Source organism: Gorilla gorilla, chromosome 10 (assembly GCF_029281585.2).
Source record: "Gorilla gorilla gorilla isolate KB3781 chromosome 10, NHGRI_mGorGor1-v2.1_pri, whole genome shotgun sequence".
In the NCBI taxonomy this organism is placed as follows: Eukaryota; Metazoa; Chordata; class Mammalia; order Primates; family Hominidae; genus Gorilla; species Gorilla gorilla.
The window spans coordinates 143399211-143471299 of NC_073234.2; the positions used below are offsets into that span (position 1 = coordinate 143399211).

The 72089-nt window shown below is 40.9% G+C and overlaps 1 long non-coding RNA gene across 1 annotated transcript; it reads right to left on the reverse strand.

Annotated features, from left to right (window-relative positions):
* Positions 1 to 22781: 22781 nt before the first annotated feature.
* LOC129525662 (uncharacterized) lies at positions 22782 to 56614 on the reverse strand. Its single transcript, XR_008670089.1, has 3 exons — positions 56405 to 56614; positions 55670 to 55728; positions 22782 to 22840 (listed from the first exon to the last, which is right to left on the reverse strand). It is a non-coding gene; the product is annotated as an uncharacterized lncRNA (long non-coding RNA).
* Between the last annotated feature and the right edge of the window lie 15475 nt (positions 56615 to 72089).

Genomic DNA, 72089 nt, shown 5'->3' on the forward strand with positions numbered 1-72089 from the left:
ACTTCTTTTATAACCTGCTTTTATTCTAAAATATGAGAAGGCCTGGGTATAAATATGGTGAGAAGTCTTTTATTGTTCCTATTAACGTGAAAATGAGCTTGTGTAATGCACTCTGATTGTGTCTAAATCATCCCCGCTCATGGTCAGTTTCACATCGTCTCAGACAAAGAACACTGGGCCTTCTACAGTAATCACACATTAATAGGCATGCATTAGTTGTGGCACAAAGAGTTTTTTTAGTGGATTAATTGAAAGTCTCCCTGTGCAAGCTTGAGAACCTCAGCTAGTGACATTGAACATGCACTCTTACAATTAATGATGAATAATAAAAGCTAAATAGTGTCATGGATCCCACTGCGAACATTTTGCTTAGGAAAGTCACCACCCTGAGCCATTCTCATGTCATAACTTGGAACCCCACAGATGGGCTGAAGCATGGATTCTATATGCAAGCCAAGGAGGTTTAAATGCTGGTTCTGCTAGCTACTAGCTGTGCGACCTGGTGGGAGTCAGGGGTGCTCTCTGAGGATCAGTTTCTTCATCTGCAAAATGGGAATTACAGAAAGAGCGCCTATCTCATTCAGTCACTGTGAGGACAAAGTGAACCAGCTTGTGTGTGAATGCACCCCGTAGAACCTGGCATGTAAAGAGTGCAAAGTAAGTGTTAGTTATTATGATTATTATTATTAGTTTATTAGTTGGGTCCTCACAGGAAACACATGGTACACTCAAAATGGGATTGAATTTAATAAATTTAATAAAGATAGTACTTAAATAGATTGGACAACATTAAATAAATGGGAGATGGCACTGCACCCAGGACCTAGCAACAGTGGGAAGCCATTACACTAACTCCATACCACTACTCCAACCAAAGGAGCAAGAGAAGGGGACAGTTGCCACACCATACAGGAGCTTTGGCATTAAGAAGACCTTGGCATTTGAAGCCATGGAAGCTGTGGCCTCCATAAAAGGAACACAGACGATGCCAAGTCTTGGAGAGCAGGGAGAGAGGGAGGGTAATAAATCTCTTGACTTCTCTCGTCTTTTGACCCTGAAAACCCAGCGTCTCCAATCAGAAAATCTAACCAGAAGCCAGAGAGCAGAGGAAGCCAGGTGCTGCGATATGAAAAGGTCAGCCTACAGGTTAGAGTAGTGCAGGGTGCACTAGGGTTAGGAATAGATTTGCAGGGGAGATTGGCAAATATCAGTCCCCAAGGAGAGTGGTCTTAGGGCAATCTATATTATGCATGCGATCAGTATGAATAAACTGAGCAAATATTACCAATATAGCTGCATACCCCACTGCCAAGAAACACTAAGGGAACAAATATAACTGTGGAAGTGACTCAGTGCCTTTGAGTCTGGTTCTGGACTGTGAACAGGAAGAGTGATAATCCTAACAAAAACAACTCGAATAAAAATAGTAACAGCAACTGGCATTTCTATAATACTTGGTAATTTTCAAGTCGCTTTCATGTATATAACCACATTTCAGCCTTGTAATAACTCTATCGGAAGGTAGGTATTTATTTCCATTTTAAAATGAGAAGTGTTTAGTTTTCAAAATCCCTTGTGCAATTCTTGCTTAAATTTCCAAGAGAATGCATGAAAAATGTTGATATTACATGTTAGTGTTCAGGAATACAAGATGTGGAATTTACTTGTTTTACTCAAGTCATGTGTTGTGAGGCTTGTAATGTGTCAAGCTCTGTTCTAGACACTGGGAATCCAGCAGTGACAAAAACAAAGCCCTGCATGTTTTTGAGCTGCAGTTACTTTGGAAGAGCCTGGAAGTCCTTCAAGAAGTTAAAAGAGTTGTTTATGTCCCAATAGAAATGAAAACATGTATCCAAACAAAACCTTGGACATAAATATTCACAGCAGAATTGCTCATGATCGCCAAAGTGTGGAAATAGCCCAAATGCCTATCAGCTGAAAGATACATAAAATCGTATATCCATACAGTGAAATATTACCTAGCAATAAAAAGGAATGAAACACTGATTTATGCTACAGGAAAGAATCTTTAAATTATTACACTAAGTGAGAGAAGCCAGTCACAAAAAATTACTTATTATATGATTCCACGTGTATGAAAGACCCAGATTAGGCAAATCTAGAGAAAAATGTAGATTAATGGTTATTTAAGGCAGGAGTGATGAGTGAATGAGAAGATTGGGAGTGACAGTGATAGCAGCAGGAGGCAGCCAAATGCCCAGACACAGGGGTGGGAGCCCATGACCCCATCTCCAAGCGAAGACAGCTGAAAGCCTGAAAGCCAGGCTACAAGTTAAATCCTTGGACTGGATTGAGAACTTGTCTTCCGGTTTGGCACACTTTCCTCTGATTCATGCCCACCCTTCACCTATTTTACATATAGCTACCCTTGCCTAATTGGTTTTCTACACTATCATGCCAACCTTTGGATGGTGTCTTCACTTTAACCTTTTTTGCATACTCACAAACCAATCAGCACACACTCCCCATCCTGTGCCTATAAAGTTCCCAGACTCAGTCAGTAGAGGAGAATATGGCCTGACTTCAGGGAAGGAGATGGCCTGACTTTAGGGAAGAGACAACCTGACTTTGGGGAAGGGACAACCTGACTTCAGGGAAGATGACCTGCCCTTCCTGTCCCCTCTCCAGCTTCCCTCTCCACTGAGAGCTGTTTTTTTCACTCAATAAAATTCTCCACCTCCACCATCCTTCAATTCTCTGCCTGACTTCATTCTTCTTGGATGTCAGACAAGAGCTCAGGACTCACTGAGTGTGGGTACCCAGAAAGGCTGTCACACAAGCCCTTTGCCTTTGCTGGCAGAGGGCAACCACCCCATGGATGAGGCAAGGGGCCAAGTGAGCTGCTAACACCCTGTGGACGGCTGAACTAAAGGAGCTCTGCAACACCTCCTCTCGGGCTTCAGGGTCATGGGCACCCTCACCTGGGCGCTGCCACATTCCCCTGAAGGTGACATGCCTGGACTGGCCCCAGGTCTCACTCAGAGCTTGCTCCTGTGTTGATGCCCAAAGCAGTCAGCCAGATCTCGTTGTTGCTCACTCACTTGTTCCCTTCTGCAGAGGGTTGAGCATGGCAGACTGAGTAGATGGGCATCCCTTCCACGAGTCTGGCAAAGTGGGCAGAGAAAAATCCTGCATCAACAGCTAAATGATGTGGGGTTTAATTTTAGGGTAATGAAAATGTTCTAAAATTGGTCATGTGATGAATGCATAACTCTGTGGATATACTAAAAGCCAATTGCATTGCAATGAATTGCATGTTATGTGAATTATATCTTTTTTTTTTCTTTAGACAGAGTCTGGCTCTGTCCCCAGGCTGGAGTGCAGTGGCAGGATCTCAGCTCACTAAAATCTCTGCCTCCTGGGTTCAAACCATTCTCCTGCCTCTCAGCCTCCCAAGTGGCTGGGATTATAGGCGGGCACCACCACGCCCAGCTAGTTTTTGTATTTTCAGTAGAGACTGAATTATATCTTAATAAGGCTTTTCTTTTCAACGCACTGCCCCTTGAAGCCTGAGATTTTTATCTAGTGAGATATTGAGACTTTTAGCCAAACTTCTCTTGGTAAACCTCATATACTGTACTTGACCCAGTATATAATAATTGTGAGATATTTTGGATGTTCATCCCCACGCAGATCTCATGTTGAATTGTAATCCTCAGTGCTAGAGGTGGGGCCTGGTGGGAGGTTTTTGGGTCATGGGTGTGGATCCCTCATGGCTTGGTGCTGTTTTCATGATAGTGAGTTCTCAGGAGATCTGCTCATTTAAAAGTGTATGGCACCTCCCCCTGCCAACTCTCTCTTGCTCCTGCTTTCACCATGTAAAACCCTGCTCCCACTTCACCTTCTGCCATGATTGCAAGCGTCCTGAGGCCTCTGCAGATGCTAATGCCAGAGCTATGCTTCCTGTACAGCCGGCAGAAGTGTGAGACAATTAAACCTCTTTTCTTTATAAATTACCCAATCTTGGGTATTTATTTATAGCAATGCAAGAATGGCCTAATACAAGTTGGATTAGAATTTTTACATAAGCAATCACCTTGGATGTCCTGCTGAGCTGTATCTTTCTGGAGGCATTTATAAGAAAAAGTGAACACACACACACGTATTCCTAGACCTGATTCTTCCTCCAACTTTACATCAATTTCAAATTCATAGAACTATGATTTGTTGAGATGATTAGGAACCTTTGCAGGAAAACAACTTACTGAGCAATGCATGTTCCTTCTGATATTCTCATCAGCTTCATTTCCAAAGAAAAGGTGACTATTCTTTTCATGTGCCCTTCGCTTTGTTTTATTTTATTCTTTGATGCTAAAAATTAAAATGCCTTCAACTTTTGTGCCAATGTCTTTGTAGATTGTATCACTTGCCTTGCTTAGAGATAAAACATACCTGTGTCTCTGGTCTTGGGAAAATCTGAAAGCCCAGGGCTGCTCCCCAGAGCTAAGCTTTTATAGGCACATCTCCCTTTCACTGCCCTGGAAAATCATACTCAGGCCACCATCTCCCCCAGTCATAGGGGTTGCATCTTAATGCCTACAAATAGCCCTCCCTGTTGGATCCTCTTCCTTTGGGGGGTTTGGGATAAGAAGATGGGCACTTTCTCTCCCTTTGGAGGGAATAGAGGTAACAGCACAATTGATTTTTCAAAGATAATCTACCTCCAAGAATCTTTCTTCCTCACCTCTCAAAGCTTCTAAAGTCTTAAAGCAAATAAAAGATTTCAATAATTGTGAAAAAAAAGTATTATTTCTTTTGAAAAACCCACACATAGCAGATTCAGGATACTATTTCAGAATTTCTCATCTTTCTTGATATGTGGTTGGAACCTGAGTTTGGCATCATTGTGTGCATCTGTTTCTGCATGTTGATCTGTCTGTGCAGCTGGGAACGGGGGAGTGCAGACTGTGGGTGGGTTTCTATGGGGGTCTGTGTGAGCATAGGGCCCATAGACTGTGGAGGGACTTAGGAAAGGCAAGAAATGCTCCTTTTCGATTCCCCACCAAGAGGGGACCTGTCAAATCCAGGGCAGTAATAAAATCCATCAAGTTGGAAGTTCTCCTTCAAGAGCCATGGAAATGTGAGTGAAGTATCTGTCTGATCCTCAGGGCAGTCCATCATATATGATCTCATTATGCAGGACTCACAAGCCCTGTGTCCACTGCCAGACAGAGAGGTCCTACGGAGCAACAAAGGTGTTCTACTTCTTCATATTCTATTTTCTTTAGCCTCTACTTGGGCCCTAGCCCAGGAATAAATGCACAATGGATGCAGAGAGTGGAATAATAGCTTTGAATGATAATATTCATCCAGAAAAAAAAGAAAGATACCATAATCAATGAACTAAATATTCATGCCATGATGTTATTTTCAAAAACCAGCAAGTCGCAGAAAGTAACTTCTCTTGAAAGTAGAAAATACTGAAGGAAGAAAACAAGGACAGAAATATGTGAAACAGAAACGAAATATACAATACAAAAAAATCATCAAATGCAAAAGGTATTTCATTGAGAAGACTAATGAAATTGATTTGAATCTAGGAAGACTGATGAAGGAAAGTAAGAGAATGAATAAATTGCAAATATTGACAATGAAGATAGGGCATCATTAAAGATCCTGTGCACATTTAAAATAAGAAATTTATAATATAAACAATATTATTTTTAAAGAAAAAAATTCAGGTAATAGCCAAATTCCTAGAAAACTACTGAGAATATATAATGAATCTCATACAAGAAGGAGAAAATTGGACTATATCTGTGTTTAATAAATGAAGTACATGAATTTTCCTTAGAGCCTTATCTAAGCTAGCCCTAATTCCCTAATTATCTTCTATTATATCATCCAGTTTTATTTTTATAGCAGTTATCACTACCTAAAATTATATCATCGTCTATATATCTACTGCCTGTCTCCTTTCACAAAAATATAACTCTTTTTAGAGTCTTGGGACATTTTGGATATGCTTTATTGTTGATTTTAGGCAGTAGAGAAATCAGCTATATTTTTTATGGGCAGATAGTCTATTATAGTTTTTAAATCTCCAGACTATGTGTTTATGTCATTATATTTATTATAAACATCTATTTAAAAGTATTTTATTTTGATCCTATTGAAAAATTAAGTAATAGGGGATGAGAGTCCTCTCTGTCTTGATCAACTCCACAATACTGGTCTAGAGTAAGACTGACTCACATTAAGTACTCAAAAATAATGTTTAAACAAACAAAGGCACACAGGAAGAAATAAATGTATCCATATTGTAAATAATTTCACCATCTGAGAAATTTTTATGGCAAGAAATCTTGTTACCAGTATACAATGGTGACCACAAATATAGAAATGAGAAAATTCCACCCAAAGAGGTGACTTTCAGAGATTCTTTCTTCTCCCTCTCTTCTACATTTCTTGAAGTTTCCTTCCAAAATATTCTCTCGTAAATTTTTGAATATATTAGATTTTTTAATACTTCATGACATTAAGCCCCTTTCTCACCAGACTACTGGTGTCTCCAAGTCTGTCTCTGTCAGGAACTCCTGGGGGTCCCAGTGAAAAGGGTCCTCACCAGCATCCCCCTGGCCTGTGAACTCACAGGATCAACAGTCAGAAGGTGACGGATGGAAGATGTGGCTTCCTGAGTTCTCCTGTAGGGCTGCACTTCATAAAGTCATAGGGGAAGGCTGCTAACATTGAAACGTTTTAGCGTCTATTCTGAACTGTGGTTCTCAGAATTCAGGACCAAAGTTGGGCTCTGTGTGTCAAGTTATCTGCATAGAAAAGCCATCCTGGTGTTCAATGAGGAAAGAAGAGAAATTAGCAAAAATATACAGTCAGGTCTTAGTATTAAGAATTGTATTTTCTCCCTACAAAGGCTACCTGAGAATATCCAGAGACTACAGAGGTCATCAAGTTGACGCATCAATGTTTACATGTAAGTCATCCAAGGTTTATCTCACTAGTTTGTGAATACTATACCCCTACCCTTTTGTCTCTATTTTGCTTTAGAAATATTTCCAATAAACCAATTTATGAAGGAGGGTCCAGAGGAGGAAAAGGCCAACCTTCAGCACTGCATTCCATTTCTGGCCATATTCCCAGGAATTATAATTATAACCCAAAACAACAATCCACTCATTAACATCTGCAAATAGTATGCAGTTCAGGATGAAGTTTCTAAATTGCCTTCAGCCAGAGGACTCTCCAAACCACTTCATTGTCATGATCAACATGGAAAATCAACTTTCAGAGCAGTCAGAAGAATGTACATATTCTTTTTCTAAATATTGCCAATATTTAAATATTTTATTGAATATCCTAATAGCATATTTTGAATTTTTTTTTCTGGAATACATTTAAGTATACAGAGTTTCATGATTCAGTCATAAACACTAAAAGAAAACAATTATGGCACTTGTCAAATAAATACATAGAACAATTACGCTAGTGGTTCACCAAATCCCACATTGAGAAGCCTTTTTTTTTTTTTTTTAGACGGAGTTTTGCTCTTGTTGCCCAGGCCGGAGTGCAATGGTGCAATCTCGGCTCACTGCAACCTCCGCCTCCTGGGTTCAAGCCATTCTCCTGCCTCAGCCTCCCGAGTAGCTGGGATTACAGGTATGTGCCACCATGCTCGGTTAATTTTATATTTTTAGTAGAGATGGGGTTTCTCCATGTTGGTCAGGCTGGTCTTGAACTCCCGACCTCAGGTGATCCGCCCACCTCAGCCTCCCGAGAAGCCTTTTAATTAGGAGAAGAAGAAGCCAAACATTGATCTCCTGCCCTCCTTTAACTCCCCATCTCATGAACTAGATTTTGTTTCATGAGGGCACCAAAGAACTCTCATCTCAGTCCTTTCTTTATCAAGGGCTAACCTTGTTTTAGGGACTTAGTAGAGGGGTGCTAAGATTACAGCCTCTGAGGTTGAAGTGCCCTAAGTTCAAACATCAGCTCTTGTACTACTTAATATCTTTCTAAATTCAGCAGGTCATGGTGGCTCACGCCTGTAATCCCAGGACTTTAGGAAGATGAGGCAGGCAAACCACTTGAGGCTGGGAGTTCAAGACCAGCCTGGCCAACACGGGGAAACCCCGTCTTTACTGAAAATACAAAAATTAGCTGGGCATGGTGGTGCACACGTGTAATCCCAGCTACTTGGGTGGCTGAGGCACTAGAATTGCTTGAACCTGGGAGGTGCAGGTTGCAGTAAGATGAGATTGCGCCACTGCACTCCAGCATGGGCAAGAGAGCGAGACTCTGTCTCAAAATAAATAAATAAATTCATACAATTCATGTTACCTCCTAACTATTCAATTTCCTCATCTGTAAAAGAGGCGTTGAACATATTGTACAGTGTAATTAGATTAGGATAAAATAATGTGGGCGAATCACTTGGCACTAAACAAAAGCTCAGTATATTCAAAAACTTACTATTTTTGTTTGTCTCTGCAATTCATGAAATTAGGAGCAAGCAAGTTTTGGGCTGCGATTTGGCTGTATGCTGTCCTATTGGGAAACGCCTGAAACATTTTTAAATACTTTATTGTTGGTTTTAGAAAGTGAGGAAATCAGATTTTTTTTAAATGGGCAGATATTCCACAATATTTTTTAAATCTTTAAACTATGTGCTTATGTTATTGTATTTATTACAAATATTTATTTTTAAATATTTTGTTTCTATTATTTTGAAAAATCAAGTAATAAATGAAGACATTTATGTCCCGCTAGATTTGCTGGGATGGGAACTGAGCATGGGGGGTTACTGAGAAGAGCTGCAATTTATTACACACGACTGACAACTTCCACTGGTCAACAGCCACACAAAGGCTCATCTAAGCATGCCACTATGCCCTCCTTACTGCTGGCTCAGAAAGCCTGCTTCTACGAATCTGCTACTATTTATTATATTATTGTTTTATCGCTTGAAGAACAGAAAATGTAACCAATATTTGGAAAGACCTAACTGAAATAGATAACTATGGAAGCATGCCTTTCCCTTGTGTGTCCAGAAGCACCAGGTATGGAGTCCACAGGACACAATCAGGGCTTAAATGAGAAAGATACATGTTAGATTTGGTGGTTTGACATGGAGTACTGAGCTGTCACGAAGATAATGGTGCATTAGATGCAGCATCATTGTGTTCTGAGAAAGTGATCAGATGGATCAGGCCTGTGAGAAGAGAAATCTCTGGGCAGATTCTGTTTAAGTCTGGAATTATTGATTGTCCAACCAGAAATTCCAGGTCCTGCTAACAATATGCTGCCTTCATGGATATCCAGAAGCCAAGTGGAAAGGGACTCATTTGCATTTAAATTAAATTTGAATAAATATTTTAGTAAAAATTTAAATAGAGACAACCACAGTCTTGCCTAGAGTTGTTCCTCTTTGGCAGGAGATGCAATAGAAATTGCCTATGCTATTGTGAGCTCTCTCCAGGCACCCAGAGAAGGGCAAGGGGACCCAACCTCTGAAATAATGCATTTTCCACTGAACTACATTGTGAGATAGAATGAGTTCAGACTTTCCTTTCCTCTACTTTTTCAAACCAGAATGAAAGAGAACCCTATGTATTTTCTAGAAATTTCTCAAAATTCTAGAAATGACCTCAGTTAGAACAGAGCGAAATGTGGATCTAATGAAATTCAAGAGATGAGGAGGTGGAGGCGGACTACGAAAAGAATTAGCAATTCAGTTTGTAGTTGAAGCCACCGACTAAGTGCCTGCTCCTGGAACACCAAGCTCATTTCCACTACCTGCTCACAAAAGGACAGGAGTGTTCTAATGTAGCAGAAAGAAAGCTTAACTTCAGGTTAGAGGGTGAGCATTTCAACAGGAGGGCAGAGGAACTCTAGGGTGGGGTCTTGGTCAGGGAGGCCCTCTCTGGAATGGCTGTAACAGGGTCTAACCAGGACAGACAGCCAATCTGGTGACTGACAGCTTCTAGATGAGTGGGACCTAAAGGATTTCCAGTCCAGAGGTGTGAGCTCAGGGCTGCCAAGTGTGCAGATGCAGGGCCAGGGCAGCCTCACTCACATCTGCAGCAGTCCATTCCCATGAATTCTATGTAAATGGAGTCCCCTGGAGTTGTGCTAGGTGTGGGTGAGGTCCCTGTTGGAAACCGAACACGGCATAGTCTGGCAATTTTGTCTGAGACAGTGGCAGTTAAGTATCTTTGTCAACCTTCCTTCCAGCTCTGTACGATCAATACTTCTCAATTTCCTAAATTCTAAATACTCAAGTTTTCCCCATAAACTGGGTCTTCAATCACTATATCTTTACTTAAAAAGATCCCCTCTCTCAGGGAAAATGTATGTTCACCATTATTGATGGAAAAAGTCAAACTCTGTAAAATATTTAAAGAGGTTCATTCTGAGCCAAATATGAGTGACCATGGCTGGCTCAAGGCATGGTATCAAGAGTTCCTGAGAATATGTGCCCGAGGTGATTGGGTTATAGCTTCATTTTATACATTTTAGGGAGACAAAAGACATTAGTCACTACATGTACGGTTTACATCGGTTTGGTCCAGAAAGGCAGGACAACTCAAAGTGGGGACCTGAGGATCATAGGTGGATTCGAAGATTTTCTGATTGGCAACTGGTTGAAACAGTTATTATCTAATGACCTGGAATTAATACAAAAGAGTGTCTGACTGAAGATAAGGGGTTGTGGAGACCAAGGTTCTTATTATGTAGATGAAGTCTCATAGGTAGCTATGCTTTGAGGCAATAGATGGCAAATGTTTCCTATCCAGACCTTTAAAATGTTCTGGACTCTCCGGAAAAGACCTAGTAAAGAAAGAGAATTTGCTACAGAATGCAAATATCCCTCACAAGAGACAACTGTGCAGGGCCATTCTAAAACATGTCAAATAAATACATTTTGGGGTAAAATACTTTGATTTCCCTCAGAGCCTGCTATCTGTCATGTGATATATGACAGATAGGGTCGGAATTTGGTAACTTAATGTTACAGAGTCTGCTCTGTCAGTCTTGAGATCTCTGTTTTAATGTTAATGCTGGGCAATTGTACCTGAACTTCAAAGGGAGGAAGGTGTAACCAGGTATGTCCAACCCACCACCTCCCAGCCACGGCCTGAACTGGTTTTGAAGATTTCTTCGGAATCCCCTTGGCCAATAGGGAGCCCCTCCAGTTGGTTGAGGGGCTTAGAATTTTATTTTCGGTTTTCACCCCTCATGTTTGTCCATACTGAGGTCTATTTCTCAAATATGTCGATGCTCCTGAAAGTTAAATGACAGGAATATGGCAAATAGCTGTGTATTTGATGAGGTGGTGTTTCAGATGGCATGGATTTTTCAAATTTTCCATGTAGACGAAATGGCTAGCAATGTGAGTCTTCATGTTTCCATTTTGAAATGAAGATATGTGCCTGGCACATACTGTAAAATCAATAAAATTCTGTTGAATAAATTTGGAAAGAGGTTTATAAACATTCCGAAGAAAGCTGAATTTTCCTGAAATAATCCCTATTTCAGTTCCAAGGGCTTTATGCATTAAAAATATCAAATATTCTTCTATTTTTTTCCATTACAGCTCACACAAATGCACATGTGTTCTGAGAATCAAAGGGTCAGCCTTGGACACGTCTGGCATATCGAATAAAGGGTTTCTCTGTAATTTTTGAAGAGATCCAATATAATTTGTGCTCAAATGTTCTGAAATGTTCATGAATGACTTAACTTGTGGCTGACTCTAGAATTGTTACGTCTTCCGTGAAAAGTGTTGGTCACACACGTAGAATCTACTGCCTGCTCAGGCCTGCCTAGCTAAGCCATAATATTTTCCAGGGATTCACTTCTCACCATCACAGCCTTGGACAGGACAGGTCTGCTTGACCTTGGAGTATTCTAGTTCCCTTGCACTCATTGGTTCAGGAATGTGTAAACCTATGAACTTACTCAGATGAACAAGATATAAGGAGAATTTCACTAGGGGAATTCTAGGAAAAAGCTTTGCTCTTCTAAAAAAAAGATGTAGGAAGCTACCTGCTGTCTTCTTTACGAGGAGCTTCCTACCTCATTTGATGGCACTTGGAATTCCAGGTGCTACCTTACCACTAGTCTAAGGAAGAAGCCATTCTGAGGAGGGTGGCCATGCAGAGAGATGAATGGAACCTGGGACAAGTTGACATTGCTGAGCTGTTTACTTTGCCAACTCAGCACCCCCACTCCCCACCACTGGATCTTTGGGCTTTCTAAGAGAGAGAATAAGACCCTTCATTGCAGAAGTCTGATGAGCCAGGATTTTCTGTAGCTACAGCTGAAAACATTGAAATGATACAACTTATTTGTAAATGGCCACGTTTTACAGAAAATTAATTGTATTAGAAAAATTCATTTTCTCCTCAGAAGACCATGAACTTCTTGAGGGCAGAGACTATATTTTGTGATTTAATGATGCTCAGAACCAGGCACAGTGAGTCCTTGTGAAGTTGTTTTGTTCAGTTTTGTTTTCATTGCCTTTTGGGATAACTCGTGGTATTCTTAAGGCCACCTCTGCAAGTATACTATAGCAATTTTCTCTGCTTTGCACTCTGAAGACCATAAAGGTGAATAAGATTTGAATCTATCCCTAGATAGCTTTAAATATAGTAGAAGAGGCAGATGTACACACAAGGTATAATCCATGGAAAAATAGGAAATAGGAAGACCATTATGATATTTATTTTCTATCAAGCAGAATTGAGTTTATCTACAAGTAACGGTGAAATTAATCATAATGGATTAAACATTAGAGATTGTTTTTCCTCATGTGACAGCATTTCTAGAGGTTACTGGAGTTAGTACAGCAGTTTAGAGGAATCAAGAGAATGTTTTGGAAGAGTTAGTACAGCAGTTTAGAGGAATCAAGAGAATGTTTTGGAATCCTTTGGCTTTTTCCTTATCATTGAAAAATGACCACTGTATCTCAAGCCATCACATCCTAATCAACACAAAAATATCTGAAAGAGATGATGCCAGCCATATCTCTCCTACTATCCATAAACAAAAGTTTGGCAAGAAATGCCTCACAGTGATTTATATGTAGACTTGTAATTTAACTTAGGTCAAACAATCACTCTCATCTTTAAAGACGACCTGACAAAAGGGGAGTAAGACTGCCAGTCACCTGGAGTTAGCCTCACCACTGCCCGAACAAAGAACGGGCAATTTTAAGCTTGAGAAGTAAAGGGGATTGAGTATCAAATAGACAGCTATTGCAGAATGCCACTTACCTGATGTATGACTTGAGCTGGAGCCTGGAAATAGTTGAGGCTAGAGAGGGAGGTAGAACAAGATTATGAGGCTGTGGCAGGGCTGGGTAGCTTTGTCTATTCTCCAAGAGCAAAGGGGAAGAACATGGCCCCATGATGGCACGTGCTGAGCATACTCAAAGAGTGTGAGAAGGAAAGAGGATTTAATTTCATTTAAACATGATCACTTGACAAGATGTCCATAGTATGATATCTAAAGTAGGTTTTATATATTTTGTCTTGGAACTTGTCTTAGACATTTAGGTATTGAAAACACTGAGATGAAGAAGACAGAGAATTGCTTCATGCTTTTATTTCACCCACAAAAAGGAAGTTGTTGACTAAAGTTGCTCTCCTCTGGAGGAATAAATTATAAATGGGATTTAAGTTTTCATTAGTAGCATATTATTGGGTAGCTATGTTGAGGTAAAGAACTTCAAGTTTAACCAGGACATTCTCTGAATTTCCAAAAATATCAATTTTAAACATAACTCACTGTTACTAATGTTTGAAAATGCAACTTCACAAATTAATTGGGATATAATTCATAGACCACACAAGCGTTCATTTAAAGGGTACAATTAAATGGTTTTATTAGGTTCACAGCTACCAGCAAAATCTGATTTTAGAACATTTTCACCCTGCAAGAAGAAACCCTGTGCCCACTGCCAGCCACTCCCATGACCCTCCATCTCCACCCTCCGGGTGCTAAGTAACGACTAATTTACATTTCATCTCTATAATTGTGCCTGTTCTTGACGTTTCATACAAATAGAATCACATAACGTATGATGATCTCTTGGGACAGGATCCTCTCATTTACCATAATGTTGTTAAGGTTCACCCTTGCTGTAGCATGAGTCAGTACTTCATTTTTTTTAATGGATGAGTGCTATGCTATTGTCTAGATAGACCATAGTTTGTTTATGCATTCAAGTGGAGAGACGTTTGGGTTGTTTTCATTCCACGATTATTATGACTATATTGCTCCGAAAATTCCTGTACAAGCTTTTGTGTGCACACATTTTCATCCTTCTTAAGTATATACCTACGTGTGGAATTGCTGCGTCATTTAGCAACTATGTTTAGCTTTTTGAAGAACATCCAACTGTTTTCCAAAGGGGTTGCACTATTTTATATTCTCACCAGGAGTTATGAAGCTTTCCATTTCTCCACATCCTCGTCAACATTAGTTATTACTTGTCTTTTAATTACAGCCACCCTAGTGGTTGTGAAGTATAACCTTACTGTGGTTTTGATTTGCATTTCCCTAATGGCTAACGACGTTGAGCATCTCTTCCTTTGCTAACCATCCATCTGTGTACTTTCTTCAAAGAAAAATACCTTTTCAAATTCTTTGTTGGAGAATGACATTCACTGGGGCAGGAGGCAGAGGTGAATGAGGCTAGAGATGGAAAGAGCTACACCCACATCTGAGCTTCATAGGATCTGTCATGTTTTGTCCATTTCAGGTATTCTCACTGGTGACTTACATTCTAGAAATTACTGAGGACCCCAAAGATGTTTTGTTTCTATGCCTCAGGTGCATCTATATTTAATACATTATTGCAATAATGTAATTTATTATTGTGATGTTAATATATAACATTAATACAATATTAAACATTGAGATATTTAAAATATTTATTTCACTTAAAAATAACAAAAACAAACCAATTAAAGGTGAATATACATAAAATATTTTTATGAAAAAATATATTTTTCAAAAGAAAATTACTCTGAGGATAGCAGCACTGTACTATATTTTTGCAATTATGCATAATGTTTTCTTTAATAGAAGACAGCAGGAATCTCATCTCTCCTTCTGCATTCCATTTGAGACAAGATGTTCGAATTGAAGCAAATAAGAAACATACAAAAAAATGACATAAATAAAGAAGCTATGGCCTCACCCCGATATGTTGCTGGCAGGAGAGACAGCAGCAAACACAGGAAACTCAAGGAAAATCAGTGTGGCTAGAGACAGATACTGAACTGGAGCCTGGAATGAGTTGAGGCTGGAGAGGGAGGTAGGACAAGACTCTGAGGCTGTGGCTGGGCTGAGTGGCTTTGTCTATTCTCCAAGAGCAAACGGAAGAACATGGCCCCATGACAGCACACTCTGAGAAAATGAGACTTCTGAATTGGGGACCTTGAAACACGAGGGCCCACATTACCAGCCGTGTAGGAAGCATCTGTTCAGCAGCAGAATGCGAAGAGGATGGTGGGGGGCACTGTCTCCCTGTGTAACCATAATGGGTCCCTTACCCAAAATATGCAGCAAATCAACACCTGGAGGCATGGGGTTGCAGCAGAGAAAGAGCTTTAATCGTAAGGCCACTGAAGGAGGACATGGGAGGAAACCTCAAATCCATCTCCGCCAGGAATTCGGGGCTAAGGTTTGAAGAGATTTGGAGTGGGCTGGAGGGTGGAAATTGTTGATTGGTTGGAGCACAGGGTGAAGTCATGGGCCAGAGAGAGGAAGAAGTTGTATTTTCATGCCGATCTCATTCCTCTGTGGGGGCCTACACACTAGTTGCTAGAATGTGTGGTCTGAAAAACATCCTAAGCAATCCTTAAACAAAAGCCCCATGAGCTGATTGTCAGAGGTCCTGTCGACAGGAGCAATGGGAATGCAAGTCAATCCTTCAACGGTCTCATGACCCTGTGTCCTAAATCCTGTCTGTAGGAACAACAGGGAAGCACCTGGTGAGGACCTGGTGCTACTGGGCTTCTAGCAACAAGGAAGGAGCCAGAGTGCAGCCAGATGCATCCTTAACCATAACTCTATTTCTGTCCAAAACCTTGTATACAATTCTTATCAATCCTGGGGGGATGGTTTCACCCAGGGCCTGACATGGGAAAGGCTGCTGAGGTCAACAGAGACAGCAGCGGAAGCCCTGGCAGTGGTGGAAGTCACCATGGGTGGCTGAGAGGCGTCCCACTCCAAGTTCTGTGCTGAGTGCACATTGCAGTTTGGTTTTTGCGGGGAAGGAGATTCTGAAATTTGAGTTTAGCATGCAAGACATTTATCTGGGAGTGTCCTTGATATAAACATCTATGGGAGAAGGGGGAGAAAGCTGGCAGAGACGGAGGTTGAGCTGGGAGGTGGTCCTGGCGGCCTCAGCCCATTCTGTTGGTGCTCAGGAGCCCACATGGCCCGTCAGAGCTGTGCTCCATCGGGTCAGGCATTTACTCCTCAGCAATGGTAACCACCCAAGGGGTTCACCTTGCCCTCTGCCTAAACAGAGTGGATTCATCAAGACAGGGGAATTGCAACAAAGAAAGAGGAATTCACGCAGAGCCAGCTGTGCGGGAGACCAGAGTTTTACCATTACTCAAATCAGTCTCCCCGAGCATTCAGGGAGTAGAGTTTTTAAGGACAACTTGCTGGGTTGGGAGAAGCCAGTAAGCCAGGAGTGCTGATTGGTCAGAGATAAAATCACAGGGAGTCCAGGCTGTCTTCTTGCAGTGAGTCAGTTCCTGGGTGGGGGCCACAAGATCAGATGGACCAGTTTATCCATCTGGGTGGTGCCAGCTGATGCATCAAGTGCAGGGTCTGCAAAATGTCTCAAGCCCTGATCTTAGGGGCAGCTTAGGGAGGGTCAGAATCTTGTAGCCTCCAGCTGCATGACTCCTAAACCATAATTTCTAATCCTGTGGCTAATGTTAGTCCTACAAAGGCAATCTAGTCCCCAGGCAAGAAGGAGGTCTGCTTTAGGAAAGGGCTGTTACCATCTTTGTTTACACTATAAACTTTGTTTAAACTATATAAAACTATAAACTTTGTTTAAACTATAAACTAAGTTTCTCCCAAGGTTAGTTCAGCCTAAGCCTAGGAATGAACAAGAACAGCTTGGAGGTTAGAAGCAAGATAGAGTCGATTAAGTTAGGTTTCAGTCATAATTTTGCAAAGGCTGTTTCACGATTATTGCTATTATTGGTTATGAGCCACCCCTAAAAGGGCATGACCTTGATGGGAAAGATTTTCTGCATTGGCAACAATGCGGGCGAGATTTGAGGGCTGTGTTCCGGTCATTTGTGACCCCCTGTCACCATGGTGTTTTAAATAGTTGGTCTCATTTGCTCTTCATATCAACCCTACGAAGCAGTGACTTTATTTTCCTCTTCGACAGGTGAACAAACAGACTCATAATAGTTCTTGAGCTTGCCATTGGGAAGTGAAAATCAACTGCTTGAATAAATGTAAGGACTCAGGTGAGATGCATGGGTACAGACCAAGACAACCCTAATGTTCCTCTCAGCTTAACTCTTCTTGCTGCCTCCAGGTCCCTGGTTTCCCTATTCTTAGAGCATTTACTTCAGAAGACTTGCCTTTGCGGCTCTTTCTCTGCCCCTTGGAAAGGCAAATCTGATCCAAATCCTCCTGCCAGTGCTAAAAACCTGACCTGTCTTTCTCAAGGACCCGGGAGACATTCATTTGAAATGTAGACATCCAGGAACATGGGCTGCCCTATCTCCCCATCTCTGTGGGAGGGAAGGAGCCTAACTTCAGCGGGAGTCTTGCTCCAAATGTTAAAACTCCCTCTTGTCGTAAAGATACGAGAAAGTTCACTTTTCCTTTGGGGAAAGCTGATTCACCAAGACGGATGGCCTACAATTCCCTGACCCCAGGTCTTCACAAGCAGGCGTGCACACACACACATACACACACACACACTTTCTTCAGAGGAGCTGTGCTCAAACTGAGTTCTGGTCTCTTTACCGTATTGCAGTAGCTTTGAATGAAGCCTTCCTTAACTCTGCCCAGTGCAATTTGGTTTTGACAGTTCCGTGCAAAACCGTGGGCTAGAAGATACAGTGGAATCAGGTTTAGAAACTCTAATGCATGGGTGAATGAGATAGGCAAGGAGAATTTGGCCATATACAAGATGGAATGGGGAAGATGCTGGAAGGTGGAGACCCCACTAGGGGAGTGAATACTGTCCCCGCAAAATTACATCTAACATCCAACTCCTGGCACCTGTGAGCCTTATTTTAGAACTAGGATTTTTGCAGGTGTAATTGAGTTAAGGATCTTGAGATCATACAATCCTTGATTTAGGGTGGGCCCTAAATCCAAATAGTGGTGTCCTTATAAAATAAAGGAGCGGAAGAGATGAGACACAGGGAAGGAGGCCTGTGAAGACAGAGGCGGAGATGAGAGTGAAGCTGCCACCAGCAGAGGCAGGAAGACCTGGAGGCAGCACAGGCAAGGGAGGATCCTCCCCTAGAGCCTCCAGAGGGAGTGTGACTCTGCCGGGGAAACTTCCGGCTTCCTGTACTGTGAGAGAATCAACCTGTATTGTTTCTGGCCGTTAAGTTTGTTGTGTCTGCCTCAGGAAATGAAGGCACCCATCTAAAAGCTCCATGGTTGTTACTCTGAAGAAATGTGGTAGTAGATCCCTTAGATTTGCCAGAAAGTGCCAGAAATCTGTCATTTGCTGTCAGATCCTTTTATTTTTAATTTCATTTTTTAAACTGTTAATTATTTTTTATATTTTATTATTTATTTATTTATTTTGAGACAGAGTCTCACTCCGTCAACCAGGCTGGAGTGCAGTGGCAGGATCTCAGCTCACTGCAATCTCCACCTCCCAGGCTCAAGTGATGCTCCCACCTCAGCCTCCTGAGTGTCTGAGAACAGGCACCCCCTACCACACCAGGCTAATTTTTTGTATTTTTGGTAGAGAGGGGATTTCACCATGTTGCCCAGGCTGGTCTTGAACTCCTGAGCTCAGCAATCCACCTACCTCAGCCTTCCAAAGTGCTGGGATTACAGGCTTGGGCTGTTACACCTGGCCTTAGATCCTTTTATTTTTAAATGTTAGCAAACAACTGATTTTTTTCCCTCAGTTCTTTGCAGGCCAGCGTGTAAGGGGGAAAGCAGGTAAGAAACAAGTCTCCGGGGGCAAGCACAGGCTCCAAGTAGTACATTAAGAACCTAGATTTGATTTCGAATTTGAGCTGCATGGAATTGTTCCAGGTGAGTGGTGAGTTCTGCCTGATGGGGTGGCAGTTGTTGGTCCTGAATATTTTTACTGTCCTCCTAATTCAAGGCCAGAGGAACCATCTTTTTTTTTTTTTTTTTTTTTGAGACAGTGTCTCGCTCTGTCCCCCAGGCTGGAGTGCAGTGGCGCAATCTCGGCTCACTGCAAGCTCCGCCTCCCGGGTTCACGCCATTCTCCTGCCTCAGCCTCCTGAGTAGCTGGGACTACAGGTGCCTGCCAACACACCCAGCTAATTTTTTTTGTATTTTTAGTAGAGATGGGGTTTCACCGTGTTAGCCAGTATGGTCTCGATCTCCTGACCTTGCGATCCGCTCATCTCAGCCTCCCAAAGTGCTGGGATTACAGGCGTAAGCCACCCCGCCCGGTGGGAGCATCTTTTGCTACTTCAGACATGGATCTATGTCTCAGCCTAGAAGTGTGGAAGAATGAACCTGGATCGTTGAGTAGAAGGCACATCACGCAAAACACTGAAACTGCCTTTGCAAAAATCAGGGTAGTGAGAGGTCTTGCATGACTGACTCCATCTTGCCTCAAGCCTCACAAGCCAGCTATCTTCACTCATTCCTGAGCACAGGCCAAGCTAACCATGGGAGGAACTTATAGTTTAACTTAGAGCAAGGATGACAATAGTCCCTTCCTAAAACTAATTCCTCCTTGCTCAGGGACCAAAAACTAATGAAAGGCCTCAAGATGAGGATCATGGGAGGAGTCTGAATTCTGCTAAAATGTAGGCAGTTTCTATCATCCTTACTACTCAGGAGTCATGTGGCCAGAGGTCACAAGATTTGAGCCTTCCCCAGTTGCTCCTATGGATAACATCACTACTGTAGAACCTAAGATTGGTCTCTTGAGATGTTTTTCAGACCTCTGCATTCTGGCAATCAACTGACCTCACCTGGACTCACGAGTCATGACTGAACCGGTCCTGTGGCCCCACCTGGGGATAAACTCAGCACACAAGGATCATTTTCCACACCTCTATGATTTCATATGCAACCAATCAACGGCACCCATTTTCTAGCCTCCTGCTCGCCAAAGCATCTTTGAAAAATCCTAACCTCTAAGCCTTCGGGGAGACTGATTTGAGTAATAACTCTGTTCCCTGCATGGCTGGTCTAGTGTCAATTAAACTCTTTCTTTACTGCCATACCATAGTCTCAGCGAATTGGTTTTGTCTGTGCAATGGGCAGGAAGAACGTGTCTGGTGAGCATCTCCACACATTCAGAAATTGTCCATCTAAGACAATGGAGTTATTTTCACCCTCAACAAATGCCTCAACTCTGTGACATTTTAAGCAAATCTTAACTTTGACTTATGAATTCAAGAAGGAAAAAAAAAAAGTAAGAAAATGTTGATTGTAATAGTTCCTCTGAACGTCCTTCCCCCTGGGGACAGGCTCCCTTGCTGTTGTGTGGTCACTGTTCCCATTAACCTAACGAAATCTACACTTGCAAATGAAGTCCTGGGGTCCACACTAAATGTTCACAGTCTGGCCACATGCTAATATTCCATGTGCTAGCCCATATCTTTAAATAGACTCATGGAAATGTGTTAAATGATATAACAGAATAAAAATCAAGCTTAACTTAAAGATGAGTCTTTTTTTTTTCTATATGAGGAAATAAAGCAACTGAACATTTCTTTGCATTTTATGTTAAATTAAATGCTAACATGTACAGAAAAAAGAAAAAATGCACTCTGATGATGAAGGGACTGAGTCAAATTCACAACCAGGGTCTTTTTTTTTTTTTTTTTTTTTTGAGACAGAGTCTCACTCTGTCACCCATGCTGGAGTGCAGCAGTGTGATCTCGGCTCACTGAAACCTCTGCCTCCCGGGTTCAAGCGATTCTCCTGCCTCAGCCTCCCGAGTAGGTGGGACTATAGGCACATGCCTGTAGTACATGCAGTATAGTACTGGCATGCCTGGCTATTTTTTGTACTTTTAGTAGAGACAGGGTTTCACCGTGTTAGCCAGGATGGTCTCGATCTCCAGCCAGGGTCGTTTTAGTGAATGAGAACTGTGAATCAGAACCCACAAAAAACATTTTTAGCAATCAGTTGGCTTTTATTTTATTTGAAGATAATCTCAGCCATTTGCTTTGCATTGGAATTCATTTTGTTTTGATCTGTTTTGCTAACAAATCAGGCATTCGGTTTTGCGCACCACAGGGGCAGGCAGCATACGTGTTTTCTAAACCAGTGTCTACCCATTGCTTTGCAGAACACCAGACATGGGTGCTCCAATCCACGTAGTGTTGAGGCAGTGAAGTTTGTGTTCCAGGAACTTCAGAATTCCTGAATGTATTGATATTGATAAAAGGTGATGAGATGAAGTAGAATGATCATAAACTTAGAGGTTGGTAACATGTGTCCTAGCCCCTGTCTGCGGTAAATCTCAGGAAAACAATACGCCCTTCTTGGATTTCATTATCTCATCTGTAAATGAAACTGTTAGACAAAGTCAGCACAGAGGACACATGCTTTGGCTGGAATGTGAGATAATTTTAGGTGTCATCACTCTTAATGTTAAATAATATGGCTGGGCACAGTGGCTCACGCCTGTAATCCCAGCACTTTGGTAGGCCGAGGTGGGTAGATCACGAGGTCAAGAGACCCAGACCATCCTGGCTAACATGGTGAAACCTCATCTCTACTAAAAATACAAAAATTAGAGCACGGTTGTAATCCCAGCTACTCAGGAGGCTGAGACAGGAGAATCTCTTGAACCCGGGAGGCGGAGGTTGCAGTGAGCTGAGGTCACACCACTGCACTCTAGCCTGGCAACAGAGCGAGACTCCGTCTCCAAACAACCAAAAATGTTAAATGATATTATGAGGAATCATTTCCCATTAGCATCTTCTTTTATCCTTCTGGTGATACGAAAGGATCATCTTTTTTGTAACAGCATTTTTTCACACTTTTTGAGCTCCTATTTAAAACAGCAAATCCATGTTCAGAATTTTGGAGGCATGATTATGTAGGTAGAGCACTATAAAATTGTTCATCTTTATTATATTTATTTTTATGGCAAGATGTAGTGATTTTTTTTCACTTAGAGTTCAAGAAAAGGTTCGTTTTAAGTAGATGAATTTAAACACAACAGTGTGTCAATTTATAGACTAATACTGAGAAACAGCATAGGTAGAACTCAGGAGTGGCAATATTTGCTGGTAGTGCATAAGTCAGTGATATTCATGGGACCCTGCATGCTGGTGTGTCCGGACCCTTGTCATCTTAAAATTGAACCTCTCTGTCTACTGTGTATTCACCTTTCTTTCTAAAAGTGCTGTAGTTTTCTTGGAAGTGGAAAAATAAATATACCTAAACACACACACAAACAAAAACTGCATGGATCAATTTCTCTTACAGGTAGGCATCACCTTGTGACTCAACAGCAGCCAATAAGATGGAAATAAAGGCCATGAAGTTATCGGATGGCATCTACAAGGAATACTTAGATGAGGAGGTGACTCTGGTGGCAATTGTTCTTTTGTCTTTCTCACCTTCCTTCTTGTCCTGTCTGGGATGCTGAAGTGATGGCTGGTATACAGATGCCCTGTTGTGATGTTGAGATAAACATGAGAATAAAAGTCAGCGATTACAGATGGCAGAGAAGAGAGAGAAAGATAGGATGTAGGTGGATATTGATGGAACTAAGTTTCTATTGCACAAGTTCTACCACTAACCTCTGGACTTCATGATATGTGAGGGAGAAATAAACTCCTATTTTAGAAGAGATCTATGTTACCTGCAACCGAACGGAATGCTTAATTGGCACATCCTATGTGCTCCAAACCTTCCTTAATTTCTGTGTGTAAGGCATACTTAGTCTTTACCCATTATTCTGTTCACATTCATTCACTCGATCAGCCTCCCAACTCTACAGTAAAGAGTTTACTATAGTTTACTCTATTAGTAAGGGAGATTCTGGAGCAAGCCCCACAAATCATAGATTGAATACCCATTCATTAAGAGAGAGATTTAAAGATACTTCTATCCAAACACATTTTAAATTTCCAGCACCTGTGAGGTGGTGGAGGTTCATGGTGGTTGATAGGGTTTAAATGACTTGTGATTCAAGCTCCATATTACAATGTAACAGCGCAAAAGTTCATTTTTTTAAATTTATTTTACTTTAAGTTCTGGTATACATGTGTAGAACATGCGGGTTTGTTACATAGGTATACATGTGCCATGGTGGCTTGCTGCACCTATCAAACCGTCACCTAGGTTTTAAGAACCACATGCATTAGGTATTTGACCTAATGTTCTCCCTCATGTTGCCCCCCACTCCCTGACAGGGCCCAGTGTGTGATGTTCCCCTCCCTGTGTCCATGCATTCTCATTGTTCAACTCCCACTTATGAGTGAGAACATGTGGTGTTTGATTTTCTGTTCCTGTGTTAGTTTGCTGAGAATGATGGCTTCCAGCTTCATCCATGTCCCTGCAAAGGACACAAACTCATTTTTTTTATGGCTGCATAATATTCCATGAGTCTGGATTTGGTTACAGATAGAGCTGGATGAGTCTTAGTTACATCTAATGGCTTTTGACATGTTATATCAATTTCTTACTGCTTTTATAAATGAATATATTAAGAAGAAAAAATTACAAATGACCCTTTCTTTACCAACTTTTAGGGTAATCAAGTTCAGTTATTAAAAAATGGATGTTTGCAACATTCATAGTAATTCTTTTCAGAAAATTAAAAATGATTAAAAATTATAATTATTTTGATCCCATTCAGATATTATATATTTAACTGTGAGATAATTCTCAGAGATAAATGTCAACTTTTAAAAAAATGCTAAATAAATTAAATCAAAATATCCACTCTAAAATAAATAAATTAGCTCCGATTATTTCTTCTTTTTAAATTTTTCCTTATAGTTGTAAAAATAAAGTGAACGTTTTGGCTCATTTCCTCATTAAAGTTTGAATTTTCCAGTCACCAGTGTTTTGTTCTTTCTTACAAATGTTTATGTGCCTGGAATGAGAACATTACCCTGTAGAATATTTGGTGGTAGAAGTCCTTCCAATAAGGGAGCAAGCAGGATGCCAGCTTAGAATGATTATATAGGCAATAAACTGAAATGTTAATAGGTGTCGAGGAAAGCAGTGTGAGTGGGTTTGGGAGGTTGATCATAAGGCAATAGGGAATGGTGAGGACTGTGGCAAACGAGGGAGCTTCTGCTCTGCCTAATGTGGGGCACCCAGGACACAACTCCAGAGGCTTCTTTTTTGTGACGTCTTTCAATATGTAGGGAAAAGTGGAAAAAAAATCTTGTTTTTTAAACACTGTCATAATAGCAACATAAAATACACTTCTATGACCTATATCCAATCTGCGTGTCTGCACGGGACTCAGTGACCTCAGTCTCTTAGGACTAGTGAATAATAAGAGATGTCAGAAAAGAATGGGCTGGGGATAAGTGGAAGTTGACTTCTGGTCTAAGAAGAATAAAAAAGACAAAGAGATGGGATCCCATCTTTCAATGTACCTTCCGTCTTTGAAGTGAGTCTAACAGCTGGAATAGAGAATGACTTAAAGCTAATAAAAGTTAGAATGTTATTAATGCAATTTTTAATTGTTACCAGAAAACAATGCAATTCTTAGTTATCACCAACCTTCCAATATAGGAATATTTCTCCTAATTTTCTTCCTCTCTGCCCTTCACTAAACATAAACCCAGAACCATGAAAGTCAATTCCTTCTCCCTGGCACTGCTACTCAAGACCCATATTAAGTATTCAAGTCTTCTAAATTATTTTACTCTCCATACAAAGAAAATAGCATGAGTATTTATAAGTGAGGACAACTCCCAATATACATGACAGAACTCTAACTCAACTTAACCATAAAGATACATCTTTTTTCACCTAACAAGAAGTCAAGTAAGAATGGCTTTGGGGGAAGTTGATCCAAGGGCTAAATATTGTACCCAAGGCCCCAAGTTCTTTCCATCTGTCTGATCCTTCATTCTTGCTGATGACTTTGTCCTCATAAGGGCTGCAAATGGCTGTAGCAATCCCAAGTGTCTCATTCAGACGTAATAGCAGGCATAAGAAATGACCATTTCATCCTGTGTCTCTTTCTTAGGAATCTGGACATTTCTCTCCTGGATACCCACAAACAGAACTTCCTTGTCATTGGCCAAAATTGGGTCACATAACCATTTCCACCCTCACTGGAAATGAGGATAGAATTAGCCCATTCCTCGAGTTGGAGTGAATTCAGATTCTCCTGGGGTACATGCTGTATGTAGAAAGAGTAGATGTCTTAACCAAATCATAATTCAGGACAGTTGGTGGATAGGTAACCCAAGTGTGTATAGGATTATTGTCACAATTTTGGGTTCTATCTTCTAGTCTCCTGTTTTCCAGTTCTTATAAGCCAATCAGATTGACCATGCCAGCTCATTCTTGTTTCTTGATTTCACTCAAAACAAGAAAACCTAGAGATTCTACTTGAAGCCAAACAATAGCAACATAAAAGAAAAGTACCAAAAAACAAGTCTTGCAAAAATCCAAAACGCTGACAACACCAAATGCTGCCGAGGAGGTGGAGAAACAGGAAGTCTCCTTCATTGTTGATGGGAATGCAAAATAGTATATTTACCTTGGAAGACAGTTTTGCAGTCTCAAAAAACTAAACGTATGCTTACTATACAATCTAGCATTCACGCTCCATAGCATTTACCCAAAGAAACTGAAAACCTGTGTCCACACAAAAACCTACTCATGAATGTTTATAGCAGCTTTATGCATAATTAACAAAATTTGGGATGTCTTTCAATAAGTAATGGATACGTAAACAGATATATCCGGACAATAGGATATTATTCAGCTTTACAAAGACATGAGCTATCAAGCCCTGAAAAGCTACTAAAGAACTTTAAATGTGTATTTAAAGAAGCCAATCACACAAGGCTACAACCCATATGATTCCAACTATGTAACTTTCTAGAAAAGGCAAATTAAAAAGATAAGTGGTTTCCAGAGACTGGGAAAATGTACAGGTAAGCGTATGGAGCACAGAAGATTTTTAGAGCAGTGAAACTACTCTGTATGATAATATAATGGAGGGTACAAGTCATTATATACTTGTCAAAACCTGCAGAATGAACAACACCAAGGGTTACTGATGTAAGCTATGGCTGTGGGTGATAAGAATGTATCAGTGCTGGTTCATCAATTGTAACAAATGTACCACAATCGTAACAAACAATTATAGAGACGTTGATAGTCCAGCAGGTCATATCGGAACATGGGTTGGGGCAGGAGGCATGCAGGAGTTTTCTGTCCATTCTCCTCAATGGGCTCTGAATTTAAAATGGCCCTAAAAATAAAGTATTTTTAATTTTTTTTCATTCTGACTTTTTTTTAAGTTCAGTGGTACATGTGCAAGTTTATTATATAGGTAAACCTGTGTCACAGGAGTTGGTTGTACAGATTATTTCATCTAGGTATGCCTGTTTCACCCAGGTATTAAGCCTAGCACCCATTAGTTATTCTTCTTGGTCCTCTCCCTCCTTCCACCCTGCACCCTCTGGTAGGACCCGGTGGCTGTTTTTTCCCTCTATGTGTCCATGTGTTCTCATTATTTAGCTCCCATTTAGAAGTGAGAACATACTGTGTTTGGTTTTCTGTTTCTGTGTTAGTTTGCTAAGGATAATGGCCTGCAGCTCCATCCGTGTTCCTGCAAAGGACATGATCCTGTTCTTTTTTATGGCTGCATGGTACTGCGTGGTATATATGTACATTTCTTTATCTAGTCTCCCACTGATGGGCATCTCGGTTGATTCCATGTCTTTGCTATTGTGAGTAGTGCTGCAATGAACATTAGCATGTGTGTGTCTTTAAGATTAGAATAACTTATATTCCTTTGGGTATATACTCAGGAATGGGACTGCTGGGTAGAATGGTAGTTCTGTTTTTAGGTTTTTGAGGAAATGCCACACTGGTTTCCACAATGGTTGAAGTAATTTACCCTCCCACCAACAGTGTTTTAAGTGTTCTTCTGTCTCTCCAATCTCACCAGCACCTGTTATTTAAAAATCATATTCTTCAGCCATCACATTTTATCAAGGCAAAAACTGAGTCCCAGCTTAAAAGGAGTGGATGGGTCAGAGGAGACTCCAATCTCATTCTAAGTGCCCTGAGTACATGGATGTCCACTGCAAACTGGAAGAGAACTGCTGGGAGGTTTTCTTCCTTCCACTGGGAGGAAGCGATTATAACAATGCCCTTCCACCTATGCCTGTTACTTGTATTTCTGATCCAGATAAAAGCATGACATTAAAAACGGATTTGTGGGGAATTCATGTTTTGAAACATTAACTGATTTTTTCCTTGGTATTTCTTCTTACTCTTCACTCTTTTTCACATTTGTGAGGTCAACTCACCTAGCATTCATGGCATTGGAGAAGAGGTGATATGTCAAAGGAAAGCCTCCTGGATTTTAAAATTCTGAATTCTAAAATAACTCAGAACATATCATTTAAAAATTGATAAAGTCGAGGAAGGTTTTCTGTCTTCAAGACCAGGCAAGATACAGAGAAAAAAGAGGACCTGAAAGAAACTGAGGCTCTGGTGGGAAGGGTTGGTTACATCGTAACCTTTGTCTCAGTCTTGACTTTGGAAGTCACTGCGGGTGGGATTTCTGAACTGATGGAGAGTAACATTCAGGTATCTAATAGCAAGGGTACTTATAAAAAGTAATATAAGACCGGGCACGGTGGCTCGCGCCTGTAATCCCAGCACTCTGGGAGGCCAACGCGGGCAGATCATGAGGTCAGGAGATGGAGACCATCCTGGTTAACACGGTGAAACTCTGTCTCAAATAAAAATACAAAAAATTAGCCGGGCGCGGTGGCAGGAGCCTGTAGTCCCAGCTACTCGGGAGGCTGAGGCAGGAGAATGGCGCGAACCTGGGAGGCAGAGCTTGCAGTGAGCTGAGATCATGCCACTGTACTCCAGCCTGGGCCACAGAGTGAGACCCCATCTCAAAAAAAAAAAAAAAAAGTAATACAAATTACTGAAATAAAAAAAGAAATGTATCTTTTCTCTATACTTGAGCTTGTAGATTGACATTTGTACCTCTACAGGACCAAAGAAATTTGAGTCTTCTTATATACCTACCAAAGAAGAAAAAAGACTGTAAATGTTGAAGTCCTTAAAGGGCTGGACATGATCAGATGCCTCTAAATTGGTTATCGCAGAGACGAATAAGACAATCGACAGCCTTTTCCACTATGTCCTTTAGTTAGATTACATTAACCTTCCCATTTCACCATCGCCTGCTGATTCGCATATACTAGAAGCCTACAGTGATAAAAGCAATATCATGATAATAAAGCAAAAGGAAAATCTTGCCAATATCTGGATGTGGGACCCTAAGCCGATTACTGTCCTCTCTGATCCTCAGTCCTGTTACCCACAAAAGGAGAGTGTGGGCTGATATAGATCAACTTTTAGTTTCTTTTGGGTTAATTGTGCAATTTTATGGTTGCAAGTGAATCATTTGAAATGTGTTCTGAGCTTGAATTGATATTTATTTTTGCAACTCCAGAGTAATTTTCTATAATTTCTCACAATTAATTTTATTTGACATGTGAAGAAACTTTGGTATATGCTAAACTTTAGATATTATGTTGCTATGGATCAATCCCTGGATTGAAATTCATTTTTTTAAACCTAAAACTTGAATACAGAAGATAAAATAGTCTCTGAAAAAAATAGAGCTCTCAGCACTTTGGGAGGCCAAGATGGGAGAATCACTTGAGCCCAGGTGTTTGAGACCAGCCTTAGCAACAAGGCAAGACCCTGTCTCTATTAAAAAAAAAATGGAAAAATTAGCTGGGTGTTGTAGTGGTGTGCAGCTGTAGTCCCAGCTACTCGGGAGGCTAAGGTGGGAGGATCACTTGAGCGCAGAAGGTCAAAGCTGTAGTCAGCCATGATCACACCACTGCACTCCAACCTGGGTGACAGAGTGAGACCCTGTCTCAAAAAAAAAAAAAAAAAAGGAAGAATCTGAATATTCACTAGACTTGTCCTGGAAGTGTTGAACCATGCTGGACAAGAGAAGACTACAAGAAACAAGGGCTGCGAAATACAGCAAGAGTGGATGAGAGCTGGGGCCTTTTTCAGGGGATTTTCTAAAGGTGGGAGCTCCTTCACGTTCTTGGTGATGGTAGTCTTGACCCTTTCCTGCTGCAGGTGCTGAGTTGGCAGTTAAAATGGCCTTTTCCTTCCAAACAGAACTATCCAGCAGTGAGTGTCCAGACAGGGACAAGGAGTACCTTGTCCCTGAGTTCTGTGTGTACCTATATGGGTACAAGTAAAACAAACCACCCAGCAAAGTAGATGGGTTTAAGAGGTAAAAAGACTCAAATACCTCTTTTCATATCAAAAGGAAATAAATAATCCTTTTTTGTATCTTAATTAACACTGTACTTTTTAATGCAGCATCTGCTTAATAGATTTTTTTAGCCTTCCCAAGAGAAGCAGGATTAAAACCGTGCTCTGGCACAAGGAATGTGGGTTAGAGTTTGCTCCCTGAGGAATGATCTAGACAGCTTCAGACTTTAGTCATCAGCCTACTTCAGAGCTCAGTAAATTACAGTGCCTAGGCTGAATCTTGCCTGCTACCTATTTTTGTTAATTCAGTTTTCCTTGGAACACAGACACACTCACTCGTTTACATATCATCTATGACTGCGATTCAGTAGCAAAGCTTAGCGTTGGCATCAAAGACTACATGGTCTGCAAACCTACAATATTTACTATTAGGTCCTTTACCAAAGATCTGGGCTGACCACTGGCACACACATTTATGAGCACTAATGCACAGCAAATGAATGTCACATTTGTATTTCTAAATAAATTCCTACAAGGTGAGTGGATAGGTAACAATTCTGGCTGAATAGCATCATCATGTGCAAGTGTATTTCTACCAAAACCAGTGGGCCTGGAAGTCCCACACATCTTTATCCCTGGGAGGAAGTACTGTGTGGACAGAGCCATACCCCACAGATGCCAGCCTGGCAGGGTTTTCTTAGAGTATTGGGTAGTTGGAAAAAAAAAAAAAACTTGTTCATTGCTGCTCTATGGCAATACGTTTCTTTCAGTTTGCACACATAGCAAGAACTTCTCATGGGACAGCCATATCATGATGTGCTTAGAAGCTTCTCAACCACCCATGCAGGTTGAAGAGTGTCCCCCTGAGGATGTGACTTTTATTTGGAAAAAGGGTCATTAGGTCATTACAGATGTAATTGGTTAAAACGTGTTATATTGCAATAAGGTGAGTCCTTGATCTAATATGTCTGGTGTCCTCTTCAGAACAAGAAGACTCAGAGACAGGAATGCACAGGAGGAAAACGATGTGAATAGAGACACATGGGGACAAGGCCGAGTGATGACAGAGTCAGAGATTTGAGTGATACATCTACTAGGCAAGGAATGCCAAGCACTACCGACAGCACCAGAAGCTAAGAGAAGGGCATGAAACAGATTCTCCCTTAGATCACGCAGAGGATGCACAGCCCTGTTGATACCTTGATTTCAGACTTCTGGCCTCCAGACCTATACGAGAATGACCTTATGTTGTTTTAAGCCACCCTGTTTGTTGCACTTTGTTGAGATGACCCTAGGACACTAACACGAACTCCATACGACAGCTTGTATCTCTGATGGGCATCAGTGCCTGTGATAATTTTCTATTGCTACTATACCAAATTATCCCAAATGTAGCAGTTAAAAATACTGCACGCTTATTATCTCACAGTAGGTTAGGAGTCCAACATAGGCCTCACTGGGCTAAAATCAAGGAGCTGGCAGGGATGCAGTTTAACTTGTGGATTTTAGGGCAGAATCCAATTCCTTGCCTTTTCTAGCGTCTAGAGGTCACCCACATTCATTGGCCTCTGGCCCTCCTCCTCCATCTTTAAAGCCAGAAACTGTACATTAACATAAGTACTGCTTTTTTTTTTTTTTTTTTTTTAGGCTGGTCAAGTGAAGCAGCGGGAGTGGAGAAGGAACATGAGGCCTCCTTATGTGGCCATCTCTCACATTAGCCTTCTGCACTCACAGTTCCCTCCATGCACAGCTGAAAATGTTCTTCAGTTTAAAAACTGGGTGGCTGAGGCGGGCAGATCACGAGGTCAGGAGTTCAAGACCAGCCTAGCCAACATAGTGAAACCCTGTCTCTACTAAAAATACAAAGAATTAGCCGGGCATGGTGGTGGGCATCTGTAATCCCAGCTACTTGGGAGGCTGAGACAGGATAATTGATTGAACCCAGGAAGTGGAGGTTGCAGTGAGCGGAGATCGTGCCATTGCACTCCAGCCTGGGCAACAGAGCAAGACTCCATCAAGAAAAAACAAAACAAAACAAAAAACTCATGTGATTAGATTGCACTCACCTAAATAAGCAGGATCATTTCCGTATCATAAGGTTCTGAACCTTAATCACATCTGCAGAGTTCCTTTTGACAGGTAAGACAATATATTCATTTTCTGAAGAGTTAGACCCAGGCAAGTTTGAGGGACTATTATTCTGCCTACCACACCCTCTCTATAGATTGTCCTATCCCTCATGGTGTCTGACTTCCTCCAAGAACTCCAAAGGAAAGGGATTAAATTTTTTATTTCTTCACTCCTGGATGCTCCTTGGTCCTCATGCAAATCTGCCCACTGTGTCTCCAAAAGAATTCCAACTATATGTTTCAGGGAAACCAAATATGAGAGCTGCAAGGAACTTTTCTTAAAAGCCTTTGACATCTCCCCTTTCTGTCTTCTTTCTCCTTTCTCCTCTAGCTAACCTGAAACAGGTGTGATGGTTACTTCCAGCCACTGTTGTGGACCAAGGGAAGGCAGAACTCTGCCTAGTGTTAGGGAGGGAGGATGTCTGAAGCAGCCTGATCCCTGATGTCCTTTAGGCTGTCATACCGGACCTGTGCAGCATCCATCCAGACTTCTACCATATTAGAAGCAAATACACTTTTATCTTATTTAAACCACTCTTTGTTTTAAATCTGTCTATTAATAGGAAGCCAAACTAATCCTATCTGATGCAAGAAAGAGAACAGAATTCTAAGAAACCCATCTTCATTGGCCAATAATTTTCACTTAGCAAGATAGGTCACAGTAATTCATCTTTCCTGGAGTATTCCAAATACAGCATAAATTTAGGAATAAAACTACTGTGATTGAGGATTCAAATTAGTAATGGAGTGACATTTTGTGTCAATTTTTGTCAAATATATGTCCTAAGAAATTGTTTCATTAGCTAGCTATTTAAATCAGTGATAATATCTGTACTTATATCTGATTTATCGTGGTCCTATGGGTAGCTGTTACTTCTGGAGAATCTGCTTAGAAGACAAACAAAAAATAAAAACTAAAGTCTGTTCACACTTAAGAGTCTAAGGTTCCTGGCATTTGTCAGTGTTGTCCTTGGCTTTGCTGCTGGGAAGTGGGTGGGAAAGAGGCCACATGCAGGGGCCAGGAATGGCCATAGACTAGGGTGGGACAGGAGAGTGGAGCTGGGATAAGGACAAGCAGGTCACTGGGTTTTAAGGACCCAAGTCTAGGACGTGGTAACATTACCCTATGTTTGAGACCAATTGAGGCAGAGACAGGATCACTCAGGGGTGGGGGAGATGATAGTAAAAGGAGCAAGGGGTGAGAGAAAATGATAAACTCTTGCTCCAATGTGTGACAGTTAAGTTTCGTCCACACAAGCACCTCTAAGGATTGGGTGGGGTCAAACCATTTTACAGATGAGGAATCAGAGGCTGAGAGCTGAATGCATTTGTCAGTCATACATGTAGTGAGTCGTGATGCCAAAGTATGAATTGAGGTCATTTAACAGCAGAGATTGTGTTCTCTTCACCATATTGATAACAAGGGACCAGGTTTGACTGAGGATATCATCTGCCTCCTGCTAGTGTTGGAGTTGGTTCTTGGGGCAGCTGTCCTGAAACTGCTCCACGCCATAGACCTGTCCAGGTGGTGAACTGTGTTCACGTGACCATCACTCATGCTCCAACTCATTACCATGCTCAGGTTCAAGAGTGTCCCTGAAAGCCCATTTTCCTGAACATGTCTGTCATTTTAAAAGTTGGAAAGTTTTGCACACACACACACCCACACACACATGCACACAAGCACTTTATCTACTCATCTGTGGATTCAGGATCCAGGTTGTTCCCACATCTTGCCTACTGGGAATAATGCTGCAATAACACGGGGATGCTAGCATCTCTTTGAGGTTCCAATTCAGTTCTGTGGGAAGAATCCATCCCAGGCTCTGATACACAGCATCGTGCCTACAGATAATGATGCTATATTTTACACCTAAAATCTATTAAGAGGGTAGATCTCATTTTAAGTGTTCTTGCCACAATAAAAGAGGAAATAGTGTTTTTTAAAAATCTATATCTAAATAGTCACATTTAATCTATTTTTGGTTGTCAAAAAGCAGCCCTTTTCTGCCTTACGTTCAACCCACGTGTCTGAGAAGGCCAAGGCACCTGTACTTCAGGTCATTCAGGTTGTTCAACTTGGTCAAGTATTTTCTTTACTTTATTTGAAAATACAGGATGCCATCCTGTCACTTAGGCTGGAGTGCAGCAGCAGGATAAACTCACTGCAGCCTCAGACACCTGGGCTCAGGCAATTCTGCCTCAGCCCCTAAATAGCTAGAATAGCTAATTTTCTTTATTTTCTTATTTTTTGTAGAGACAGCATCTCCCTATGTTGCCCAGGCTGGTCTCGAACTCTTGGCCTCAAGCAATCCTCTTGCCTCAGCCTCCCAAAACCTTGGTATTATAGGCGAGCGCCACTGCACTTGACCCATCAACTGTTTTCTGTGGAATGTGAGGATAAGACAAAAGCTTCCATACACAACTCACATACATTAAACATGACCAATTACCAGGCCTTCCGCTGAGAATTTTCACGTCTCCTTATTTAATCTTCTCACCCTACCAGGCAGTTATTACTATAATTTTATTGATGGGAAAATAGGTGTTAAAGATGTTTAATGACTGACCAGGGCCACATGGTGGAGACTGGTTGGGACAAGGGTTTTTGTGACACACACATCTATGTTTTCAACGCTCTACTATGAAGACAGAGGCATCTGTTCAATGAGGGGAGAAATCTCAGGCATTAGGCAAAAATGAAAGTGACATTTTCAGAGAGATAAATCTATAAAATCTTGTTCGGTGATACTTTAAAGGAGTTTTGGGAAAACTGAAAATTACAAGCCTTGCTCCATTTCCTTAAATTCGGTGTTGGCTAGAAAGTAGCGCTGAAGCCAACAGCAAGAAGTTTCAGTTAATCGTTTTATTAAGGGACCTGTGGACTCAAGTGCTTGGCGTGGAGAATACTTCCCATCATGGTACAGAGATAAGGAGTATGCTAGTGAATATTTATATTTATATACCAGCTATCGTGACACTTAAGTTGAATTTTGACCTGATGTATATATCATACATATACATCATAAAATTGAGATTAATGTATATCATTTATGGAGAAGGGCAAAGAGGTTTCCTGGATATGAAAAGGTTTGTTTTAATAGCTGCAGGATCACTGCCTTATAATATTGAGACTATGAATGCTCACCGTGTTTGTGAAGATGCCTTCTATTAAAAAATACATTTGATCCCTTACGAAATAATGCATGCTCCATGAGAAACTGGCTTAACCTTCAACATTGTGATCATTAACTGGCAGCCTGTGACCTCCCTGAGTTTGTTCTGTAACTCCAATATTGCAGAAGTTATCTGACTTCACTTACAAGGCAGGAAGCAACACAACTCAACTGTTGTGACTTTCCCCCTGTAGCTCACAGATAAGTCCCTTGCAAACCCAGCCCACTCATTTCCAAAAAGCAATACAAGTGTGTGTTTTCTCCACAATTCTCTTTACACAGAGAAGACAATACCATCCTGCATCTTGCAGTTCCCATCGTCACTTTCTACACACCAGGGGCTGCTAGTTACAGGGATGTAATAATACTTCGGAGAAAACTTCAAATGTGAACCATGGAAAAGAGTGCTCAAGAGCGCAACCTCTTTGCTGAGCTTTTTGCATAAAATGTTGTACTGGGAATATAAAGTCAGAGACAGCCTACAGAAAGAATTTATTGCAAGTGATTTTTTAACTAGAGAGAAATTGAATGTTACGTTACGGTTCCCTCACTCCATTTAAGTGTATGCGGTGTACATTGTAAGATGCCACAGATAAACCACCAGCCTCCACAAGGACTTTTATTCATTGTAAACAATGTTTGTTTCATAACTCACAGTGCCCTCTACCCAGGGGCTTCCCAGTACTTCCTCCTGCCATGTTCACGAGGAGAAGCTGGTGAAGATGGCTGTTTCGGTACATTGTATCAGGCCAAATGACTGAAGTTTCAACAAAAGACCTCAAAAAAGAGTTCTTCAGGAGCCATTTTCTTTTACCCAAGCCATTGCTGGGATGCCGAGGGTTTCATTATTTTTCTCAATATAAATCAGAAGGTTTAAAGAGCTCTTAAAAAGAACTATGTGCACTTTCTGTGCTGAAGTTGCTTCTGCATTTATACCACCCTGATCTCCAGTTCTCATTCCTGGGAAAACCATGATGTTTTCCAGAAACAGTAATTGATACTATGTACAAAGAGTTTAAAAAACTATGCTGGCCGGGCGCGGTGGCTCACGCCTGTAATCCCAGCACTTACGGAGGCCGAGGCGGGTGGATCATGAGGTCAAGAGATCGAGACCATCCTGGCCAACATGGTGAAACCCCGTCTCTACCAAAAATACAAAAAATTAGCCGGGCGTAGTAGCGGGTGCCTGTAGTCCCAGCTACTAGGGAGACTGAGGCAGGAGAATGGCGTGAACCCGGGAGGTGGAGTTTGCAGTAAGCCAAGATCGCTCCACTACACTCCAGCCTGGGCGACAAAGCGAGACTCCGTCTCAAAACAAACAAACAAACAAACAAAAAACAAAAAAACCCAAAAACTATGCTATGAGCAAGTGGCACATTATTCTGTTGTCAAAGATTCAAGTCACTGGGTGAACCCTGGTGCAAAACGCATTTTAACGAAACGCCTTTTGAAAATCATAACTGGAAAAAAACATGAACAGCATCTCTCTTCAATAACTGTCTATGACTGCACTAAATCATAATTATATTTGAAAAACTAAAACTTAAAAAAGCTTTGTATGAATAAGAGAAATAAAAGTTACTGGGATGTAAATGGGCAAAGACAGCTGAATTAAAAATGCTCATCTTTCATTAATCAATACATTTTTTACATAAGAAGTTTATCTTACTGGTTTGGACAAACATAGCTCAAGTATTTTACATAATCATGGGGACGATTGGGCTATGACAGTTTAATGCTATTTTGCAAAGCCATAATTTTGCTGGGGCTCAGATGAGTGAAATTTGCATGGTTGTTTTCTTAACTTCTTAATCACAGACCATCTCTGAGACCAGTATCCACACACCAGAGTTTCACATGCAGCTGTGGAGTGTTACTGGCTTCCACCTAAGAATCTTCCTTCCTCTAATTTCCAGTAAATGCTCCAAGAACAAGAACAAAGAGCCCCAGCAATGGACGATAGACACAGAGTCTGCCTGGAAATGTGTTTCCTTCACCTTTATGCTCATCTCACCTGAGCAGAATCATGTAAGAGAATCACATGGTATGAAGATTCTCTTATGTGATTTCTGAGGACTAGAAGACCACAATTGCATGTTTTGTGAACTAGCCTTTTAATTATTCTTGATTTCCATAACGAATGTGATTTCAGAGACAGAAATCAGAAGAGAAATGAAGTAACCTACACGAGGTTGACAGATGCTCCAAGGAAACCAGAGAAGCTCTGCTTCAACTAAAAGTCACTGATCCAGGAGTCACCTGCATTTATCGGATTCTAAAACCTATTGTTTTCCCATTATACCCCACTGCCTCTATTTTTACCAGTAGGAAGTAGAATCCTTTCCTTAAAGATGTGGAAAGTATGTAGGGGAAAAAAAGGTGTGAGTTTTAAGAGTTGCTTTACTGAGAGTTAAGACAAAGAAAATAGTTTGTAAGTGAATACATAATAGTATGAGGTATTGTGTTTGGTTGAAAATAACATCAATCTCTACATCAGCGACATAAATATGTGGAGGAGTTCTGTCTTCTCATCAGATGAGGCAGTTTCTGGCTGTTGATGTGGCTCAATGTCGCCATCAAGAGGCCAGTATTCAGCTCTCTTTAGCCTCAATCAATATCAGCATGTGATGTTTTGCCCTCATGGCCACAAAATGGCACCTCTCTCCAGGCATCACAGCTACATCCAAAGAAAGAAAAAGGGTGGTATATTTAAAAAAAAAAAAAAAAAACTTTACTCAAAAAGGTTTTTGGGTTTTGTTGTTGTTGTTTGTTGTTGTTTTGCAGGGGACAGAGAGCAGAGATATCTGTTCTAAGTATTTCCACTTTGCTGTCATTGGGGGTCACTGGCTCAAAGTGAATCATATGGTGACTCACAGTTACAAGAAAACCTGTGAAGCATTTTGTTTTTGTTTATGTTGTTTACGTTTTTGGCTTTTCAACCTCTATAATAGAAGACAAGAGGAAAGAAAAAATAACTTCTGGTGTGCTCAATCCAAATTGTCTTCCATAGGCCTTGAATTGTGAAATTAGAGATGCTTCTAGGATCTTGAGATAGAGAATTAAAATTCTTCATTTTTGTACAGATTGAATTTTATTTCAAGTAAGTTTAGACACTATCTCAAATATTGATTTTAATAAATGAGGGTGTTTTTAAAAATGTTCCTTTATCTTCTCTACTTCCTACTCTCATTTTATACTTATTTATTTCACAAATACATTGCATGATCCAGGAAGGAAAGAGTGCTGTATTATACAACATTTCATCCACTAAAAAAGTTTATCATTAGCACAGTGGCTGTCCTGGAGCAGATATTTAATAAATGTTTGAGTGTCTGATTGAAAAAAATAAAAATAAAAACACATGGGGTTAATACTGAATGCATATATTCATTAAAATCAGCACGTCATAATTAGAAGACAAGGTTGAATAAATGATGGCAAATATGAGTTAGCTACCAAAAGGTAATAAAGTACGATAAGAAAGATGCATAAGAAGAACTGCTAGTCTCAGTGAGTATTTGCCATTTCAGCACCATTTAAAAATAAATGAAGAAGTTCTGCTTCTGGCCAAGATGAACTAAGAGGGATCTACCATTTAAAAATTATGAAACAACAGCTGGAAAGACACTGGGCATCAGGTAATAAACAATGATCCCTGAGATATGGAAACAAACATATGAGCCCTGCAACTGCCCCAGCTTGCTGCCCTTAGAGTGTCTCCAGTTTGCAGCATGTGAGGGGAAACTGAAGTAGAATCTGGAAGAGTCTCTGAGCTGAAGAGACAGAACTGGTGGCTGAGGAAGCATGAGGAATCTGGAGCTGATGGGAAAGGGTACAAAGCAAGGAGAGGACCCTGAAGATCTGGAAAGGGCCTCCTGGAATGTTGAGTGGATTGCTGGTCTGCACGTGTGTGGAGAACCTTCCTGTACCTGGAGAAAGAACCATTCAAAAGGATGAGGGGGAGCAGTGCCTGGTGTTCACTCAAGGTGAAAATAGTACCTGTTCCCAACACTCAGACCAGAAAACTTCATAATCCATGGGGCATTGAGTAGAGTGCTCCAGAAGGTCTTCCCTCCATAGTAGGAAAGAATTAGCTCTCGACTGAGTGTATTAGTCCATTTCCATGCTGCTGATAAAGATATACCCAAGACTGGGCAATTTACTGGGCATTTACAGTTCCACTTGGCTGGGGAAGCCTCATAAACATGGCGAAAGGCAGGAGGAGCAAGTCACATCTTACATGGATGGCAGCAGGCAAAGAGAGAGATTGGGCAGGGAAACTACCCCTTATAATACTGTCAGATCTCGTGAGACTTACTCACTGTCATCAGAACAGCATGGGAAAGACCTGCCTCCATGATTCAGTTACCTCCCACCGGGTACCTCCCACAACACATGAGAATTCAAGATGAGATTTGGGTGGGGACACAGCCAAATCATATCATTCTGCCCCAGCCCCTCCCAAATCTCATGCCCTCACATTTCAAAACCAATCATGGCTTCCCAACAGTGCCCCAGGTCTTAACTCATTTCAGCATTAACTCAAAAGTCCACAGTCCAAAGTTTCATCTGAGATAAGGTAAGTCCCTTCTGCCTATAAGCCTGTAAAATCAAAAGCAAATTAGTTACTTTTTAGACACAATGGGGGTACAGGCATTGGATAAACATAGCCATTCCAAATGGCCAAAACAAAGGGGCTACAGCCCCATGCAAGTCTAAAATCCAGTGGGGCAGTCAAATCTTAAGGCTCAAAAATGACCTTTGACTCCATATCTCACATCCAGGTCACACTGACGCCAGAGGTAGGTTCCCACAGTCAGGAAGTTCTGCCCCTGTGGCTTGGCAGGGTATAGCTTCCCTCCTGGCTGCTTTCATGGGCTGGCATTGAGTGTCTGCAGCTTTTCCAGGCAAACAGTGCAGGTTGTTGGTGGATCTACCATTCTGGGGCCTGGAGGATGGTGGTCCTCTTCTCACAACTCCACTAGGCAATGTCCCAGTAGAGAATCTGTGTGGGGACTCTGACCCCACATTTCCCTTCTGCACTGTCCTAGCAGAGGTTCTCCATGAGTGCCGTGCCCCGCAACTACAGCAAACTTCTTCCTGTACATTCAGGCATTTCCATACATCCTCTGAAATCTAGGCAGAGGTTCCCAAACCCCATTTCTTGACTTCTGTGCACTCACAGGCTCAACTCCATGTGGAAGCTGCCAATGCTTGGGGCTTGCACCCTCTGAAGCCACAGCTCAAGCTCTACATTAGTCCCTGTCAGCCACAGCTGGAGCGGCTGGAATGCAGGACACCAAGTCCCTATGCTTCACACTGCATGAGGACCTGGGCCCACAAAACCATTTTCTCCTAGGCCTCTGGGCCTGTGATGGGAGGGGCTGCTGTGAAGACGTCTGACATGCCCTGGAGACATTTTCGCCATTGTCTTGGGGATTATTATTTGGCTCCTCATTATTAATGCAAATTTCTGCAGCCGCCTTTAATTTCTCCTCAGAAAATGGGGGGGTTTTCTTTTCTATCACATTGTCAGTCTGCAAATATTCCAAATTTTATGCTCTGCTTCCCTTATAAAACTGAATGCCTTTAACAGCACCCAAGTCACCTCTTGAATGCTTTGTTGCTTAGATATTTCTTCTGCCAGAAACCCTAAATCATCTCTCTCAAGTTCAAAGTTCCATAAATCTCTAGGGTGAGGGCAAAACGCCACCAGTCTCTTAGCTAAAACATAACCAGAGTCACCTTTGCTCCGCTTCCCAGCAAGTTTCTTGTCTTCATCTGAGACCACCTCAGCCTGGACTTTATTGTCCATATCTCTATCAGGCTTTAGGTTAAAGCCATTCTCTAGGGAGTTTCATACTTTCCTACATTTTTCTGTCTTCTTCTGAGCCCTCCAAATTGTTCCAACCTCTGCCTCTTAGGCCCAGTTCTAAAGTCGCTTCCACATTTTCAGATATCTTTTCAGCAGTGCCCCACTCCCGGTACCAATTTACTGTATTAATCCGTTTTCACACTGCTGATAAAGACAGACCTGAGGCTGGACAATTTACAAATGAAAGAGGTTTAATTGGACTTACAGGTCCATGTGGCTGTGGAAGCCTCACAATCATGGCAGAAGGCAAGGAGGAGCAAGTCATGTCTTACATGGAGGCAGCAGGCAAAGAGGGAGATTGGGCAGGGAAACTCCCCCTTATAATACTGTCAGATCTCATGAAACTTATTCACTATCACGAGAACAGCATGGGAAAGATCCACCTCCATGATTCAATTACCTCCTACCTCATCCCTCCCCACAACCCGTGGGAATTCAAGATGAGATTTGAGTGGGAACACAGCCAAACCATATCACTGAGTACTGCTCTGGTCCCACCTGAAAAACCATAAAGGCAAGACCCAAAGGAATCAAATTTTTTCCAAAAAACTTAATTGAATCCCAGAACAATATTCAAAATGTGCCAGAATATAAAAATAGCACACAAACAAGGCAAAATGTTTAACAGCTGTCATTGAAACAAAGACTATTAGGCATGAAAACATGACAGAAACTCACCATTCATCATGAGGAAAATAATCAGTCAACATAGGCTTCAACTGACACAGACTTAGGATTAGCAAAGAAGAGCATTAAAACAGATATTATAAACCTATATGTTCAAAACTTAAACAGAGACATGAAAGATATTTAAAAAGACAAATTGGACTTTCCAAGATGGAAATTCCAAGTGCCTGAGATACTGAGATAAAATACACACACACACACACACGCATGCACATACATACACACACAGACATATACACACAAACACACACACACTCACACACACATGCTGGAAGGGGTTAATGGTGATTGGACATTGCAAAAGAAAATATAACTGAATTTTAACACATAACAACATAAAATACCCAAAATGGAACATTGAGAGAAAAAGAATCCCTCCCCCTACCCACCCAAAATGGAAAGGTTAGTGAGGTGTGGAACAACTTAAAGCAGCTTAGTATGAGAAGAGAGAGGAAAAGTAAATATTTGAAGAAATAATGGCCAAATGCTCTTCCAACTTAATGAAAACAAGAAACCCACCAATCCAGGAAGCACAATCAACTCCTACATTCTACATGATCATATTTCATCTTTATCCAGCACGGTGGGAAGCACTGTAGACAATCAATCAACTGATGAGTTAAATTACACTGTTGCACATGAAAATATACAGCAATGTTGGTTTATAGAGGTTCATTTTAGATAAACTACCTTTTATTATTTTTTAAATTTGCTCTTATTTATAAAAGTTGTCCATGATTTAACACCAAACATCACAATAAACAGCTACTCGGGTGAGAAAATGTTTATGTTGATAAGAAAATTCACCACGGAATAACTGGTTGCAAAATCCCTGAAGAGCTTATGGCTTTCTTTGGTGGGTGGAAATGCATACATGATGTGGACTCCAGCAGAAGACAACAACCAACTCTGACTTCATTAACGTAGCTAAGGTATATGATCTTAGTCATATCACCAATCTTATTTTAATGTATGATTCAAGATGGCTACTTGAATATTTAATTTCAGGCAAAATGTAAAGGGAACAGATTTATGTCTTAAAAGTACGGGTTTTGTAGGCAGACTAGCTTAGTTATAATTCCAGCTCTGACATTAGCTGTTTAGTCTTGGGTGATTTATTTAAACTCTCTGTACCTCAGCTTCCTTCTGTAAAATGGGATTTAAAATGTTAACTATTATAAGGAAGAGATAAATATTGTAAAACACATTAATAACATGTATTGAAAGTTGAGTTATTAAAAAAGAGCCCATTTCATCTGTGTCTGCCATTATATGCTTATTTCAATATTAAATCCATTCCACTGTATTATCACATCATAGGTTTTTTTTTCTCCTTTACACCTGACATTTCAAAGGCAGGAAGTTGTCTGTACTCCTTTCTCATTGAGACAGTTGCTAGTAAAAGTTTTTGATTGGGGGAGAAGCACATATACTTTAGCCCATTTAAAAATAAGACATTTATTTTAAATGGGGCAACATACCTAAATTTCTCTTTGACAACATCCTCACCCTGACTCAAATGCCACTCTGTCAGTAAGGATGTTAACCACCTGATAAGACTATACGCTTGTGATGTTTTATCTATTTCTATCCTTAGCCACTCAAAAAAAATATCTTTTTTATTGAGGTATAATGTATATGCAATAAAATCTATCCTTTTTAGCGTGCATTTCTGAGTTTTGACAGATGCACATAGTTATGTAATTACTGCTACACTCAAAACACAGAATCATTACATTACCCTAAGAAATACTGCACACTTCTTTGTCTGCTGCATCTGGGGGACTCATTCACTCTCCAGAGCCCCAGGCCTTACACAGGAGTCAAATCTTCTCTCCTGTAATTATGCCCCCTCCAGAAGGCCATAGAAATGGAAACATATGGTGCAGAGCCTGCTTTTACTTATTATAATGAATTTCAGATATATGTATGTTTTTATATGTTATTCGTCATTCATTCCTTTGATGTATAATAAACACAGGAAAATGTGTTCAACATAACTAGCCATTATTGAAATGCTGATTAAAACTACAATGAAATACCACATTAAAACAACTCACATTACCAAGAATAGAAGAAACAGAGCAGCTAGAACACTTATACAATGCCTGTGGGAACAGCAATTGAAAGAGCCACTTTAGAAAAATGCCCCAAAATTTCTTACAGTGTTAAACATGCACTTACCAGTGAACAAGCAGTTCCACTTTTTAGTATTTATTCAAATGCAATAAAAACTTATGTTCACGCAAAAACCTGTACATGAATGGTTGTGTGGATATTTCTTTATAACCACCCCAAACTGGAAACAAACCAAATGCTCTTCAACTGGTAAATGTTTTAAAAAAAGTTCATGCATTTATTTATTAATTTATTCAATTTATTTATTTATTTATTCATTTTATTTGTTTATTTATTCAATTTATTTATTTATTCAATTACCTCCCACTGGAGGTAATTGCCCCCCATGGGGGCAGGTCTTTCCCATGCTGTTCTCATGATAGTGAATAAGTCTCACGAGATCTCACGAGATCATGAGTAGATGGCAACTACTCAGGAATAAAAATGATGTACTAGATATTTCATATGTGTTTTTGTTTATTGTCTGCCTCTGCCACACACACTAGAATGCAACTTATAAGGCGGTAGGTATTGATTTGTGCATTCACTATCATGGGCTATTTTATCTAGAATAGTGCCTGGCATCATGTGTTTGGCACTAAATGATAATGTGTTTAAAAACAAATGAATTCACTATAGACCCTACAAAAGGCTAAGGAAACAGGGGCAGAGATCCACAGCTGGAAAATGCCCAAATTACATCCAAGCTGTTGCAAGGCAGACACTCCTATTGCCAGCATTAGCACTGGTATGGTGGTTCCTACTGCCACCGTAGAGCACAGGACGCTCACCCAATACATCTGCTGCTGCTGCAGCCCCTGAAAGTCAGGGATCTCTCACCCCCACCCCTGCCAAATGGATTCCAATTAGCACATCCCACTTCATATCACCATATTCCCTATCAATGACTTCCATGGGTTGTCTTAAGAGTAAAATCTGGAATCTTTTTCTGACAATACCTTGAAGAACAAAAGTGTCCATGAAGTAGGAAATTTTCCAAACTTAACAACCGCATTAACATATATTGGATGTTAAACACAGAATTATCATATGACCCATCAATTTTACTCCTAGGTACACACCCCAAAAATAAAAACAGATGTTCAAGAAGAAGGGAACTTGCATGTGCATAGCAGCATGATTCACAATTTTTTAAAAAAAGGAAAAAGCACAAATATCTGTCAATTGGTGAGTGGGTACAGAAAAGTGGCATATCCATAAAATGGAATATTATTTAGCCACAAAAAGGAATGAAGCATGCTACATTTCACAATGGGGACGAACCTTGAAAACACTGCTCAGTGAAAGAAGCCATCACAAAAGGCCATCTATTGTATGATATTGTTTATATGAAAAGCTGACATTAGGCAAATACATAGAAAGTAAATTAGTGATTGTCAGGACATGAGAGGAAATACTGACTTCTAAAAGGGCAGGAGGTTTCCCTTGGGGATAATAAAAATACTCTACAACTAGATAGAGGTGATGATTGCATAACACTGTAAATGTCCTTCATGCCACTGAATTGTACGCTTTAAATGATTAATTTTATGTTATGTAAATTTCACTCAATAAAAAATGCAAAAACAAATTGTGTGACCACAAAGTGTAACAAATATCTCCTACATAGGATAAACTCTGCTGAATAAACTGGCCCATCAGCCTGATGATTTTATATTTATGTTTTAAAATAGCCCTTTGTGTAAATATCAGTCCCTTTAGGAGTGCGACCATTTCTCAAAAGACTCCTGGTGGTAAAAAAAAAAAAAAAAAAAGTCCTAGTCCTTTTAGAAAATGCATCTTTCCGGATGGTTTAGTAATTTCTATCCCGCCAACACCACGGCCAGGCTCTGGTCCTCCATCCTGCCGTAGGATCATTGGCTTTCCCTGCAGGGAAATATCCTGTGGCTCTTATTCCACTTGTAACTTGAGTTACAGAGTCAGAGGAGAAGCCTCTGTTACCACTCTATTTTAGCAGGTATTAAAGTACACACTGTAGATTTTTTTTGTTGTAAATTTAACCAAGCTTTCATTTTCTTTGCAAGCAAATTCTGCATCAACTGGGCAAAGCCAACACTAGCACAAGTAACTTAAAATCCATTTAAGAGGGGCCACTCCAATGCCTGATGAAGTGAGCAAGGCGAATGATATGGTTAGGCTTTGTGTCCCCACCCAAATCTCATCTTGAATTGTAGATCCCATAATCCCCACGTGTCATGGGAGGGACCCAGTGGGAGGTAACTGAATCATGGGGGTGGGTTTTCCCATGCCATTCTCCTGATAATGACTAAATCTCTTGAGATCTGATGGTTTTATAAATGGGAGTTCCCCTGTACAAGCTCTCTCTTGCCTGCAACCATGTAAGATGTGACTGCTCCTCCTTGGCCTTCTGCCATGATTGTGAGGCCTCCCCAGCTATGTGGGACTGTGAGTCCATTAAACCTCTTTCCTTTATAATTACCCAGTCTTGGGCAGGTCTTTACTAGCAACATGAGAACAGACTAATACAGTGAAGAATCAGGAAAACTATTTAGGCCTGTGGAGAACTGGGAGCCCCTGTAGGGGAGGAAGGTTGAGACTCTGCTCCCACTGATCTTGCCCCGTAAGAACGTGGGCCAAGGGGCAGGGGTGAGGACTGAAATAGAGATGTTCATGTGGAAGTCGTAAGAGTTTGCACAAATATATACTGACATGTATCCACCATTAGAGCACCACACAGTATTTCTTTGGGGTAACCAATTAAATATAAGTTTAAACACTGAGCACCATAAGAAAAAACTCACTATAGAAAAAATTCAATCTGAAAACTATCCATTAGCTGACTCTGGAATACACAGTAATATTTTATCAGAGAATCCTAATTCCTTTTCTTTTCTCTTTTCTTTTTTCTTTCTTTTCTTTTCTTTTCCCTTCTCTCTTCATCTTTCATTTGCTATTCTTTTTTAGTAGATTTTATGTTATGTTTAGAGTAGTTTTAAGTTTACTGCAAAATTGAGAGGAAGGTACTGAGATTTCCCATATACGCTCCACCCTGACACATACATCAGCCTCCCCCATATCAACATCAGCCACCAGAGTGGTCCATTTGTTACAATGGATGATCGCACATTGACACATCATTATCACCCAAAGTTGCAGTACATGTTAGAGTTCACTCTTGGTGTAAGTTCTCTGGGTTTGCACAAACGCATACTGACATGCATCCACAACTGTAGTATCACACAGAGTAGTTTCACTGTCCCACATAGTTTGTTTTTGAGCTTACTGTGTCATTAGAATGAGCAAAGCTCTTTTCATCCCCCTTCTTAGTGTCGTTATGTTTCTGTCACTTTCTAGTTACTTTTAGAGTTATGGAGTTAAGTGTTTATTTAAATCTGTTCCACTCTTTCGCAGATAAATCTGTAAAATCCTATTTTGCCACCTTAGTTGCAAACAGGTCACGTTTAGTTTAAATGGATTAGTTTAAAATGCTGTTCATAAAATAACTTATTTTTCATATTTTGTTTTAATAGTACAAGAACTGATGTAATTTTAAAGGTTTGTAATGAAGTGGAGACAACTTATAGAGTAAAACTTGAGGAGATATTCTTCCCATAGAAAGTCTTTACTGAAATGCTATTGAATCAAACAGGTCTAAATATGCATCTATTTCACTACTGAGTGTTCTGCATCATTTTCATGCAGAAGTTGGAATTTTATTACATAATATCTAATATTACAAATAGGTTTGCAAGCCATAGTTTTGAAATGTTTATTTCTTAAAAAGTCCTGTTTTTCAGATTTTGGAATGAAATCCCCTAGTTCTTCAGAGTTGAAACTATTATTGTGAACAAGCAGAGAACATTTCAAAGAGCAAATATATTCGAGCTGTGAAATATTATGAAAATAGGGGGTCTGGTTAACTGCATTTAACATTAACTTTTCAGCTTCTCATTTACTGTTATAAACCTCAATTTCTTCTAGTTGAATGAAAAACAGGTAGAATTCTTTTTTTAATTTCCTCTTTATTCCCATAGATTTTCAGGGAATGGGTGGTATTTGGTGAAATGAGTAAGTTCTTCAGTGGTGATTTGTGAGATTTTGGTGCTCCCATCACCCAAGCAGTACACACTGTACCCAATTTGTAGTCTTTTATACTTCATCCCCCCTTCCACCCTTTCCCCCAAGTCCCCAAAGTCCATTGTGTCATTCTTATGCCTTTGCATCCTTATAGATTAGTTCCCACTTACAAGTGAGAACATACGATGTTTGGTTTTCCATTCCTGAGTTACTTCACATAGAATAATGGTCTCCAATTTCATCTAGGTTGCTGTGAATGCCATTATTTTGTTCCTTTTTACAGCTGAATAGTATTCTGTGGTGTATATATATCACAATTTCTTTATCCACTCACTGATTGATGGGCATTTGGGATGGTTCCACAGTTTTGCAATTGCTAACTGTGCTGCTATAAACATGCATGTGCAAGTATCTTTTTTGTATAATGACTTCCTTCCCTGTGGGTAGATGCCCGGTAGTGGGACTGCTGGATCAAAAGGTAGTTCTACTTTTAGTTCTTTAAGAAATCTCCACACTGTTTTCTGCAGTGGTTGTACTGGTTTACGTTCCCACCAGCAGTGTAAAAGTGTTCCCTTTTTACCATATCCCCACCGACATCTGTCATTTTATTATTTTTTTGATTATGGCCATTCTTGCATGAGTAAAGTGGTATAGCACCATGGTTTTGATTTGTATTTCCCTAATCATTAGTGATGTCGGCATTTTTCATACATTCACTGGCCATTTGTATATATTCTTTTGAGAATTGTCTATTCATGTCCTTAGCCCATTTTTTGATGAGATTGTTTCTTTTCTTGCTAATTTGTTTGATTTCCTTGTAGATTCTGGATATTAGTCCTTTGTCAGATGTATAGATTGTGAAGATTTTCTCCCACTCTGTGGGTTGTCTGTTTGCTCTGCTGATTTTTTTTTCTGTGCAGAAAGTTTTTAGCTTAATTAAGTCCCACCTATTTATCATTGTTTTTGTTGCATTTGCTTTTGGGTTCTTGGTCATGAAGTCTTTGCCTAAGCCAACGTCTAGCAGGGTTTTTCCAAGGAGGTGAAAGACCTCTACAAGGAAAACTACAAAACACTGCTGAAACAAATCACAGACAATACAAACAAATGAAAACACATCCCATGCTCATGGATGGGTAGACTCAATATTGTGAAAATGACCATACTGTCTAAAGCAATCTACAAATTCAATGCAAATCCCATCAAAATACCACCCTCATTCTTCACAGAACTAGAAAATGAATCCCAAAATTCCTATGGAACCAAAAAAGAGCCCAAATAGCCAAAGCAAGACCAAGCAAAAAGAACAAATCTGGAGGCATCACATTACCTGACTTCAAACTATACTATAAGGCCATAGTTACCAAAACAGCATGGTACTGATATAAAAATAGGCACACAGACTAATGGAACAGAATAGAGAACCTAGAAATAAAGCTAAATACTTACATCCAATTGACCGTCAACAAAGCGAACAAAAACATAAAGCAGGGAAATGACACCCTATTCCACAAATGGTGCTGGGATAATTGACTAGCCACATGTAGGAGAATGAACCTGGATCCTCATCTCTCACGTTATACAAAAATTAACTAAAGATGGATCAAGGACTTAAATCTAAGACCTGAAACTATAAAAATTCTAGAAGATAACATCAGAATTCTTAAATGGGTATTATAATTCCCAACTCTTTTTTCCCCCTCTTCTGAAGTGACTGATGAAGTTATATTGAATGTTTAATACTACAGAAAGCTGTTGGGTGGACAGGCTGTGGGGATACTGACTCAGTTACCTGGAATCATCCTAGACCTATTATTTACTTCACTCTCACATTCCATCCAGAGACAAAGCATATCCACTTTACCTAACAACAACCTCACAATCTGAAAACTTTGGTGGACTTGATGCTAAGGTCCCCATCAAAGTTAATGGTTCTCCCTGCTGCACACTCTTCTTGGCTACTCATGTTCCTCTCTGTGAAACACTTTTGCTTTCCCCTTCTCAGGTCATTGCCCATGGCTCAACATTAGCATATTCTTCTCGTCCTCACCTCTCTAGTCCTATCCCTCTTGGAGCTCCCTGAAGCCCCTCCACCTCTAATTCCACCCGGCTTGGCTCTCTTCTCTCTCTCTCTCTTTGCAAACTGTCCCATTGACATGGGTGGCTGCAGTCTCACCCTCCTCCCTTCTCACTATGCTTCCTGTACCTCCTCTCCAAGTCTCTCCTCCTCTTTCCCTGTCCCCATCTCCCTCTCGATGGCTACATTAATTCCCACGGCCACCATCCCTGCCACCCTGGCTCCCATCAGTGGAGGCTGTTCTCTCTTTCTCAGACTCTTTCCTTCAGAGCATCAGCTAATCACCAGGACACTAAGAAGAAACAAGGTAAACGAAGGGGAGACAGGAAGGAGGACAAGAGTCAGTCCGGGGGCAGAAGAGCAACATCCACTCTGGAGCTGGCCAGGTGAGATAGATCCCCTCACCGCCCGCATTCCTGCTAAGAACTCCTCCTGAGGGAGGCAGTGAAGATTCAGACTTCTGTAATCACCATCTCTTTTCACTTTTTTCACTCTCCTGTCTACTCCTGATGGCCAGACTCCATGCCTGTCTTGTTTATCACTGTATTCCCAATACTCAGCACAAAGCCTGGGGCACAGCAGGCCATCTGCAAATACCTGCTTAGTAGATGAGTGAATGGGGATGCCATGCTCTTGCTTCCAGACGGGAAACAGGGGTCTTGACATTGTGAGTGTGAAGGGAGCAGCTGAGCCAGGAATGGCACTCTCAGGGTTCGCATCAATGTGGTACAATGGCCACACACTCTACATCTTGTCCTGGCCAAGCTAGACAGATTCACAGATGCAGTAAGATTTCACGTATGTGTGTGATGTTAATTTTTTTTTATTTTTCAGTGCACAGGGCACTGTATACATGCGAAGCAGTTATTAAAAATTAGCTGAATTGTATGCAATTCATGTAATTCCAGCATTTTCAATCTTATGAGACTTTTGGAAATCACTTAATTCAAGTCCTAGTTTTGCAGATGGGGAAAATTAATCTAACAGAAGTTAAGTCTTTGTTCAAGGTCATATAACTAATGTATAATTTTAAAATAGTCCAAGCACCTTACTTGCTTAGGAAATAGACGTTTCATTTACATTCTTTTAAAAATGATTTTGCGGCTGGGTGCGGTGGCTCACGCCTGTAATCCCAGCACTTTGGGAGGCCAAGGTGGGTGGATCATGAGGTCAGGAGATTGAGACCATCCTGGCTAACACAGTGAAACCCGTCTCTACTAAACATACAAAAAAAAAAAAAAAAAATTTAGCTGGGCGTGGTGGTGGGTGCCTGTAGTCCCAGCTGCTCAGGAGGCTGAGGCAGAAGAATGGCGTGAACCCGGGAGGCAGAGTTTGCAGTGAGCCGAGATCGCACCGCTGCAGTCCAGCCTGGGTGACAGAGCGAGACTCCGTCTCAAAAAATAAAAAAATGTTTTTGCTACATTGCATTTCTACGTATTTATGGGGTCCATGTGAGATTTTGTTACATGCATAGAATGTGTAATAGTCAAGTCATGGTGTTCAGGGTATCCAACGCCCAAGTGTTTATCATTTCTATACAATGAGTACATTTCAAGTCCTCTCTTCTAGGTATACAAGTGGCAAACAAACCTATGAAAAAATGCTCCACATCACTAATGATCAGATAAATGCAAATCAAAACCACAATGAGATACGATCTCACACCAGTCAGAATGGCTATTATTAAAAAGTCAGGCCAGGCACGGTGGCTCACGCCTATAATCCCAGCATTTCGGGAGGCCGAGGCGGCCGGATCATCTGAGGTCAGGAGTTCAAGACCAGTCTGGCCAACATGGTGAAACCTTGTCTCTACTAAAAATACAAAAATTAGCTGGACGTGGTTGTGGGCACCTGTAATCACAGATTCCTGGGAGGCTGTGGTAGGAGAACAGCTTGAGCCCGGGAGGCAGAGGTTGCAGTGAGCTGAGATCATGCCACTGCACTCCAGCCTGGACGACAGAATGAGACTCTGTCTCAAAACAAAAACAAATAATAAATAAAAAGTCAAAAACCAACAGATGCTGGCGAGGCTGCAGAGAAAAGGCAACATTTACACACTGTTGGTGGGAATGTAAATTAGCTCAGTCACTGTGGAAAGCAGTTTACAGATTTCTCAAAGAACTGAAAACAGAACTACCATTCCATCCAGCAATCTCATTTCTGACTATATATCCCAAAGAAAACAAATTGTTCTATCAAAAAGACACATGTACTCTCCTGTTAACGGCAACACTATCCACGATAGCAAAGACATGGAATCGACCCAGGTGTCCATCAACAGTGGACTGGATAAAGAAAATATTCAGACAGGGAAACAGAAAGCAACCATGTTTCATAGAGGGGAATATACACCATGGAATTCTACTCAGCCATAAAAAAGGATGAAATCATGCCCTTTTCAGCATCATGGACGCAGCTGGAGGCTATTATCCTAAGCAAACTAATGCAGAAACAGAAAACCAAATATCCCACGTTCTCACTTATAAGTACGAGCTAAACATTGGGTACTCAGGGACATAAAAATGAGAACAACAGACACTGGGGACTACTGGAGGTGGGAGGGAGGAAGGGAAGAAAGGGTTAAAAACCTCTTGGTTACCACATTCACTACCTGGGTGATGGGATCATTCATGACCCAAACCTCAGCATCAGAAAATATAACCAGGAAACAAACCTGCGCATGCACTTCCTGAATCTAAAATAAAAAATCCAAATTAATCCAGTAAATTATAATAGCACTTAAAAAGTAAATTTGTATATATAACCTTCCCCAAAAAGTTATCTTTTCTAGCTATTTTCAAAGATCCAATATATTGTTTACTGTAGTCAACCTACTCTGCTAAGAAACATTAGAACTTATTCCTTCTATCTATTCAGGATGGTGGGGAAAATGATAAGCCACAAACCTTCTTGGAAGGCCTGAAGATTTTTGCAAAAGTCTCAGGATAAGGTTATGGCTGAAGGCAACCTAATCCTTATTTTGAGTAAATAGCTTAAAGTGGGTACAAAGCAAGGTAGTTTACCTAACTAGCTTGTTTACTCATGTGGTCCTAAGACTAACCTTTCATCTACGGTGGGTGCTTAATTGCTTTCTACTCGGGAAGTCAGCAATGCCAATTACGCTCTAGTGGTGTTTACTCACAACCTTTGTCAATTAATCTTTACTGAATAAATTTAAGTATCACTGACTGATCAAGGCCACAGCTGCGACTAAGTGGCCCAGATGCTCAGCCAAACTGACAAAGCAGAATATCTGTGTGTCAGTGTACTTTATTCATCCGTCGCTGGGTCAGGGTCTGCAGGACAGACCCCCACATCTATCTAACTGTATGATTTTACCCATTAACCAAGCTCTCTTCATTCCCCAGCCCTCCCACCAGCACACCCCCTTTCCAGTCTCTGGTATCTATCATTCTACTCCTCTACCTCTATGTGATCAATTTTTTAAGTGCCCACATATGAGAACATGCAGTAAGATATTTTGACCCTCTGTCTTACAGACCATGAGCCTAAGGTGCTTTAAGGATGCCTACGTGCAAGTAGCCTTGAGATAAAGCTGTCTTCCTTCTGTCTCGCTCTGCTCAGGCAACACCTCTCTCCACCCTTGAGGACCACAGTGACCCCTACTGTCTCCTTCCCACCCCCTACACCCCCAGGTTTAAAAGGAGAGAAGTGTCTGACCCCTGTGGGCAGCCAGATGGGGAAAAACAAATAACTTTGCCAAAGGGTCCTACAGGAGCAATTCTGAGAGAGCATAAAGTCATTATTTCATTCCAACTTGAAACAAAATGAAACACCCAATACCAGTGCATCAGAGAATGCCTGGCCTAGAAAATCCACACCATTGGAATTATTTTTCTTTCTTTCTTTTTCTCGATAATGTATCTCATTGGTAACACACCAGGAGAGAGAAACTGAATTAAGACCCTTTGTCACTCTTGGTTAATACAGCATTCTTTTTCTACTTCACAGAACTAGCAATGAAAAGAATCCCACCTGTTAGGAAACTTCTGCTATTTACCTAGTTAGCTTGTGCTCAGTGCCATAGGAAATGTAAAAGTAAATGGCAGAGACTCTGCTCCCAACATCCCTTCTTTTTTTTTTTTTTTTTTTTTTTTTTTGTAGAGCCCCTTCTAATGTTAATGCATTTTGGCATTATCACAGTTACCTGAGGAAAATACTGTTTTAAAACTCGTTTTACAGATGCATAAAACCAACGACCAGAGATGTTAAATAGCACACTTGAGGGCACATAAGTAATTCACAGAAACAGTATCTGAACCCAACTATAGATACCTCAGATTCTGGGATTTCCGGCTTCATGTCCTACAGCTTCCATAATGACACATAGCAGAAGGAAGGAGTGACAGCAGAATTCAGCAGAAGTTCACCTGAAGTTATTAGGAATAGGGAAAGTTGTCTTGAAAGCAGCTGAGTTTTTGTTAGCAATTGCAAGATGGGTGGGGGTTTGAATGTGCCTGAAGAGTACAGGGAGGTGTATCTTAGGTACAAGAGAGAGTGAAAGAGGAGGAGAAAAGTGGATGTGGAGACCTGCGCGTGGGTTGTGAACACCCTAAGTGTGGAATGCTAGAAAGCCTCCAGGGTCGTCCCTCACAGATTATGAGGACAGGGACCATGAGACTGATGTGTGCCCGAGGGGCTCTGAGGATTACAGACACCAAGGATTCTGCCCTGCTGGGAATAAGCACATTAAAATAATTCAAACAGGGATAAGGCAGGGTGCAGAGAGAAAGTCATTTTGCTGAAATGTCATTAAAACAGGTTATAGAAAAATGTTTGTCATATCCTTAAAATAACTTAATCATGTAGGTAGTTTGTAATAAACGTTCCTAGTAAAAAATTAACATGCTGCAGAGAAAGCACACGCTCCTCGGGTCAGCGCTTCACTCCCCTGGGACCTGATGTAACTATCATGATCAATGTCATGTACAGCCTTCCAGATCTTCTCCTGAGGTTTTGCTAACATATTTACCCACGGATAGGAATTGGAGCATATAATGTTTTTGACTTTGCTTCCTTACAAAATATCATACTGCATGGTCATTTAATAATGTACTTTAGCACTCAAAAATATGGCTTAGGAGTTTTTTTCAACATCTGTATTTGTAGCTTTTTTTTTTTTTCCCCAACTGCCTCAAAGTATTTCATGGAGAGATAACGGTTTTGTTTTGTTTGTGTTTTTTGAGATGGAGTCTCGCTCTGTCACCAAGGCTGGAGTGCAATGGCACGATCTCGGTTCACTGCAACTGACGCCTCCCGGGTTCAAGTGATTCTCCTGCCTCAGCCCCCTGAGTAGCTGGGATTACAGGCGCCCCCACCACACCCAGCTAATCTTCGTATTTTTAGTACAGACAGAGTTTCACCATGCTGGTCAGGCTTGTCTTGAACTCCTGACCTCAGGTGATCCACTCGCCTTGGCCTCCCAAAGTGCTGGGATTACAGGTGTGAGCACTGTGCCCAGTCAGAGATATAAAGTTTTATCAGCCACTTCTGTCAGTGATAGACACTGGTTATTTCCAACTTTTCAGTCCTGCCAACAATGATGGGATGTGTTTCTGTGTCTCTCCGTTATACATGCATGTGCGTTTTTCTCAAGGTATTAGAAGAGGTTGACTTGAAAGGCTAGAGGGCTTACTTATTAAATAATTCAGTAGATACTACCGAATAGTTACCGCACTGTAACTATGCCAATTCAGCTTCCACCAGCAGACAGTAATAACCCATAATTCCCCACACCTGGCCAAGATTTGCTATTATTGGATGGTTCATGATTTTAATGTGCTTTCTGTTAACTGTTAGTGAATGTATTAGTCCATTTTCTCGCTGCTGATAAAGACATACCCGAGACTGGGCAATTTACAAAAGAAAGAGGTTTAATTAGACTTACAGTTCCACGTGGCTGAGGAGGTCTCACAATCATGGCAGAGGGCGAAAGTCACTTCTTATCTGGTGGTGACAAGACAGAAAATGAGGAAGAAGCAAAACTGGAAACACCTGATAAATCCATCCGATCTCATGATGAGAGGTGACAGAATGCTGGCAGCCCTTGCAGCCCTCACTCGCTCTGAGCACCTCCTCGGCCCTGGTGCCCACTCCAGCTGCACTTGAGGAGCCCTTCAGCCCCCCGCTGAACTGTGGGAGCCCCTTTCTGGACTGGCCAAGGCCGCAACCGGCTCCCTCAGCTTGCGAGGAGGTGTGGAGGGAGAGGCATGGGCGGGAACCAGGGCTGCGCGCCGCGCTTGCGGACCAGCGAGAGTTCCGGGTGGGCGTGGGCTTGGCGGGCCCCACACTCCGAGCGGCCGGCCGGCGCTGCAGGCCCCGGGCAGTGAGAGGCTTAGCACCGAGGCCAGCAGCTGCGGAGGGTGCGCCGGGTCTCCCTAGCAGTACTGGCCCACTGGCGCTGCGCTCAATTTCTCGCGGGGCCTTAGCTGCCTCCCCGCCGGGCAGCGCTCGGGACCTGCAGCCCGCTATGCCTGAGCCTTCCCCCCTCCCACCATGGGCTCCTGTGCGGCCCGAGCCTCCCCGACAAGCGCCGCCCCCTGCTCCAGGGCGCCCAGTCCCATCGACCACCCAAGGGCTGAGAAGTGCCGGCGCACGGCGCGGGACTGGGAGGCAGCTCCACCTGCGGTCCTGGTGCGGGATCCACTGGCTGAGGCCAGCTGGGCTCCTGAGTCTGGTGGGGATTTGGAGAACCTTTATGTCTAGCATTTATTGATTGTAAATACACCAATCAGCACTCTGTATCTAGCTCAAGGTTTGTAAACACACCAATCAGCACCCTGTGTCTAGCTCAGGGTTAGTAAATGCACCAATCTACACTCTGTATCTAGCTACTCTGGTGGGGACTTGGAGAACCTTTATGTCTAGCTCAGGGATTGTAAACACACCAATCAGCACCCTGTCTAAACGGACCAATCAGCTCTCAGTAAAACAGACCAATCCCCTCTCTGTAAAATGGACCAATCAGCAGGATGTGGGTTGGGCCAGATGAGAAATTAAAAGCAGGCTGCCGGAGCCAGCAATGGTAACCTGTTGGGGTTCTTTTCCTCACCGTGGTAGCTGTGTTCTTTTACTCTTTGCAATAAATCTTGCTGCTGCTCACTGTTTGTATCCACACTGTCTTTGTGAGCTGTAACACTCACTGCAAAGGTCTGCAGCTTCGCCAAGCCAGAGAGACCACGAACCCACTAGAAGGAAAAAACTCTGAACACATCCGAACATCAGAAGGAACAAACTTCGGACACGCCGGCCTTTAAGAACTCTAACACTCACCATGAGGGTCTGCAACTTCATTCTTGAAGTCAGTGAGACCAAGAACCCACCAGTTCCGGACACAATGAGGCTTATTTACTATCATGAGAATAGCATGGGAAAGACCAGCCCCGTGATTCAATTATCTCCCACTGGGTCCCTCCCACAACACGTAGGAATTCAGGAAGACACAATTCAAGTTGAGATTTAGGTGGAGACACAGGCAAACCATATCAGTGAGTTACATTATATTTTCGTATTTAATGGCCATTTGCGTGTCTGTTTCTATAAATCGCTGGTACATTCTTTTTTGCCGTTAACAGTTATCAAACTGATGGACTAGTATTATCCTAGGGTCAGATAGTAGCTAAAACTTGTGATACAAAACTATGTGAGAAATGGTCTTTGTGGGAAGCAGTAAGAAGATGTCATGATGATTCATATTTGATGGGCGTTTGTTATGTGTGGAACATTCTGCAAACTGATTTATAGATGTGGGTCCCTACGTGAATTCCAATAGCAGCCTGGTGAGGGAGATGCTATGATCTTCATATTAGAGATGACAAAACTGAAGCTCAGAGATGTAAACCTGCTTGTCTAGGGGCAGCGTTGGGAAGCAGTAGAGGCAGTATTAAAACCAGGGTCCTGCTCTTAACCTGCCCTGTCTGCAATGCCCTTAGCAACCTAACTGCCACCAAGGGACTAGGGAATGAGCAGGGATAAAGTCTCCAATAATTATAAGAAATCAAGGAACTAGTACAAAAACTAGCCAGGCGTGGTGGTACATGCCTATAGTCCCAGCTACTTGGGAGGTTAAGGTGGGAGGATCACTTGAGCCTGGGAGGCAGAGGTTGCAGTGAGCTGAGATCATGCCACTGCACTACAAACTGGTTGACACAGAGAGACTCTGTCTCAAAAAAAAAAAAAAAAATTCTATCTTCTCAATGATTTTTAACTTTTACGAAGTCTTCTTAACTCTAGTTGCACGCTTTATTATAAAGACTATTTTGTCAAATATTTTTCTGGACACAATCTTTCTTTGGTATTGTTTGCATGGTATAATTTTTTCAATCTTTATCTCTGTTTTAAGTGAATCTCCTATAAATATCATTTCATTTTAATTCAAAGGGGCATTTATTTTTGTTTAATCGTTAGATTCAGTCTCCTTATATGTAATGCAATTCTTAACATATTTGGGCTGTCAACTTACTCTGCTTTTGTTTTTCTGTGTCTTGCCTGTTTTTTCTTATTTCAAATGAGAAAATGTTTACTTACATATTTTTTCTGTGAATTAGGAAATTATAAATAATGTTACCACTCTGAAGTAATTACCATAGAGATTTCAATATGGATAATTGACACATTAAATGTTGTATTTATTGAGACTTCTGTCTCAAAAAAAAAAGAAATGAATTTCAGAAGCTGAAAGTTTTGCGCTGGTTGCCTGATGTAACTTAAGATTCATTTTTTACTATATTGCACAAGAGTCAGAATACACTACCAATACATGCCAGGTTAAAACTTGAGTTCAAATCCTAGCTTTATTATTCTCAAGCTGTGTGGCTTTAAGCAAATCACTTGCCCTCTCTGAGCCTGTTAATGCACAAATTAAATGAGAATAATTTTTGAGCTTACTAATTCTAAGGCATTTGTGCAGATGACCAAAAAAAAAACACAGAATAAAGCATTGAACATACAGCCTCGTTGTGACATGCATCATTAGTACTTGATATGGTTGGCCATGATCGTTACACATCAACAGCAGCTGAAGGGGTGTTTATGAAGCTTGCTGGGCTGCGTGCAGAAACCCACATCTGACTCGTGAGTGAAGAGAGGCTGCAGGTGAGAAGGGAATGATCCAAACACCCAGATGCCACAAAGAATTTATCATTTCTGATCCCTTTCAGCCTGAGCACCAAAATGTCATAAAATGTGAAGCTTCATTTTTAATCTCTGCCTCCACTAACCTCATTTCAGCTTCTCCGTAATACATCAGACAGGCTTCCTTGAGAAAAGGCAGTCTATTTGCAGCCAGTCATGCCTGTCCCTCCTCGGATCCAGCTTTTGTCTCACTCCTGCAAAATCTCGTGCCCTCAATTTCTAAAGCCCTAGTCATGGAAGGATTGCATGACTGGGTACATTTTGTTCTTCTCCGCCACCCATCCCACAGCAAAACCTGTAAATTTCTTTCAATCCCTTTGTTCCCAAAACTAAAGAAGACTTCATTTGGTAGCCTTGAAAGGTGACATTTGCAAATCAGCAAGCACCCTAGGCATAAGAGATTGCTCCGGGAGCATATGCCTCTCCCTCCGTCTCATTTCTGTTCTGGGAAAAAGCATGCCTCTCTCATGATCACATGCACACACACACACACACACACACACAGACACACACACACACTACACAGACCTCTCACTGGCCATCCCCTGCACCTATTCTCTGCCATGCTGGCCTCTGCCCATCTTCCTATAGCACACTTTGCTTCCACATCACCAGGCATGAACTTTAATGCATATTAGCTCATTCTGGCTCACCTGGGCTTGTTTTTTTCCCAGAAAAAGTATGCCAAGCCACCCAGGCCATGATTGATACCCTATAGGAACATTCCTTTCTTCGGACATCAAAAGTGGAAGCAGGCTAGAGAAGCCACCTCATGTCCTTTGCAGGATAATAGGGTCACCGCTGTACACCGAGTCCTCACTGTGCCCACGCACGAGCTTGGGGGATGTTACAGAGATTCTTTCATTTAATATTCACCACAACCCTGTTTCACAGACAGCATATTTAGCTCACTTTCTCAGTTAACGTCGTGGTCAGTGGAGTTGGAATTTGAACTCCAGCAGGCTAACCTACATGTGTTTAGCCACAGCACCACTCTTAGATTAGCTGTCTCATAAAGAGACCTTGGGATGAGAACTGGGCTTTCTCATGCCAGAATCATCAGTCACTGGCAGTGAGCCACTGTGGGGAGGGAGTAAACTCCCAGGCCCTCGAGCCTTTCTATGACCCTTCCTGGTGACAGAAAGTTGATGCAGTGGCCTGAAGGCACTCTTGATAGGAAAATAGCTGGGGCAGGCTTCAGAAGCCAAAGGGATCCAGGGAGAACTGAGTGAAGCACCAGATGTGATTCTCTCTGCAGAAGCTACTCCATTAAGGAAAGAAAAAACCATCCTGAGGTGAATCTGACAACGTAAAGCACAATTCCTAGAGGCCCTTAGCTCGTGAATACCTATGTGTCAGGAATCACAGCACCACCAAAGCATGGCGCCACCAATGCACGCCCAACACTCTGAGTCAGCTGACGCCACGTGATTCATGCTGATAAATGCCGGCACTTTCGCGCCTTTGCTTGAGTAGTAAAAAATTATTTTTAAATACAATCCCTATATGTATCCCGTATTGACACAGATGTAGAGGTATGTCTACATGCACATGCAGGCACACACCCCTGTGCAGATGTCTCAGAGAGAAGCAACCTGCTCTGGATAAAGGAGGAATGAGGGTCTCATGTTAGAAGAAGACCCTGCAATTCTCTTCCCCACGCCCGGCCTCATTCCACTTGGTATATGTCCAATCACCCTCCTGGGACTGCTGGAATATTCCTCCTGTCTGTAGCTTCCTGATCACCTCCACTTTCCACAGGAATAATTAATTTCTGCTGTATTTCTGCCTAGAGCTTTTCAAATATGCTATTTAATTGTCTGCCTCAGATGTTGTAAGTCACCAACACATTGGCTCAATCTGGCCTAAAACACCAGTTTTTAGAATTGAAACAATGAGTATTGCTGCATCATAAACACCTTTAAATCTTTTTTCAGAATATTTTATAATATTTTGTTGCCTTTAGAAGGGAATATACTAGTTGGTGAAGCACAAAGCCTCACCACTTTCTACTGCCTTGTATGTGTTCTATTCATATCTTGTCATTGCCTGCTCAAGGCCTGTGCACATTTAAATTTGCTGCTTCTCATGTACATATCGGTCTCACTTGTTAGGCTGAGAGTTTGGAAATAGTAAGGAGTTTTGTCCTGTTTATGCTTTATGTCCTAAGTAATAAGCACAGTGGATGAATCTCAGTAGATATTCAATAGCTTTTGTATTTGAATTTTTAAATAATTTATCAGTGATTATAATTTTATTTACTGTTTCAATTATTAGAGGTCTAGTAGCTTCTGACTGGGCTCTCTAAAATCCAGCATGTGACAAATCTTGACAATGATGAATGCGTTTCAATCCTTGCACATTATATAAGTTAAAAATATTCAGTGTTTGAGTCCCCAGAATGAGCTAGACTCAGAGATCACAATTTATGCCAACCAAATTCCCAGAAACTATATAATAAACCAGGAAGGCCTTATATTCATTTGACACAAACCATATAATTTATTACAATTGCAGCAAAAGAACAAGACTGCTACTATGTCTCTTTGACTCTCACCTGAATACTTGGGTATGGGTGTTTATAAATATGAGGGTGTGCATGCGTGTATCTGTGAACATGTGTCTGTGTGTGTGTCTATATGAATGTGTTGTGGTGTGTGTGTGTGTGTGTGTGTCCAGAGGATGGGATTTGGGGATAGGAAAACAGAGATGATGGTAAATAAATATTTTACATTTTTACTTCTATTTATATATTTCTGACTTTCTTCTTTACAAAATTATAATGCTTGCTCAGTGTAAAAAAAAAGTTTATTAATAAAAACAATACTTCTTTGTCCTACAATCTAGAAAGTCTCTCTATCCCACTTTTAGCCCATGAGCTTTGAAAGACAGAGACTAATATCAGAATTTACTAGTAGTTTTTAGAATTGAAATAAGTATTGCTGCATCATAAACATGCTTTGTTTTGTTGAGATGGAGTTTTGCTCTTTTTTGCCCAGGCTGGAGTGCAATGGCACGATCTCAGCTCATTGCAACCTCTGCCTCCTGGGTTCAAGCAATTCTCCTGCCTCAGCCTCTCAAGTAGCTGAGATTACAGGCGCGTGCCACCACACCCAGCTAATTTTGTATTTTTAGTAGAGATGGGGTTTCAACATGTTGGCCAGGCTGGTCTCGAACTCTTGACCTCAGGTGATCCACCTCAGCCTCCCAAAGTGCTGGGATTACAGGCGTGAGCCACTGTGCGTGGCCATAAACATTTTTAAGACATGTTTGAAGAGGTCACAAAGATGATGTTCCTGACAGCCCAAGCATATCATTTATTTTGTATATTCTGTGCACTTCTGTTTTTACAAAAGCTACGAAGCTCTTATATTGAGAGATATAACTTTTATAAATGAAAATAACATTTCTGTGTCCTATATCAATAAGTCGATGTAATCTCTGTCCCATTTTTAGCACCACACACTTTGAAGCATAAGAATCCAATATTGAAGTTTATTAACAGGTGCTCGTATTAGAATAATACATAATGCTGTGTCTTAAAACAGCTGTGAATTTTTTGTGTTGTTTTTGTGCAACGTGGTGCTCCTGAGTACAGGGAAGAAACAACCCAGACTTCTGGGGTACAGTTATCACAACACACCCCTTCCAGCTCCTCCGGATGGGGACCCCTGGGGCCGCTCTCCTCTGCCTCTGCTGACAGATCCTTCCCACGGGTCTGCCCTGCCAGAGGATCGAAACTGCACCCCATGTAAAGGAGAAACTCAGAGATCAGGCAAGAGTCCCAATGTCCCCTAAGGAGAAGCTAGCAAAGTTATGTCAATTTTACATTGAATTAGCAACTTACAGAAGAACGATGTATTGGAAATAAAAGTTTGTCGAAGTTATTTAGAAATGAAAGACAGAAAACTGCATAATATAAATAATTATGTGAAAAATGTAATTAACTCTGTGGGTTTCACATGTGAAATTGTTTAAAGCCTTTTACTTTTCTCTCTCTCTCTCTGCTGTTGAGGAAGATTGTTTGATGTAGTCAATAATATCCCATGAATTCTACTCTCCTAATTTTCTATTTAATGCGATCTACCTGCTTCAGAGTTGATGCTTTTTGTTATGTCGATTCTTTCAACCAAACTCCAAAGATAAAAGGTATTTTAGTTCAAAGAAATATGAAGTTCTTCTTTTAGTAAGTGGTGTATCAATGGCATATTTTCAGACGTGCAGCACGAGAATTCAGCTGAAACTCTATTAGATATTTCCCTATTTGTTTTCAAATCCCCATAAATCAGCCTTCGTTTTATTATTTATTCATTTTTTTTTGAGATGGAGTCTCGCTCTGTTGCCCAGGCAGGAGTGCAGTGGCATGATCTCCACTCACTGCAACCTCCGCCTCCCAGGTTCAAGCAACTCTCCTGCCTCAGCCTCCCAAGTAGCTGGGATAGCAAGTGCCCACCACCATGCCCTGCTATTTTTTTGTATTTTTTAGTAGAGATGGGGTTTCAACATGTCGGCCAGGCTTGTCTCGAACTCCTGACCTCAAGTGATTCATCTGCCTTGGCCTCCCAAAGTGCTGGGATTACAGGCGTGAGCCACTGTGACTGGTCCCCATAAATCAGCCTTTGTGATCAGATCTGGTGGTGTTTGTGTGTGAAGAGAAACACATTTGCACGGGTCTACAAATGTAGGGCCTACGAAGAAGCCAAATACAGGGTAGAATTTTGCTCACAAGAATACAGGAAAATTGGCAAAAGGAAGATGAGTTCACTCAAGGTGTGTAAGTCATGGTAAGTTCAGTCCTGGTCACGTGCACTGTCACCGTGTGTTTTGTGCATTCTGTTTCCAGCACCCGCCCCACAACATTGCCTGTAGCCAACACAGCTGAGAAAGAAGGAGTTTAAGGGGCACAGGGGGAGGGCTGGAGCCACCTTTGTCATTAACCCACCAGCCTCTTGGTCATTCCCACAGGGTGGAAACCTGAGAGGCCCAAGTTTGCTCGGCTGGAAGATGCACTAAATTTCCTTCCCCTAAATTCTGCTGAAACAGAATGTGAATCCTGTGCCCTCAGCATGCCTAGGGATCAGAATTTGGTTTAAAGTGAAACAACTGTGTCCCTTAAAATCCCTGAAAATCCATGCAGGGCAAGCTAAGAGTGCAGGTTTCATGCGGGGCAGGCTTGCATCCAATCCTGGTGTTGGGCCCCCTGCCTGGTGTGTCTGCTTACTAGTCCCCAGTTTTCTTATTTATATTCATAGAGTAACAACACTGAGATAGCAAACGGCACTCAACTATAGAGGTGGGGCTTGGACACAGGACCAAATTGAAGACTAGCTAACACAGGGCGGGGCTGGAAGAAGCTTTCCATAGGACATGTTCATCAGTGCGCCATGTCAGTTTACTGTTGCCATGGCAACACCTGGGCGTTACTGCCCATTTCCATGGCAATGACCTAGTGACCCAGAAGTTACCACCCCTTTTTAAAGAAATTTCTGCATAATCTGCCCCTTAATTTGCATATAATTAAAAGTGGATATAAATACGACTGTAGCACTGCCTCTGAGCTGCTGCTCTGGACGCACTGCCTGTGGGGGAGCCCTGCTCTTCAAGGATCAGTGCCTCTGCTGCTGCTGTGCACGCCGCTTCAATAAGAGCTGCTGTCTCACACCACCAGCTCACCCTTGACTTATTTCCTGGGTGAAGCCAAGAACCCTCCCAGGCTAAGCCCCAATTTCAGGGCTTGCCTGCCCTGCATCACTACTGCCAGTGTGAAGGTTAACTGTGATCATGTCTGCAGACTTTATCCCCTGTCACTTAGGAAGTGCTCCATAAATGACACCTATTACTGTTGTGGTTTGCAGAATCACCATCTGCATTTGCTTAAAGTAGTACACAGTATTTGAGGCATCATTAAAAATCGCATGCTGTTTAGTTATTACTGACATCTGTAAATCTCCCGTTTCACAGACAAGTAAATTTGGGGTCCAAGTCAAAGCTGTGCAGCCAACAATGACTATGCTGAGCTCACTTTTCTGTTCTAAAATCACACATACTGCATCGAATCAACCTCATAGGTAGGCCGAGACCCAGCTTTCCCAGCCCAACATGTCCATGTGTGTGTAAAACCGAAAAAACAAGGAGCAACAGGTGAAGAGAATACTCCTGGAAACAGCTGGAAATAAATTAATTTCCTTAAACCTCAGGGTAAACCTGAGCCCATCTTTCCCTCACCCCTCTGTCATTAGCAATTACATAGAGGCCACTTGTAAGAGCCACACAATGGTGGCTATAGCTTGGATACAAAGTGTAGGTGTGTTTTGTTTCATGCTGGCAGCATGTTTCTAACTTTCTATTGCTGAAAATGTCACACACAGTCAAATGTAGACAGAATAGTATCATAAGCTCTAAAGTACCCACCATTCATCTTAAATCATTATCAACTGCTAGCCAGTGTCTTCATAGAATTTTCTCAAACCATATAATTGGCAAACGTTTGATTTGAAAACAACAAAGCAACCTTGGCAATTATGTATTGGCTTGATGCAACTGCTTCATGCATTTATCTTATTCATTTGGTTTCCAAAGGCATCTGAATTTCAGAGCTTAAGACTTCTTCAGATGCTTCTTGAGATACAAGGAATGGTTCCTAGTCTTGCAGAGCCTATTATCAATCAGCTTTAAAATGTGAAAGCAAAATTAAAATAAGCCATAGACAGAGCTAACCTCTGTACTCACTGCATCACAAAAGAGAGCACCATCACTCTGCCCCAGGTGGTCCACACGGACACAGTGGAGGAGATGACCCATGCTAGGCATTAGAAGAAGCAGAGTTTTGCAGCAATTGGGAAAGGTAGAGGCTCTCAGTGAGAAAGGCTGCACTTAGCAGAGCACCGTGGGCATAAGACATTACACAGAGAGCCCTCAACTCACACAGCTCTGGTCCCAGCATTGCCAGAGTCAGGTTTCAGCAAAGGTTCATTTTTCCAAACCCTAGGATCCCCAAGATCCCTAAGGTGACTCCACTTATGGGACTGGAATCCCAGTTCTCTACTCCATCTGTAGACACAATCACCAAGTTTCGTTTGCTTTTTTTTTTTTTTTTTTTTTTTGAGATGGAGTCACCCAGGCTGGAGTGCAGTGGTGCAATCTTGGCTCACTGCAACCTCCGCCTCCCGGGTTCCAGCAATTCACCTGCCTCAGCCTCCCGAGTAGCTGGGATTGCAGGCATGTGCCACCATGCCTGGCTAATCTTTATATTTTTAGTAGTTTCATCACGTTGACCAGGCTGGTCTCAAACTCCCGACCTCAAGTGATCCACCCACCTCAGCCTCCAAATGTGGTAGGATTACAGGTGTGAACCACAGCACCCAGCCTTACTGAATCTTACTACTTCTATCTCCTTGGCTACCTCGCAAATCTACTTCCTGATCTCTATGCCACCTCCTTAACCTGAATTCAAGCTGCAACCGTCTCTTCCACAAATTATTGCAATGGCTTTCCCACAGGGCTCCCTGCCTCTACTCTTGAGCATGACAGTCTTTCCTCCTTGCTGCAGGGTGGAATATATACCTGTATCATAGCCCTCCACCCTTAGAATGAAATGTACACTCCTCTGTCTGGCTGCAGGTCTCCTCATGACCCAGCATCCAGCAGCTCCATCAGAGGTCATCTCTCCCAACATCACACTGGGAGTCTCCTGCTTTTTCTCCATTCTGAGCCTCTGCACAGGCTGTTCCCTCTGACGACCCTGCTTTTCTCTTGTCCCACACACTCCAGTCTCTGCTGACAAGTCACTGATTCTGGGCTACCCAACCTAACTCCAGCGTATGGAAGCCTCTGCGCTGTGTGCTTCTAGATCACCCTTCCTTAACACCACGTTTTATCCTATTACCCATTTCACTCTGTCTTTCGCTGTAGCTTGTGAGCTCTTGAAAGGAAAGGACGTCTGTCCCATTCACCATGATAAGCCAGCATTAAGGGTGATGCCTTACGAGGAGATGAATGAAGACATAAATGAATGACCACAAATCAATGTTTCTTCTATACCATATTTCCCCTCTACCCAATCCAATGACTGTTTTTGGATTTTACATTTTTCTTTTATTATTTCCAATTTTGACCCTAAAACATATCATTTCATTTTCCAGACTATGTTGAAATGTATGACTTTAACAGATTTGAAGAGCATACTCAAGGGTTCAGCTGATTTTTGATAGATAATTATATCATTCTTTATTCATTCAACCTAGAAACTCATTTTTTTCTAAGAATGACCCCTGTTTTAGACATCAAATTTACTTTTAAGCAAAAAACACAGAGTTTCTGGGTCATATAAATTATGTACAATTTAATTGAGATCCCATAGGAAAAAAAAAAAAACAGGAACACTAAAACCAAAATGTTAATAGTAGATGCTTCTGAGGGTGAATTGTAAAAGCAGAGAAATTTCACATCTTTTAAAACTTTCATGTTAGTATAAAAGAATCTTTAAAGATGAGGTGTTATGGTTAGTTTAAAAATCCATCAAAAAGAAAAGGCTTTGCTACTTCCTGCAAAATAACATGACGCAAAGTTTTATGAAGATAAAGAATAAAAATCCATATTAATCTCAATAGATTTAGGGAAAAAACACACAAAATTAATCATTGTTGTTATAATTCATAGAAAACCAGAAGTCTACATTATTGATGATTATAAAAATACCTGGAAAATGGAAGTGTTCTTAATCTGAAAGTTGGGTTTTGCAGCTACCTCCATGGACCAGGTGCCCCATGATCTGTTTCTGAACTAAAATATTTTTTTAAAAAATGTCAAATGGTTATGAAAGAACAAGAAGAAGAAGGAGGAGGTAGAAAAGAAGAAGTGAAGGAGGTGATAAAAGAGAAGAATATGTGATAGAAATTACATGTGGCCCACAAAGTCTAGCATATTTGCTACCTGGCCTTTTATGGAAAAAAAATTTGCTGACTTCTGTGATAAAAGGTATCTACAAATAATTACATCAAGTATTATACCTAGTAGTCAGATGCCAAAATCTGTCTTCCAGAATACAGAAATGGCTTAAGCCTCCTGCTGTCACCACTTCAATTCAACATTACCCTAAGGGCCGGGTCAGTAAACAAAGTAAGAAAAAATATATCCTTTTTTATGGCTGCATAGTATTTCATGGTGTTCATGTGCCACGTTTTCTTTATCCAGTCTATCACTGACGGGCATTTGAGTAGGTTCTAAGTATTTGCTATTGTGAACAGTGCCACAATAAACATGCACGTGCTTGTGTCTTTATAGTAGAATGATTTATAATCCTTTGAGTATATACCCAGTAATGGGATTGGTGGATCAAATGGTATTTCTGGTTCTAGATCCTTGAGGAATCATCACACTGTCTTCCACAATGGACGTCCTTTGCAGGGACATGGATGAAGCTGGAAACCATCATTCTCAGCAAACTAACACAGGAACAGAAAACCAAACACAGCACGTTCTCACTCATAAGCGGGAGTTGAACAGTGAGAACACATGGACACAGGGAGGGGAACATCACACACCAGGGCCTGTTGGGGGGTCAGGGGCTAAGGGAGGGAGAGCATTAGGAGAAATACCTAATGTAGATGATGGGTTGATGGGTGCAGCAAACCACCATGGCACATGTATACCTATATAACAAACCTGCACATTCTGCACATGTATCCCAGAACTTAAAGTATAATTTTAAAAAATTTTTAAAAAGAAAAAATAAAGTTTCTGTATTTTACAGAAATATATGCATGCATGTGTGTATATTACACATATACATTTATGCTATATAAAAATAATATATAAAAATATAAAAATAATATATATAAAATATATATTATATATAAAATTTTATAAAAATATTTTATATAATTAATATATAATTATATATAAGTTATATATTATTTTATGTATAAAAATAATACAGCGTGAATATATGTATAAATATAAACATACATACATGCACACATGCATACAAATATATGAAAAATCTATAATAATCTATAGAAAAACTATTCGAATTAAAGAGTAAATTTGGCAAGTTTTCCAGTTACCAAATCAATGTAAAAAATCAATTGTTTTTTCATTTCACGGCATTTTATGTTCTACAGCAACAATGTGTTATAAATGATTTTTCAATGCTATTTACAACATAACAAAAACAAATATCTAGGAATAAAACTAAAGGAAGATATGCAAGACCTTCACAATAAAAATAGTTTAAAAATTACTCAGAGATTTTTTAAAAATACATGAATGGATATAAAATATTCATAGCTTGGGACAATTGATAGTGCAAATAAGTAAATGTCACCAAATTGATCTATAGAGTCAATGCACACCCAATCAAAACCTCAACAAAATTTTAAATCAGAATATATGCACTGATTCTAAAATGTATATAGAATTGTAAAAGGACAAGAATAACAAAAACCATCTTGAAGATGTAGTACAGAGTTAGGAAAAATATTCCCAGATATCAAGACTTAGTTAATGTCGTACTAATTAAGACCGTGTGATACAGGTGCAGAATGAGACAAATAAACCAATGAAACCAGGCAGAGAACCCAGACACCTACTCACACATAATGGCCACTCAGTTTATGATATTCTGTCAATGTAGAGAATTATGAAAAGGTGATTTTTTAATGATAAACGGTAGAGTTTCCTAGATATTATACGAGAAAAATTAATTCCGTACACAATAAATAAAAATAGTTGAATTGTGTAGATCTAAAGTGAATAACAAACCAATAAATGTTCTAGAAGTAAACATAAGATACTATCTTCATGCCTTTGGGATATGCGAAGATATCTTAAACAAGATACAAAAAGCAGTAACAATAAAGTTAAATAATTACAAATTTGACAATGTTAGAATCTAAAGAGAAACTATCAAGTTGGAACAAGTACTTTCAATATACATGTATTCATCAAATATCTCATATCCAAAACATATAAAGAATTCTAAACTCAATAAGAAAATGACATAGAACCCAATAGAAAAAAAAAGAAACAAATGTGAATTGTCACTTCACAAAAAGTATCCAAAATGTCATATAAATACATCCAAATGTGCATATCCTCATTAATTACCAGGAAAGTGAAAATTAAAACCTCAATGAGCTATCATCGCAAGTTTTACTCGATGGCTAAAATTCAAAAGCTTGACAAGGTGATGTTTTCCTAAAGATACTGAGCAAGTCTCAGAGTCATAAACTGACGATAGGGATAAAATCTGTTTTGACTACTTTGGACAACTATTTTAGCAAGATCTCCTCAAGGTGAACCAATATACACCCCATGGTCAAGCAATTTCAGTGTTTGGACTATACTCAACAAAACTACATGACCACCAAGACATATGCCAGGATACTCCTAGCAGCATTATTCAGGAGATCTGCACACTGAAAACAACTCAAGTGTCTCTCAGCAACAGAATGGATAATACAAGTGAGTGGATTCACACAATGATAAGCTGTACATAATACAGATGAATGAATGAAGGTCACACCCAGCCACATGAAGGACTCTCCCAAATAAAATCTCCAGTATTGGACTCCACAAGGAAAATGGTTTATCCTCTGGAAATGATGGCTATCTTTAAAGAGGACGAGGCCAGTGATCACAGGGGGCTGCTGTGGCATGTTCTGGATGTTCCTAGATGTCTGTTTCCTGACCTTAGTGGTGATGACATATGTGTGCCTCTGTCCACTTTGTGATAATTCAAGGCACGATGCACTAATGATCCCTGTGTATATGTGTGTTTATTGTTTTAAGTTTTTGAACACACAGTGATCATCAGTGAATTACACTAGGTTCAAGCAAAAGCTTAAAAATGATAAACATGTTATCCACCCCATAATGCTAAAATAGTATTAAAAATAATGGAAGGAGGCCAGGCGCGGTGGCTCACGCCTGTAATCCCAGCACTTTGGGAGGCCAGAGGCAGGCAGATCACGAGGTCAGGAGATCAAGACTATCCTGGTTAACACAGTGAAACCCCGTCTCTACTAAAAATACAAAAAATCAGCCAGGTGTGGTGGCGGGCGCCTGTAGTCACAGCTACTTGGGAGGCTGAGGCAGGAGAGTGGCGTGAACCCGGCAGGCGGAGCTTGCAGTGAGCCGAGATCGCGCCACTGCACTCTAGCCTGGATGACAGAGTGAGACTCCACCTCAAAAAAATAATAATAAAATAAAATAATGGAAGGAAAAATTGCTCCCAAGCCATTTCTCTGTATCCTAGGACCACTTCATAAATGCTCAAAGTTTTGCATTATTTACTATGGAGTAATATTCTTCTAAAATAAATGTGGAGGAAAAGGAGATTCAGATAAAATCTCATGAGTCAGGAACCACATTATTTTGAAGTGCTAGTGGCAACCGTATTCTTGTCTATGAAACCTGCATGGCATCACTCTCCAGCCTATATTTTAATGGAACAGAGAAAATTAAAATGTATTATATATTTTACCATAAGCAGCGGTTATCTATAATTATGATTATTAAACATATTCATTTTCTTGAGTGTTTGTCTCCTGAAATAATCAGATTCACAAAAATGATTCTGTTAAAGGACTACCCAATGTGTAGAAAACACATTTCGTTATTGATTCTGCAAAATGCAAATACGTATTTGTTAAAATTCTGCAAAATGCAAAATGCAAATACGATTCTGCAAAATGCAGATAGGTATTTGTTAAAAGGTGGCATCCAATACATTGCTAAGGACTGACAAGCAGGGTTGCTCATCAGGACACTGAAGCAACGCATCATGACCAATGTGAGTGATGGGGTCTCTGCAGCTGAGCCACATGACTCAGGTCATTGAGCCTGTATGAATATAAATTTTCCATTATCCTGGAGCAAAATTAGTGACGGCCATGCCCATTCTATTCTTTTGTATTGTAAAAGTTAGTTTAGTTATTGAAAAAAGAAAAGGATGACATTTATAGAAAAGATGACTCAGCATAAATATGAAATGTTTTTCTAACAAGCTTTCACTTTTTCTAGAAAAAGAGACTTTTTCATTAGCCATACGAAAGACACGTATATCAGATATCTTAAGAATTTCATGCACAGCTGTTAAAAATTAATTGCTACTAAGGGCGTTTAGTGCAGAGAATAGTAAACATGATCTATGCAAATAATTTCACATTATACAT